The sequence below is a fragment of the Rhipicephalus microplus genome, chromosome 3 (assembly GCF_043290135.1).
Source record: "Rhipicephalus microplus isolate Deutch F79 chromosome 3, USDA_Rmic, whole genome shotgun sequence".
NCBI lineage: Eukaryota > Metazoa > Arthropoda > Arachnida > Ixodida > Ixodidae > Rhipicephalus > Rhipicephalus microplus.
The window spans coordinates 136,110,880-136,166,467 of record NC_134702.1 but is presented as its reverse complement, the minus strand read 5'-3'; the positions used below and the strand labels follow the sequence as shown (position 1 = coordinate 136,166,467).

The following is a 55,588-nucleotide window of genomic DNA, read 5'->3' as shown; positions in this document are numbered from 1 at the left end:
CCCAGTGGGCTGATCGTGTTGCGCTCGACTTTGGTTAGCTGGTACTTGAGGCAAGCACGTGTCCTGCAGCGGACGTCAATGTTCGTTCGCCGCATAAACCATTGAAAGGTTTGTGCGGCGTTTCGTAGACCGAAGGGCATATGCATGTATTCAACATGCCAAATGGTGTTATTATGGCAGACTTCGGTGCGTTGGAAGACTCGACAGGTATTTGGTGGTATGGCTTTAGTAAGCCAATTTCGCTAAATATGGTGGAACCACGCAGCCATGCCGTGAATTCCCGGATGTGCGGTATCGGATAGCAGTCCAGTACTGTCACTTTGTTGAGGGCGGGGTAGTCACCGCATGGTCTCCAGTCACATGAGGGCTGGGGAACCATGTGTAGCGGTGACGACCAGGCACCGGAAGAGGGGCGGACGTACCCGAGTTTAAGCATGTGCTCGAATTCCTGGCGTGTAGTCTTGTAGCGGTCTTGTAATCTTGTAACGTGCGAAAACCTGCGCTCCTACTGTCACTATGTGATGAGCGACATTGAGGCGTATCAGATCTTCAAGAGATCGAGCGCGAAGGAGGTCGCAAAATTCTTGCAGAAGCCTAGACCACGGCGGGAGACTTTGGCATGAGCTTGCCGAGACGTAAGGGCGGCAAATTTATGTCACGCCCTCAACTGTGAGGAGGGTCTCAGAATCCACGAGACGGGTATGTAGTAGGTCTACCACAAGCATAAAATGCCAAAAAAATGCGCACCGATGATGGGGACACGCACATCGGTGATTAGGAAGATCCACCGAAACGTGCGTCTTAGGCCAATCTCAAGGGTTACAGACCTCTGTCCATTGGTGCGTATGCTCGACCTATTGACAGCGGTGACAGGCGGCGAGGTCGGGAGTCGTCGGGTGTCCTTCAACGTAGGAGGAACAACACACACTTCGGCACCTGTACCAATGAGGTTGAGGACTTCGGTGACGCAGTCCGTGACGTAGAATAGGCAGTTGTATGTCGGGCCTGAAACACTTGCCGCCGTCAGTGCATGGCTGGTGCGTTTCTCGCAAAATGGCGTGGCTGTTTGCACTGACGAGCTCGAGCTCCGTAGCGGTGGTGGTATCAGCAGGCGCTTAAGGGCAGACTTGGCGATCTTTCGCGCTTTCGCCGCTTTGGCGCCTTGTCTCAACGCGTCGCGGCAGTGGTCTACCTTGAGCGCGCTCAGTTTAGTAGCCAACTGATCCACCTTGAGGTTGAGCTCCTCGTTAGCTTGAAGAAGGCGGTCCAAGCAGTCGTAGTGAACCGGTGCAGAGAGGGTAGATTCACAGGGTCTCTCGATCGCAGATATAGACGGCGCAACGATATCCATAATCTTGTCGGCCATCCGCGCTAGAGAGTCGAAGGTTTCTGTAGACGATACCCTCAAATTATTCCGCCCTTGCTGTGGCAGTCGTAAGAGGAGTTCGCATACGATGGATGCGTCCAATGCAGCATAGTGGTACCCAATCAGGTGTCGCATGCGACGCAGAAGTTTTGTAGGCATTCGGTCACCGAGAACTTTCCAGGTGAGTTACTGCTGCAGCCTACGCTGTTCCGACTCAGTTGTGCGGCATATGAGTTCTTCTTTACGGGTGTCGCAGGGATTGTCAGGAGGTGGATAACGCATAATGTCTCTTACGATGTCGATGAAAGCAGGTGGTAAAGCGCCGATGAGGTAATCGTACATCGCTGTTTGCGACGTTACCCTGTGTCGTCGAAAACTGGCTCGACGCTGAGAAACCGGAGTTCAGAGTCCGCCTGCCGAATCTCCGGGAGCCTGAGAGTAGTGGCGACAGGGTCAGGTACCTTGGGATTTGACATGGCGTGGGTGTGGTGTTCATGGTCAGCTGAAATGAACGGGGCTGAAGAAGCAGAGTTGGCCGTGACACTCAGTGCGTTGTAGGAAGACGTGCGGCGTTTGGTTTCCTTCATATTTTATTTATTCTTGCTTTGGCATGAACGTCAGCAGACGCTGCCGTTCTTGCTCACGTCTTCTTCTCCACTGCTAGCTCGAACACGCGGAGCAGCGGCGGCACAACTTCGTCTTCTTCGAGACTCTGATTGCTTGCCACACTTTCACTCATCGATTTCCTAAAAAGAGTAATTGCAGAAGAATTGATTATTTCCGACAGAACTGTTCGTGCATTTCTAGTTATGGCCGATTGCGCGAAAACTATAGAGGCAAACTGCTCTTTCACAGAACTCGTCATAATTCAGTCGAATGTTTTATGATGTTCATGAAGCTCGTTTTCGAATGTGATGCTCCAACCTTTCACTGCGACACGCTTGTGTACCAACTTATTAACAATGAATCTTGCGCTTCATTTTAGAGACATAAATTAAACATACCTAGCATCGTTAAAAAATGAGCGACATCGCCGACGTGGTCCCCGATTACCTGTGTTATCGGTGCCAAGCCAAGCTTGACATGCAACGTTAACAGCTGACCTCCCTAAATTAGTTGGTTACCTTGCATTTTGTAGATTTTAAGTGAATTGTTTTTAAAAGCCACAAAAATCTCTGCTGAACAATGCATATTTGTGTTGCACTGAAAGCAAAATAATTTTCGAACAGCTTTTTTGCTACAACCAAATTTTCAGCCCTCATCCAGGCTACAATATTTCGATGGTCTTATTCTCACGCCTCTAATTCTAAAGCAGACGGGGCAGCTCTCGCAATGTAGCACAAGCTCATCATTCATAACGGATTTTGTTCGCGAATAACGTGAGTGTTGAACAAGTGGTGATTGTTACAAAATAACAGCACAGAGGTAAAATCCCGCTGAGTGATGGCAGCCTTGTTTACACACACCTCTCGGGCAATATCCCAGTCGGCGCGTACCTAAACGATAGCGCAATCACGTAGAATTGAGTATCAATAACAATATATTACCGCCGGTCAACTCTCGCCACTTCTTGCGAGTCGTTTTTAGGTTTGGCCTCAGCTGGTCTGAGCACATAATCCATGTTCGTGCTAAGCTATCTAGATCTCTAGCAATGTTATACTGGCTAAAATATTTATTGCCGTTTCGTGCTAAAAAACAATGGTACTTCGCTTTTATTCATTCCAACTTAGCATATTGTCACCTAGTCTGGGGTACGTGCAACAAGACGGATGCTGAACGTGTTTCCTCTATACAAAAAAGGAGCCAGAAATGATTTCTTCCCATCCTCCCCCATCAACTGACTCTCTGTATAAAAGTCTGAACGTACCACCTTTTTCAGAGTTATATCAGCTTTCTTTGGCAGCAATGATTTTTCGCGAATTCGAACGTGATTGCACCATGTTCTTAAGCAAATATTTAAACAGACATGTGGCATATGACCTTCGCACTATTTCATTGACGGGATCAAGACCAAGAAATAAATATGGTACAAAAACTATAGATTATCAGGTTATTTCATTGCTAAATGCATACCCATCCCTAGTCGAATTGGCTAATGATAACTCAAGTATGTCTCGTTTTAAAAAACAAGTAAAGCTACTTTTCCTGCCTCCTTGAAATTACAAATATTTTGCTTTGAACACGAAAATACAGAATTTTGTATATTTATGTAACTTTATAAAACCGTTAAACCTGAACAATGTAAACTTTGTATAATTTTTGTCCTAATGTGTTTTTTACTGTTCGTTTTTTGTTTATATAAGTTGTGCTATGAGCATTGTACTTATTTTCTCTAATTTCGCTCCTGGCTGTCCGACGGGTAAGTCCGGGGTGAAGGCCTCGTCAGGAGACATACGAGTCTCCTTTTGCCTTGCCTCGTGGACATATGTCATGTCATGTATTTATGTCCGAAATAAATCGAAACATTCAAACATTTATTCGTTCCAGTAGCGGTTCGCGTTTACTGCAGCGCAAAGACGATTCAGTGCATCACAAGAAACAGCATTCGCAATCGCATAACAATGACACAACCGCAACACTGCTACACCAGCGAGGGTTAGCTTAACGACATCACGCCACGCATTGACACAGCTGGAGCATGAGCATTTTTTTTCGAAGAGGGGGGGGGGCTTACAAGCTTGCTTTTTTGTGCTATATAAACAATATTACTTTGCCCTTGACGCAGTCGGCGTAGTTGTCACCAATATTTACGCTAAATAAAACTGTTAACACCTGATTTATTTAGAGAACTATTTGCTCACGCACATGCTGACCCTTTCTCCGAGGCTGCCACTGCACCGGAAAATTCCATGGAAGTAAACGATGCTCCGTGTGGCCTAATCATTCCTCTCTTCTTTTGCACACGGCACCCTCGCCTTGCAGTTAATCCCTGCATGAACTGATGGTTGGCTGCAGGGATGAAATGCACCACTTACTCCCATTTTGATCCCGTTCCGTTCATTTGCGTCTTAGAGTGTTGGGGACCCGAACCCGAGCGACGGCGAGACGATTGTGAGGCCAAGCCATGAGTTACAGGAAATAAACGCTGCCTGCGTAGGCAGTTTTCTATAGCAGCGGTGGCTGGTTTCATATAGCAGCGGTGGCTCCTCATTTGTCTTGGTGCAGTCTTAGTCAACATACTAGTTACATTGCGACGCACGTTATCTGCAATACGAAGCGTTGTTTCTTGCGTTGCCGTATCATACGCAAACGTTATGTATTCAAAAATGTCGTACTAGGTTTTGTGCTGCAAGCCTGTGGCGTAGTATAGTTACTGGGTGATGTCTGTTAAGTGCGGCGGCACCGTGGTGTCAAGTACAACGTGCTCGAAGGCAACGGCAGCGGCGCTTCTCGATTGAGCCGCGGAGAGACGATGATGACGTCGGCGCGAAACGCCAGGCATGAAACTGCGGCCCGCCGAAGGGAAGAGAAACTTAGCACGAAAGGTTCCGCGGCCAAGGCACGAGGGAGAAGAGGACAAGGACACTCGAAGAGGAGTCCAGTGCAGAACGAGATTAAGCAGGCTGGAGGGAAGATCCTTGGTGTAGCGCGACTGCCCTGTCGGGTACCGGCCCCGAATGCATGAAGTCGGGAGGCCGGGACGCACCAGCAGCTTACGGTGTGCTCGGAGGTACGCAGCCTTTCAGAGTTCCGGCCGTGACTGCTCAAGGCCACTTCCCAGGTGTCCGGACTTCGACTCCATTCCCGAACCACCCGTGGAGGGTGGAACCTTCCGTGTGGTGATCACTTCCCGGAACGCGCCAGCGTTGGTAAGCAGCCGCAGTTCATGCGAGGGCAAGGGCTACCTCGTCTTCCGCCAAGTGTCGACGCGCTGGTCAGCGCGTGACTCCAGCTGCTGAGACATCGCAAGCAACCACCGCCTGAACCTACCAAGCCACCGCCACCATCAAAACCACCGGTGGTTGTTGATTTGCACAAGCATTATAGCTAGACAAATTATAGGACCTTTTTTTAGTTTTTCAGCTTAGACTCGGTGTGTACATAGCAACTTTTTTTGTCCTCTTTAATTGTGCTTAAAGGGTCTATTTTTCTTGTCTTACTTCAAATGACTTCGCCAATTTTTAGCTCTGATGCTTTCTCTCCGAGCAACACTTTACTCAACCGTAAACCTGTATCCCAAACAGGCGTCCGCTACGATAGGACAAAGTCATTAGGGGTATAGTGGTGGTAGCCGCAGGCGTATTAGGAATATGGCAAGCGCCCGACATCTAGTGGCTTTGGCCGAGTGCATGGGGCTCAAAGGCGAAAAGCGGAGAGTGTGGTTCGATGAGCAACAGGCGCGGGCACGAGGTGAGCGAGCTGCAACGCGAGGCAGGAAAGGAGCTGCGAGAAGTGGAAGAAGGAAGAAAAAGAAAGTTGCAGTTGCAGCTGAAAGTAGCCGAATCGCAAAGCAATCATAGCGAGACGAGAACGGCTGACCGTGAACATGAAAGGAACGCATTTTGCAACGTGAATCTTCACAGCCTAATTCTAGGATCTAACGAAAACTGGGCTGACTTGGATGCATATATAAAGAAGTTCGAGAAAGTTGCCACCTGGCAAGAGTGGCCGAAAGGAAAATTGGCCACAACCTTAAGTCAATGTTTGAGTGGGGAGGCCTTGAAAGTCTTTGGGCGGTTGTCCTCCAAAGATTCACACACTAGACTATGACAAGGTGCAGGTAGCTTGCTTCAACGTTTTAGGTATATGGTGGAGGGCTACAGGGAGAAGTTCCGCCAGAGCAAGCCCCAAGATGGCGTGACCGGAAAACAATACGCGGCTAGGCTTTCGAGTTTGTTTGGCTGGTGGGTGAAAATGTCAAAGACAAAGAGTATTTTGCACTCCGTAATCTAAAAGTGTCGTAGCAATTTTCGAACAAATGCCATCAACGGCTAGCGCTGTTTCTTCGTAAAAAAAGCACAGTAAGCCTAACGACATGGCAGAAGCCACCAATGATTTTTTAGAGGCTCAACGACCGCCTAATTTGCTCCTGTTTCATGATAGAGCGGAGACTAGTAGTATCACGGAGAGGAGCAGATGCTTATTCGTGAAAAGGACTATAGAATGTTTTGTGTGTGACAAAGCTGGTCACAGGGTCTGAGATTGCCGAACCAAGCTTAAACAACCTTACCGTTGATATTGGTATAGGCCCCTGCACAATACTAAGGTCTGCACGAAAAGAGATTACGCTATGAAGAGAACATCATGTTTGCTTTTTCTTGAAAGGAAACTTACTGAACGTACCAACCCTACATCCAACGAACCACAGGAAAACGTTGCTAGCGCGGTGAAAACTCACCGAAAAGCTGTGACTTGCCAGATTTTGTTTTTGTAGGGCCTAGTGTTTGGCGAGACAGTTTCAGTGCTGCGAGACACAGGAAGCAATACGCTAGTAGTCTGTCGATCTCTGGTGCCAGATGAAGCTCTAAGAGGTACTACTGATGCGTTGTTCCTCGCAGTTGGCAGTAGTATTAATGATCCGGAATAAATGTTGAAACTCAACACTATATTTTTCGGGTATTTCAGTGGTCAACTGCATGACAAGACCTTTGCACGATGTCGTTTTTGGTAATATTCCATGAGCAAGGGAAGTTCAAAATTCCGACAAAATGTGCAAAGAGAAACTTTTGGGAAGTAAGTCGAAACCAGAAAGTTCTTGTGGAAGATGAACGAAGAAAGAAGATTCGCCAGATTCTGTGGTGGTTGGTGTCAAGGGCCGAGAACGGTTGACATCATATAAGGCCGACATAAAGACATTCAGTTTGACCAGAGTGGATGTGAGCAAAGCTCAAAAAGAAGCCAGATCTTTAGATTCATGCAGGAGGAAAGTGGGTCAAGTGTTCGGAGGAAGACTGGCAACTAACCCTCTCATTCATGAAAGAAAAGAAAATTCTATACCTTTGCTACCGGGGACCCTTAGTCAAAGTGATTTAAGAATTGGTGCTACCCCCATAACTGCATGCTCAAGTGTTGTCTTTGGTACACGACACATTGATGTCGGGGCATCAGGGTATGAAAAAGACCACCGATCGAGTTTTGGGCACATTCTACTGGCCTGGAATTCAGGAGGCAGTGAAAAGATTTGCGTGCTCTTGCGACATATACCAGCAGAAATATCCTAAAAAGAAGGTTAGAAAGGCCTCACTCGGGCGCATGTCTTTTATTGACAATCATTTTGAGAAAGCGGTGGTGGACATCCTAGCGCCTTTAAAGCCCACACCGCATATGGGGAACCGCTACATACTGACTCTGGTAGACTTTGGTACTCAATTTAGCATGGCATACACACATAGACAATGTGTGCTTCAAAGTGCACCAAAGACTGTGTTTCTTCAGAATCTTCAAATAATAATGAAAAAACTACATCAAGCTACGCTAAATTTAGCTACAGTCTTCTTAGGCTAATGTAGCTCCACGAAAAAGGTACCTGTGTTCGTGTTTGGAATTCGTTATGTAAATATGTTACCGTCTGTGATGGACACGCGCAACACCTTGGGCTGTGCAATGGCCTTGGAGCAGCACAAGTGATAATTGGTTTTGGCCACTTCCTCGCCGTCTTGAAGGTCTTTGCAATTGACGTCTATGACGACAGTTGCTTGTGGCGCCAGCGTCATAAGGTCGTGAGCAACTAGCAACGCAGGTTTACGACAGTTTTAAGCCTCGATTTGTTGCACGTCGCGTCGAGAAGCTCACAAAGCGCTCGCACAGAGGATCGCACCATATTCTTTAAATAGCCAATGCCGAAAAGAACATGAGTAGAACAGTTACGAAACGCGAGGCAGGTGACCGTGAATGTTGGCGCACGAATTTTCACTCTTGCAGTACAGCAAACCAGTGTCGATGCAACGAGTCTACAGTTGTTCGGATGCGCGTTCTATTTCACGGTGTCACACCGGTCCCGTTTATTAGGGAGGCGATCGCCGGGCTAATTCCAAGGGCCAAAGTATGGGCCCCCCGAACCGCACCACGAAAGCGTGGACAATTTAGAAGTGGTCCTTTTTGGCGCGCCAGCGGACGCCGGCTGTGGCCCAAAGAACAAGTCAGAGCCGAGAGTTGATAAACAAAACAAATGTTATATTCTCAAAAATGGCAGATCGAAAACAATACACAAGAATGCACACTCCACAATAGTTACATACAATACGTCACCAATAAAACAGCGTACTACACAGTACAATCAGCCACACTCAAAACAACGGACACAGACAACGATACGCACTACAATGCAGTCGCATGCATTGAACAACCAAGACATTTAAAGACTAACGAGATAGAAAACCTATCCAGTCCAAAGTTCTTGGAACAAAAGTCTGGATGATACTCTTCCGAGAATCACTCACTCAAAGTCCAGCGTTGTTGTCGTTCCGCTGCCCTCGAAGTTTCTCTTCCAGGAAACCTCGCGTCTTCAATTGGCCACTCTCCAAGCTTCAAACTTCTTCGCCCGATCACGTCGGCTTCACACACGCAGCTGTCGCCACGCGTCTTCGCTCGATAGCGGTAAACACACGCTTTTGCCTGTAGCTCGAGCCTTCACCCCTCAGGTGGAAATCCTCTTCATCTCCTGCTTCGTCCCTACGGACAAAACCTTCGCCGACTACATGGCGGAATACCTACGCACTCTGGCGCAACTTCCGTCTTCTCCTGATCTCTCATCTCCGCTGCTCGATTAAATACCTTCCGCACGACATTCCAGAAGGTTCTCGTCATTTCGTCGGCGCGATAAGCAGCGAAGGCTGGGGAGAGCCGCGAGACTGTACAAGGGCCGTCCCCGACCGATGACTCAACTCGGTATGACCACGCCTATTTCCTTCTGGAACTTTCCAGTGCTTGCCCGGCCGCCGCTGTAAGGTGAGGAGGTTCGTCGGCGAAGCCACGCTTCCGCGGGGAGAGCGCGCGCCCGGGGAGCCTTGGATGTTTATTGTCTTTTTTTTTTGACCTCGCAGCGTTCCTCCCGCCCGTTATCGCAAGAATTTGGCGGCGCGCCTATTTTTAGCGCTCGTTCTGTGACACTGCCCCCCACTTTAAGAATATTATCTCATAATATTCAAAACCACACAAACGAGCGCGAACAGTCACCACACACTCTGAACGACTGTAACACAAACCGCCGCTCATGACACTTCCCATTCGCAATAGATCGCTCAATACAATCTTACGTTGTAGTTCAATTCCAAAACACATAAAATATAGCCACAGGTACACGACTACAACACTTCATCACTTATTCCAAACAATACAAACGTACAAAGTTCTCTCATTACAACAATTATACAACACTATACATCACATCACAGCACAGACACTTCGACACTTGTGACACAGGATAACACAACATTAACACAACCTATGGCACTCAGCCTTGCCAAACACAATCCGATTCTAGAACCTCAGCACCTATCCTGTTTATTTCGAGCAGCGCTTGCGCCCTTTCTTGCGGTGGTCGCTTGATCTCTTCTTGTTTTTCCCTGTTCTTTTTCGGCGAGCCTTTTCCAACGACGGTATCTGAGGCGGCGTCTCAGCCATCGTTGTCACTTCTGACACAGTTATCGGATCATAACGTTCAACGGGTCCTGTCGGTTTATTTACCAGCTTGTTCATGTCTCGACATTTGGCCCGGCTGGCCGACTCCGTCACCTTTACACTGTCGGTCGGTTGAGGTCGTGCCGACTTAAGTCCGGTTGCTCGGCCCGTGAACTCATTCAACACGATCATCTTCTCCTTCACTGTCTCTTGCGCCGCGGCTTCACCTTGGGCTCTAGTGAGATCCGTCACGGGCTGCTCCTCCACTGTATCTCGCGGTCGCTGGGTTGGCGAGGGCTCTATCTTAGGGTCTTCTCCCAAGCATTCCGGATCATTCGGTCCTCGCGCCCCATCGATGTTTCCGATGACAAGGTCGTAAAGGGGGGTCGTCATACATAGAGTGGTAACCTTCCCGCTGAAGTACGGGGTTTCCACCTCAATCTCTGCTTCGGGAAGCATCCGAACTGTACGGTCAATTAGGCAAACCGGTTTCGTTTTGCCTGTTAACTCACTATCCCGTACCAAATTTCTCCGCATGATAGCAGTGGAGCTGCCGGTATCTCTTAACACCGTAATCTTTTTGTCCGCAACTTTTCCAGTCAGCGTTGGCATTCCCTTCAATACACCGGTTGGCTGTTTTGCCATTACCGCACCCACAATAGGAATTTTCTCCCCACTTTTCAGCTCTACGAATCCATCTGTGACGGCCTTTTCATCGGATTTCGGTGCCGCTTGCACACAGGATACCTGGTGAGTTTGACTCACTCCGTTCCGACAAGCGTCTGCTTTGTGCCCAGTCTGACCACACTTGAAACATTTTACAACCGTAGGGCTCGTAAAGATCGTTCGACAGTTTTTCGCGCGATGACCCACTCGGTTGCACAGAAAACATCGCGGAATGCTCTCTGGTGCACGCTTCTTTTCTTCAGGAGCCAATTTCTTCGAATCATCGGGACAATCCTTCTTGACCTTGGCCAAATTAGTTCCCCCTTGCGCTTCCAAGAATTGATCAGCCAATTCAAGCATTCCTTCAAGTGAGTCAGCCTTCTTCTCTTTCAAGTACAACGACAGGCTTAGGTGGCAACTAGTGAGAAACTGTTCTCTAATTAGGAGCTCTCTAAGCTCATCGTACTCCTGCGCTGTCCCTGAAAGTTCAATCCATCTGTCGAAATAATGACTAAGTCGGGCGGCGTACTGCGTAGCCGTCTCACCATCAGCTGGCTTTCCTTTCCGAAATCTGTCCCGGAATCCTTCAACAGCAAATCTAAATCGCTTCAGCAAAGCAGTTTTCACCCTTGCATAGTTGGCTGCATCGGTCGACGTCAGCCTACCGAACACACTGAGCGCTTCACCACTCAAGCAAGTACTCAAGGCAGTTGCCCATTGATGTTCCGGCCAATTCTGGCTCTTCGCAATCGTCTCGAATCGGTGAAGGTACGCGTCAAGGTCGTCCTTCCTTTCATCAAACGCCACGAGCAGCTTGCTTGGGTTCAAGCAGAAGCCATGATCTTCCCGTTCGCTGCTTTCAACTCTAGATTGGACGGGAGTTTCACTTCGCTGTTGCAACCGGAGCCGCTCGAGTTCCATCTCGTGCTGCCGCTGCCGTTCCCTTTCCTCTCTTTCTTCTTTCAGCTGTCGCTCCTTTGCCTCTCTTTCTTCTCTCGCCCTCTCAGCGGCCAGCTTTTCTCTCTCCAGCTCCAACTTCAACTGCTGCTCTCTTTCTTCTTTCAGCTGTCACTCCTTTGCCTCTCTTTCTTCTTTCGCCCTTTTAGCTGCCAACCTCTCTCGTTCCAACTCAGCTGCTTTTTCTTCCTTGGCTCTCTCAGCTGCCAACCTCTCTCGTTCCAACTCAGCTTCTTTTTCCACTTTGGCTCTTTCGACCGCCAGCCTTTCTTTTTCCAGCTCAGCTGCCTTTTCTTCTTTGGCCCTTTCTTTTTCTTCTTTTTCCTTCTGGGTGACCCACTTCCGTAGTTCGGCGCCAGAAAGACCCATCTTCTCACCAAGAGCGACTAACTTTTCGAGATCCATGATGTCTCGCAACTCGCAAATAAAACCTTGCCGCGTGCAAAAAGTATCTGCCTAAATCAGTCTATCGGAACACTCCCCTGCACTCGTTAACGAGAACACTGAACAACACACAAAATCGTTCCGATAGCACTATCAACAACTCGAGGCTCTTTGTCACTACTTTGGACACACTGTGCACCAAAAGGTCCTGTTGCGGACGCCAGATTAATTGTCACACCGGTCCCGTTTATTAGGGAGGCGATCGCCGGGCTAATTCCAAGGGCCGAAGTATGGGCCCCCCGAACCGCACCACGAAAGCGTGGACAATTTAGAAGTGGTCCTTTTTGGCGCGCCAGCGGACGCCGGCTGTGGCCCGAAGAACTAGTCAGAGCCGAGAGTTGATAAACAAAACAAATATTATATTCTCAAAAATGGCAGATCGAAAGCAATACAAAAGAATGCACACTCCACAATAGTTACATACAATACGTCACCAATAAAACAGCGTACTACACAGTACAATCAGCCACACTCAAAACAACGGACACAGACAACGATACGCACTACAATGCAGTCGCATGCATTTAACAACCAAGACACTTAAAGACTAACGAGATAGAAAACCTATCCAGTCCAAAGTTCTTGGAACAAAAGTCTGGATGATACTCTTCCGAGAATCACTCACTCAAAGTCCAGCGTTGTTGTCGTTCCGCTGCCCTCGAAGTTTCTCTTCCAGGAAACCTCGCGTCTTCAATTGGCCACTCTCCAAGCTTCAAACGTCTTCGCCCGATCAAGTCGGCTTCACACACGCAGCTGTCGCCACGCGTATTCGCTCGATAGCGGTAAACACACGCTCTTGCCTGTAGCTCGAGCCTTCACCCCTCAGGTGGAAATCCTCTTCATCTCCTGCTTCTTCCCTACGGACAAAACCTTCGCCGACTACACGGCGGAATCCCTACGCACTCTGGCGCAACTTCCGTCTTCTCCTGATCTCTCATCTCCGCTGCTCGATTAAATACCTTCCGCACGACATTCCAGAAGGTTCTCGTCATTTCGTCGGCGCGATTAGCAGCGAAGGCTGGGGAGAGCCGCGAGACTGTACAAGGGCCGCCCCCGACCGATGACTCAACTCGGTATGACCACGCCTATTTCCTTCTGGAAATTTCCAGTGCTTGCCCGGCCGCCGCTGTGGGGTGAGGAGGTTCGTCGGCGAAGCCACGCTTCCGCGGGGAGAGCGCGCGCCCGGGGAGCCTTGGATGTTTGTTTTCTTTTTTTTTCTTTTGACCTCGCGGCGTTTCTCCCGCCCGTTATCACAAGAATTTGGCGGCGCGCCCATTTTTAGCGCTCGTTCTGTGACACACGGTGTCATCCCTTTCTTGAGATGTGTGGCTAGTTTCCCGCTAATAATCAAACAGTAGGCACCATTGTTCACTACGGCACTGACCTGACACCGTCAATGAGCACTGGCATGTAAATTGACACTCGCTCACTGTTTAAATCGTTTGAGCATGAAGAAAAATAAGCCAGCGAAGGGAAATAGGGACATCAGGTAGAGCCCTAAGGTTCCAACTTCTGTTTACTGCATGATCCTACAACGCTTCAGCGGCTTCTTTCTCTTAACGCTGAAACGGAGTGCTTTTATGATGTACCAACTCACCAAATATTCAGTACTTTTGGTCAATGGGTTCAGATGTAGGTATGAGCGTTTCTCCGGTACTGCACTCACACTCAATAAATGTCTTCAGCTTTGCACTCAAGCGTAGATGGGGAGTCTTTCACACTTTGAGTGCCATTGACTTCACCTCCAGAGGCTGCCTTTATTTTCACGACGAGGGCTGGGGGGGTGTCCTTGTGGCATCGCTTCGAAATGTCATCTGCTCGTCACCATTGAGATGGCGACTGCAATTGATCTCGTATAAGCGGTGCACGCTACTGGGCGAGACACTCCTTGATCTGCCTTGGTCGCTGACCAAGTTTGGGGTGAGCCGAATCAATGGAGAATCCGCGCACTGTTAGTTTTCAGCATGCGTATTCACAGTATATGTGCAGCGTCACCGCAATGGTAACGCAAAGGTGCTCTGTTCAACGTACATCAGATGTCAAGACTTTGGGGGGGGGGGGGGAAGGTGCTCGGCGCGCATCAAAGTACCAATCAGGGTGTGCTGACTCAATCACGACTAGTGGTATCATTGTCTTGATAGGGACGTGCGGCTTGTCTGGAGGATGAGTCCCGGGCTGGAAAAAGGCATGCTAGTTCACTAGGCTTCCGCGTATATACAGCGGCAACCATCAGCAGACACAGGAGCCGTTTACACATCATCTACAACAGCGATTAGAACTAATTGGTGGGCAGCACATACTGGACGTCGTCATGAATAACATCCGTGATAGAACCAACGCTGCTTTTTGTTGCCCCATGTACAACTTCTGTGTTTATTCGCAAACAACAGAGACGACAATTTCGCGAATCTATTCGCTGCTCTCGCTCGCTAAGGTGCCAAAGATTTTGGCAGTTGATGCGGCATTCACTTTACAATCAAACAATGTAAACTGCTTGTGCAGTACTTGCTCAATTTTCGCCACTTCAGAGAGAAATCGGCTACATGCGACGGAGAAGTGTGCACAAAACCAGCAAACAGTTGTTGCTTTACAGCACTCATAACGTGGCACCGGCTTTTTTTTCTTCTGCAATGTTAGGGTATGCTCACTGGAAAGGGCGTGTATTATCCTAAATTTCATCTGGATTCGTGATTGGAGGGCACGCTGCGCTATTTCGCGGTGGTCGGGGCTTCCATGAATCGCCAGAAGGTGATGCTGGAACTCGTGCGAAGGTGTCAAAACATCAACCCTGCCAAAATCAATGTGGTTAACATGTCCGGAGCCCTCCACTGCGGCGTCTCTCATAATCATATGGTGATTTCGGGACGATAAATCTTTCAAATACTCAATAGATCTGCTCATGAGTACCGTTCGGGTAACGCCCTCTAGGTGAGCGTATACGTTCGAGAGCTTTGCAGCGTAATGCTGGTATTTGATCGCTGCAGCGCGTCAAAACCCACTCAGCCAGTCATCAACAACTTTATACTGCTTTTTCTGAAAGGGTGTAGAGATCAGCGAGGTCTGAACGGTGCAGTTGATCGGCGTAAAAGTGATCGGAGCTTGAACGGAAGTATTTGACAAATTATAGTCACTGCGTTAGTAGGCTGTACCAAGTTGCCGATAGTTGTTACTGCCGTACGAGAGCTGGTGCATCCCTGCGGCCGTGTCACCAATGTCGTCACTCAGGGTCGGCGTATTTCTTGACATATGGATATCAGAGCATGTGTAAATAGACGTCACTTGCTTACAGACGAATTCAGGACAATCATTCAAACGGAACCATTATAAACATTTTCCCTAATGTAACTGCTTGAATAAAAAAGAAACTGGAAACGTGTTTCAATTTTAAGTTCATCATCATTGAGCAAGACGGCAGTGAAGCGCTCATCAGTAATTAGCCGAACTTTGTTATATAACCATACATAGCGTGGTGGTTCTCCAAGATGATTGCACAAATGTACCCTTCAACGTTTGCCTTCGTCAACATTTGTCTTCGTAAGAATATTCTGTCTATATTGCAGAATAAGTTATTGCGGTGCGGTTCAATTTTACTGCCCAGGGACGACTTTATGCCCTCCCATAGTAGAGTACCTAGTACTGAAAACGTTAACAACTTTTTCTAAGCACACATAAGGTGAGGACTTGGTGTTGCGTGAGTAACACCGACAGCACGGGAAGGGTATAAACCATCTCATAGTAGAGTACCTAGTATTCTGAATCGTTATTCACTTTTAGGGGTGAAGCTCCTTATAGTGGCACCCGTTCATCACTCGTAGCCCTTGTAGTATGTAACAAGTATAACATTTTGACCTCCTAGGTGGTGCCGGTGAGAGATTTCTTGTGTTGTTGTTGAACAATAAAAAATAGTGCTCAATGTACATGCCAATGGCTGCTAATGAGGAATGACAGGAGCATGCGGCTTTTAGTAAACGTGCACGCTGTGATCACCATTAGCAGGCATTGGCATTTACATTGAGCGCTATCTGACAAGAAAGAGTAGCTACGTTATACTCGCTGGCTGTAACCTCCTTAGTTTTAGAAAGGTTTAGGGAGCGTTGGGCCACGCAGTGCCATGAATACAGTGAACTAGTATATATTATGAAGTCGAGGTGGTTCAAGGTGGGAAGTACACCCGAAGCGCAAGCCGTAAGAAAGTGTGCGTGTGTCACTTCTCGTTTAGTCCTTGAAATGTCCGCTGGATCGCGGTGCTTCTATATGGGGAATATATGGTGAAAAGATGCGAGAAGGTGGTACTTGGAGTGTTGAATAGATGGAAGAACGGACACACAGACAGATGCATGCATGGACGCATGAACGGACGCAAGGGCAGATGCAAGGACAAACGCAGGGACGGATGAACGAACAGACGCACGCATGGATGGGTGGATGGACTCATGGACGGTTGCACAGACGGACGCATGGACGGACGGAAGCAAGAACGACTGGACGGACGAATGCTTCGCCCCACTCTCAATCATTCACTCCGTGGATATGCTGCCAATTTTTTTCTAAACACACAAGCGTTTCTGCATTTTAAAGACCTCCTCTGCTGGCGTTTATAAGGAACAATTATGCGTTATTTCGAAGCTGATCAAGTGACCATACCGGTGCACAGCGTGTTAGTCCAATGACCAATGGCGGAGATGGTGCTAATCTCCACAAATCTGAGACAGTGGCGAGTAATATGCTTGAAAAAAATTTGCCTAAATAAGGCTGCCAATTGATAAAAAAGTGCATCATATTTATAGACAGAATGATGATGATGAGTGGGGAGAAGCGCCCGTCCGTGCTTCTGCCCATCCATCCATGCTTCCGAGCATCCGTTCATTCTTGTTCCCCACTGTCCATGCTTAAGTCCATCTGTCCGTGCGTCTGTCTGTCTGTCCGTCTGTCTATCTATATATGTCTCTGTTTGTCGGTCCGTTTCTCTGTGTGTCTTTCTGTGCGTCTGTCTGTTTGCACTAACACTAGCGCCACCTGCTGAGTAATTGTACAACTAGGTGGTTACGAGCCGGTTACAGACATGCATGGCTTGAACTTCGGCGTCCCAAAAGTTACAGTATATCCACGCAGTGAATAAAGATGAGTGGGGCGAAGCGTCCATTTCTTTGTCCGTGTGTCCATTAGTCCGTGCGTTCGGACGGATGGAAGGAAGGTCAGTCGAACAGAGGCACGGACGAATGTATGTACGTACATCTGTCCCTCCAACCATCCGCCTGTGAGTCCATCCATCCGTACGCCCGTTCATCTATTTGTCCATTCGTGCTTCTGTCCATCCATGCGTCCGTCCGTGCTTCCGTCCATGCTTCCATCCCTTCGCCCGTCTGTCCATTCATCCCTGCTCCCTTCCATGCTTAGATCCGTCCATCCGTCAGTGTAATCGTCCGTCTGACGGTCCATGCTTCTGTTCGTCTCTCCGTGCTTCCGCGCGTCCGCGCATGCGTCCGTGCCTTTGTCCGACCGTCCATGCGTCCGGAATAACGAACGCTTCACCACACTCATTATCATTCCCTCCGTGGATATGTTGTAAAAACTACTAACGCCATCTTGTAATAATGCTTCCAAGGACATATACACACAACGCCATCTATTGAGCAAATCATTGTCCAGAGGTGGCTACATACTACATACAAAGGAGAGAACAACCCATGGCCTAAGGAGCTTCGCTCGTAAAAATATACGAATTCGGATATTAGTGGACGGTTTTAACATCTGTTTTATGCTAAGACAAATAAGCATCGGCGACTATTCTGATCATTGGTTCTATAGGTGTTTTAACTGTCTTTAGAAAATACCATTTAGGTACAATCTACGAAAAACGCGTTTGAACGTGTCTGAATCTACTGTGTCTTTGCTGGTTTTCAACGCACCACAATAGCTTATATTGCGTTAAACTTGTACCGAGCAATGTTTTTAAGGAAGTTTTTTTGAAGGTAAGTTTGTTTTTCTGGTGAAAAGAGAGGAGGCATCGATGGATTACTGTTGTAAAAAAGAGACAAACCATACATACTTCTCACCTTTCATACTTTTTCCGCACTGAGACACCACTATACTGGCACAGCTGCTTCATAAGCAATCTAGCGGTTTCTAAGTATATGATCATGCGCAGAAACTGGGTCGCTTCAGCCTTTTCACTCTTAAACGACCTACACAGCCGTCCTTTTTCACATGAAAACCCATCGTGCTCAAACAGCTGCTGTCAGGACTGACATTTCTGACACCTCACATTTGCTTGTGCGCCATTAGGTCGTCATGAATTAGGTTTATGTCATGGCCCTGAACGAAAAAGCCTATCATGCGTGCACGATATTTGTGTGGTTGTGTATGAGGTGAGGCGAAAAATGCGAAAAATGTACTAAGTGAAGAAGCTAGGATTGGCCACGCGAGAATTGAAACCTCGAATCTGGTGGTTATATTAGCTCCAATAAGTTGGCAAACTGAATTTCATGAGCAAAGAGACCCAACATCAGCGAAATTTAGACCCATCTAGGTTTTCACTTCGCAACAGCAATAGCAAAGTTCGAGCCTTCCATCAGCCAAGTTCAAAACTAACATCAGCCTAATAACCTTATTGTTTCGATCATGGAGCTTTGCTCTTTTCGTTCCTGCTTGGCCAGTGCGCAATAGCAGTTGCGAACATCAGTAGCGGCACCATGATTGCCCTTATTGTGATCACCAAATCTTGATTTCCATGTTATTAAGAAAGTACCCGGATTCGCAAACTAGTTGTGAAGCCAATACCGAAAACTTGTTTTCATTCTTGCCCAACTCGTGATATAAATTGTGTAAAAGAATGCTTTCAAGTGATTTCTCTCCTGTATATTGACATAGTTCATTGATTACAGAATCCCAGCTTTGTGGCAGAGATAGACGCTGGCCAAACGATTCATACAGCCTAGCCACTTCTAAAGTTCGCGACAAAATGTACAAAGTGTTTATACAGGGTGTTTTACGAAATGTGCCAAATTATCTTTAGAAATTATAGAAAAAGGTATCTGCGTGCTAGATGCTGCGTCGCTTTTCTGTAGAAGAAGGCATCTCAGATTGGTACAAACAATCATCACTGCAGTCATTATAGAAATTGACAAAATTACCTATTTAACCGGTGGTGATAATCGGAGCCTCTGGGTCCGGACAAGACGCCATTGGAACCGGAACTTGGCAACGTTTAAAGCTTTAACCTTATCTAGTGAGGCAACACTAGCTGTAGTATACGAGGACCTAGAGGGGTTTAAGTGGGTTGTAACAGGGTGCAGTGAGGTTAGGAAGACAGATGACGCATGTACAATGCTACAGAATGAACACGTTCTTTGCTATTAGGGCTTCGCTGACAGAAGAGAATGGGGCGCGGGATTCCTTATCCACCGAAATATACCCGGTAAGATAGAGTACTACTATAACAATATTGAAAGGGTGGTAGGTATCATAATTAAACTCAATAGGAGATACAAGTTGAATGTGGTATACGCTCACACACTCAAATCCCGCCGTGAAAATGTAGAACCAGGGCATTGAGTAAGGTAAAAACACATTATGCTATACTAATAAGCGACTTCAATGCCAAGGTAGGGAAGAACCAGGCTGAAGATCAGGCAGTGGGAGATCATGGCATCAGTACTAGAAATGCCGGAGGGGAGCAATTAGGAAAGTTTGCAGAACGCAATAATTTACTAATCATAAACACCTAGCGAAACCTAGAACCGTACGTGGACATACCGGAGCCTTAATAGTGAAAGTAAGAACGAAATAGACTTTTTACTGAGTGCACACTGAGGCATGGTGCAAGATTTGCAAGTGTTGGCAAGGTACCATGCAGTGACCATGTGTCAAATTCGCCTATGCTTGAAGAAGGAACAACATGAAGTGATACGCAAGAAGCCAATCAATGAGCTAGTAATAAAAGGAAAAGTACAGAAACTATGAACGGAAAATCTCGCTTCAGAACCTGTACTCGGCTCATATCAAGGAAACCAGCCATAGCATTGACGCAATGAATGATGATTGGACGGGTATAATTACGGAATGTGCAGTGGAACTTTCAGATACGGCAGATATACAGGATACTGACAAGCTGGACCAGGATACAAAGAACCTCATTAAGAAGCGTCCAATCTTGAAAGCCTTAAATGCAACAGAAAAAATGCAATTGGCAGAGCTTTCGAAGTTAATTCATAAGTGTAAGGTATTGAATGTAAGAAGGTATACCTTGGAGAGAATTGAACACGCTCTGAAAGATGGAGGAAGCACCAAAGCAGTGAAGAGGAAACCTACGATAGGCAAAAATCAGAATATGCGCTAAGGAACAAGACAGGCAAAGTAAGTGCCAATGTAGATAAGATAGTTGAAATAGCGGAGTTTTACAGACATCTGTACAGTAGCCCAGATAACCACGACCCCAATACAAGAACTTGCAGTAACGCAGATGCCATCCCATTAGTAAATATGGAAGAAGTCAGAAAAGCATTACACAGAAGGCAAAAAGGCAAAGCTGCTGGTGAGGATGGGGTGACATCATATTTTCTGAAAAACAGAGGAGTAAAACTAGCCAACCTGTTTACGAAGTATCTCCTAAGAAAAAGAGTACCAGAAACAGAGAAAAATGCTAATGTTATTTTAATACATTCGAAAGTAGGTGACAAAGACTTGAAGAAGTACAGGCCTATCAGCTTCCTCTCCGTTGTATAGAAGCTATTTACAAAGGTAATTGCTAACAGAATGAGTACATTAGAATTCAATAAGCAAATAAACAAGCAAGATTTCGAACAGGCTACTGAAAAATAAACCCCATTCATACTATCAATCAGGTGATAGAAGAATGCTCAGAATACAGTCAACCACTATGCATAGCTTTCATTGATTACGAGAAGGCGCTTGATTCAGTAGAAGTATCAGCAGTCATGGAGACACTACGAAATCACGATGTCAACGAAGCAACTACAAACAACCTGGAAGAAATCTAGAGGGGATCAACTTCCATCATAAAACTCCATAAATAACGCTACAGAGTACCAGTCAAGAAGGGTGTAAGGCAGGGGGATACAATCTCCCCATTGCTATTTGCTGCGTGCTTACAGGTGGTTTTGAGAGGCCTACAATGGAAATAGTTAGGAATAAGATTTATGGAGAGTACTTTAATAATCTTGGCTTCACCGATGACATTGCATTGCTGAGTAACTCATGGAAAGAATTGCAACTCTTCATTATGAAGTTAGACAAGGAGAGCAGAACGGTAAGTCCTAAAATTATTCTGCAGAAAACGAAAGTAATGTACAACAACTTCGGAAGAGAAGAGCGCTTTCAGAGAAACAATAGTGCACTAGGAGTTTGAAAAGACTATGTCTATTTAGGACAGGCAATACAAGCGGAGCCGAAGCATGAGATTGAAAAAAAACTAGAAGAATAAGGTTGGGGTGCAGAACATTTGGTTAGCACTCTCAAATCTCGATGGGTACATTGCCACTATCCCTCAAGAGAAAGGTGTATAATAGCTGCACCTTGCCGGTACCTAGCTACGGAGTGGAGACCTGAAGACTTACACAGAGGATTCAGCCTGAATAGAGGACGATGCAGCGAGTAATGTAAAAAAAAAGGTACGTATAATCTTAAGAAACAAGAAGAGAGCAGAGTGGGCCAGGGAACAAACCGAAGTTAGGGATATCATAGCTGAAATTAAGAAGAGGATATGGACATAAGCCAGGTATGTAGCGCGTAGACAGGATAATCACTGGTCATTAAGGGTAACTAACTGGATTCCCAGAGAATGCAAATGGGTTAGGGGGAGACGGAAAGTTAGGTGGTCAGATGAGATTAAGAAGTTTGTGGGTATAAAATCGCAGCTGCAAGCATACGACCGAGTTGACTGGCGCAACATGGGAAGCGCCTTCGCCCTGCAGTAGAAGTAGTCAGGCTGCTGCTGCTGCTTCTGCTGCTGATGATGATGATGATGATAATGAAGGAGAAGTCACGTTCTCTATCAGTGCACTCTTGAGTAACATGTGTATTTTCGCTGAAAAGCAATTATGCGTGATAACGTACTCGAATCGGGCTTCGCTTCGTCTACAATAAATAAGCCCGCCACACCGACTTGTTGTATGGTGTGTTTTTTTCATTCTTTTTTGACACGTGCTATTCAGAGATCTTGCGCGTGGATTCCCCTAAAAGGCCTAGCACAAAAAACTGTTTACCTATAACTCAAAAATATTGCAGATGAATTTGAAGCAACGACCAATAATTCTTTTGCGTCAATACGTGAAGCCAGAGCATTAATTTTGCAGCGCTTCGTATGTATCTTGGTAATTTTTTTTACGCCCGCTGTGGCAGCCTTCAGCCGGTAATTGCTTTTGAAGATATGTTTGCGTCTTTTGTATTCCAACTCAGAGTGTACCTGGTCCCTTTGAGTGGAAATACACCAATGACAATCTACCTCGACCGCGATGTTGTGTTTCCATTTGTCAGACAATAGAGACCAGGTGACGCAGAGACGTGACAAGCCGACAAGCCGGACGAAATAGGTCACGGTACAGCAAGTTGACCGGCGCCCACGGCGTTTTGCTCTCACTTCGCCTCGCATCTCCCGGGGCACAAGACATCAGAAATGAAGTACCCTCTAGTATTGGCCTTTATTGTTGCATCTCTACTGACTTTTGCCGTGTGCAGTTCAGGTATGAATTCTGAAAAGCTTTATTCGCTCCACAACTCTATCTTTCTGTACAGCTCCAATACTCTTATGTGAGACAAAAATACTGACCACATTACATCAACAGAAATGTGTGCTATTCAAGAAAGTTGTAGTAATCACGTGTGTTAAATGGAGACGCTGCATTGTGGTTGGCCGATATTCTCGTGTTTTCAATTACAGAATTGTGCCATCAATTAACGGCAAGGTTGCGCAGAAATTGATATGCCACGCCTTCATCTTGCATTTTTTCTAATGTAGGACTAAATTAGAATGTTTTCCTTTGCAAAGTTCTGACGAAGTTTTATGTTCAGTAAAGTGTTACTAAATATAGTTGAGTTTGAATTGGAAGATTCGAAGGCACGAATAGAAGGCGCGAATGGTTACACAACGTGAGAGTAGTGAAAAGTTGTGGCTGGTACAGTAAGATGCTTGCTTTTACATACTCCTTACCTTCTGTAAGAACGCAGGCAATTCTAACTTCCTTGCCTAGCTAGTGGAACCATCGAACCAATGCCGTACAGATAATCTTGACAACCACTGGAAATGCGCATACACTGCATTTCAGATTATAGCTACTGAAACTGTTATATGCAACTGAGAGCTCGGTAATCTGCATATTATTGATGTAAGTTTCAAATTACTGCCTGTGTAAGTATTTCATGGCCTATTAAAAGTCATTCTTAACGCCTTCTAAATGCGGTTATCTGGTGTTAACTACAACATGTTGTGGCCTGAACAAGAAAAGCTCTCGCGCGCCTATTTCTACCTTGACGGCGGTGCGAAAATTTGGTATGAAAACAGAGAAGCCAGTCTCTTAACTTGGGGCGACTTCCGACAACAGCTTGTCGATACGTTCACCAATGTCGATCGACGCGACCGTGCGCAGCAGCTGTTGGAGCTACGGGTTCAAAAACCCAATGAAAGCGTTACTATGTTTGCTGAAGATATGACTCGTCTTTTTCGTCGAGCTGACCTGAACATGAGCGAAGATAGGAGGTTGAGCTACCTCATGCGCGGCGTTAAGGCGCAACTTTTCGCCGGGCTACTGCGCCACCCTCCAAGTACCGTAGCTGACTTCATCAAGGAGGCTACGGCTATCGAGCGGGCGCTCCATCAACGATGCAGGCAGTATCATCGAATGTCTAGCAGCGCCCCAATCAATGCTGCCGCCATACCTGAGGATCAAAGCTCCCTGCGAGACCTCATTAGGGAGAAAGTTCGCGAAGAACTTCAAAAGTTCCAGAATCCAGTTGCTCAAACCCCCGTTGCGTCCGTCGCTGAACTGGTACGCGACGAAATCCGCCACGCCTTTTCTACCGCTGGTCCTGGTGACGAGCACCGTCCCATGAGCTATGCCGATGCTCTGCGACGTTCACCATCTGGTACATCGCCGCCATATCACCCAGTGCCGACGGCCCCTTGGTCACCGCGGCAAGAGCAGACCCTGAGCCGACCGCCAAGCCAACCGACGTACCACCAGGCGTCCACAGCAGCACCATGAACATCGTCGCAAGAAGGGAGGCTCAGACGTCCACCGCTCCGAAGAACAGACGCATGGCGCACAATCGATCGACGTCCACTATGCTTTAACTGCGGAGGCGCAGGTCATATTGCCCGTCATTGCTGGCACCGCAATGATTCGTTCCGCCAGCTTCGAACATGGTCTGACGATCGACGTGCGAACGAAGAATACATACCACGCCGGGAGGACGCCTCTTTCCATGGAGCCCGTTCTCACTTTTACGAATACCGTACTTCTGACGAGGAGGCAATACCTACCCGCCATCCAGGTCTGGGACGTCAATCCCGCTCTCCTTCTCCCGCTCATTCACCTTCGTCACACCGACGTACCTCCGCGGACCTTAACGCAAGAAGGTCACCCAGCCCGCGACGGAGAAACTGAGGGTGGCGACCTCCGGGGGTAAGGTTGCAGGCCACGAAGATGACGACGAAAAGCCCCCATTACACGACGCTTTAAATACGACAAGACGTGAGAGCGACGACATTGTGACCGCTGACCTGAGTGTTTTTCTTGACGGCCAGAAAGTAACCGCCTTAGTCGACACCGGTGCCGACTTTTCTATCATCAGTCAGGACCTCGCCATGCGCCTCAAAAAAGTGAAGACACCGTGGACAGGCCCTCAAATAAGGACGGCAGGTGGTCAGTTATTGAAGCCCTCTGGGAGATGCACAGCGAGAATTGACATAGGAGGTTCTTCTTTTGTTGCGTCGTTCGTCGTTATCGACGCATGCTGCAAGGATCTAATTATTGGTATGGACTTCTTACGAGAGTACGGCGCCGTCATCAATATCCCAGACAGTTTGATTACATTCCGCAACAGTTCGGGCACACCTGATTGTACACAAGCGCGATTAAACCAATTGCGTCTAACTGATGACGATGTGGTTCTCCCTCCACGGTCATGCACGCTTGTTTCTGTGGCAGCCGCTGTCCAGTTTGACGGCGAAGGAGTAGCAGACCGAATAACCTCGCTCCTCTTCACACACGGCATTTCCGTCGCAAGAGGTATCGTCAGTGTCGCCGCTGGACGCACGGACTTGCTTCTGACAAATTTTAGTGATGAGCGCCGGCACCTTCCAAAAGACATGGCCGTCGCTTACTTCGACGATATCACAGACGCAGAAGGCTGCTTGGCAGTAGTCGACGAGGCGCCAAAACTTGATTCGACACCAGTTCTTGACGTTAGCACTACTTTGCCTAAGAACGAGCGAAAGAGGCTTCTTGAGCTACTGGCCGAATTCAAAGACTGCTTTTCGACAACATCAAGAGTTGGCCGCACACCTCTAACCAAGCATCGGATAATTACCGAGGACATGGCGAGACCAATTCACCAAAACCCCTATCGCGTGGCTGCAAGGGAACGCGAAGTGATACAAGAGCAAGTCGACAAAATGCTAGAAGATGACGTAATTCAGCCCTCAAAAAGCCCCTGGGCGTCACCTGTAGTCCTCGTTAAAAAAAAAGATGGCAGCCTGCGCTTCTGTGTAGATTACCGAAAACTCAATCAGGTGACAAAGAGAGATGTGTATCCACTTCCTCGTATAGATGACTCTCTCGACAGACTTCGACATGCTCGTTACTTTTCATCGATGGACCTAAGGAGTGGGTATTGGCAAATCGAGGTAGACCCAAGAAACCGCGAGAAGACTGCTTTTGTGACACCAGATGGCTTGTATGAATTTAAAGTATTGCCCTTTGGTTTATGTTCAGCGCCTGCTACCTTTCAAAGACTTATGGATACCATACTTTCTGGGTTGAAGTGGAAAACCTGCTTGGTCTACCTTGATGATGTCGTAGTTTTTGCCGCAACATTTGACCAGCACCTTAAAAGACTTGAGGCAGTTTTACAAGCCATACGGTCAGCGGGCTTGACGTTGAAGCCTGAAAAATGCCACTTTTGCTATGAAGAGCTGCAATTTCTTGGCCACGTTGTCAGTCACGCAGGCGTTCGTCCTGATCCTGAAAAGATCGCAGCTGTTGCACAGTTCCCGGTGCCGACTGATAAGAAGGCTGTCCGACGATTCCTCGGACTATGTGCATATTATAGGCGATTCATCGCGGACTTCGCACGCATCGCATCACCGTTGACCCGCCTCACGAGAGAAGACGTTGCTTTCCAATGGAGCAACGAAGAGGAAGCTGCTTTTAAGAACCTCCGCCAGCGACTACAGACGCCTCCAGTGCTTGCCCACTTTGATGAGAAAGCCCCAACGATGCTACACACGGATGCCAGCAATATTGGTTTGGGAGCTGTGCTTGTGCAGCTGCAAGAAGACACAGAAAGAGTAATCGCCTATGCAAGCCGAACACTAACATGCGCCGAGACTAATTACTCCACAACTGAGAAGGAATGCCTCGCCGTGGTATGGGCGGTCACAAAATTTCGCCCTTATTTATACGGCCGCCCTTTCAAAGTCATCAGCTACCACCACTCACTGTGTTGGTTGACAAATCTTAAAGATCCTACCGGGAGATTGGCGCGTTGGAGTCTCAGGCTGCAGGAGTACGACATGAATGTCATACACAAGTCAGGAAAGCGCCACATGGACGCCGACTGTCTATCCCGCTCACCCATTCAATCGGCAACTCTATCCGATGAAGAGGAAACAGCATTTCTCGGTGTGCTTGACTCAACCGCTATTGCACAGCAACAACGTGGTGACCCTGAGTTACTTGCACTAATTAATTACCTGGAGGGAAGATCTCAGAAGGCACCAACTGTTTTCGTAAAAGCGCTGTCATCATTTTGCTTACGGAGCGGAGTGCTATACAAAAGAAACTTCTCTTCAACAGGATCTGCGTATTTGCTCGTCATCCCAGCAGCCCTTCGCTCCGAAGTACTCGAAGCATGCCACAACGAGGTGACTTCAGGCCACTTAGGTTACACAAGAACGTTGGCCAGAGTACGGCAGCGCTACTTCTGGCCAAGACTGACCGTAGCCGTAAAACACCATGTTCGTACTTGCCTCGACTGCCAGCGACGGAAGTCACCGCCGACTAAACCAGCTGGCCTCCTGCAGCCCGTGCAGGTCCCAAGAACACCATTCGACCAGATTGGCATGGATATTTTGGGCCCACTTCCTACTTCTACTGCTGGGAACCGCTGGGTTATTGTCGCGACTGATTACCTTACCCGTTATGCTGAAACAAAGGCTATCCAGAGAGGTACAGCAGCGGAGGTGGCACAATTTTTCATCGAGAACGTTGTCCTGCGGCATGGTGCACCAAGCATCGTAATCACAGACAGAGGAACCGCATTTACGGCAGCTCTTTTGGAACAAGTCCTCATGCTGAGTGGAACAACCCATCGCAAGACCACCGCCTACCACCCGCAAACGAACGGGCTTACAGAGCGTCTGAACAAAACAATTGAAGACATGCTTTCAATGTACGTAGACGTCGAACACAAAAATTGGGACGAAATCTTGCCATATATCACGTTTGCATACAACACTGCCAAGCAAGAAACAACCCAGATGACCCCGTTCAGCCTAATTCACGGAAGGGATGTACGAACCATGTTAGATGCGATGCTAGCGCACGAATGGGACGACATCGAACCGGACGCCGAGATGTTTACAGAACGAGCGGAAGAAGCAAGGCAACTAGCACGCCTGCGAATCCAGCAACAACAAGAGTACGACGCGAGCCGCTACAATTCTCGCCGCAGAACAGTCGTTTACCAGACCGGTGACAGAGTATGGGTTTGGACGCCCATACGGAAACGAGGACTCTCTGAAAAGCTCCTGAGGAGATACTTTGGGCCATATCTAGTACTGCGACGACTGAGTGATGTTACCTACGAGGTCGTCCCCGACACTTCATATAGTACGAGGCTTCGCCAGCACCGTCCTGAACTAGTTCATGTTGTGCGCATGAAGCCTTATGAAAGGTAGTGACTGCGCAAGACACTTCTTAAAGAACAGGCAAAAAAAAACTGCACTACTGGTTTAGCATCGGGGCGATGCTCATTAAGAGGGAAGCAAATGACGCGTGTGTACTGGTGGACCAAAATGACAATAAGGGGATTTGGCGGACACCAGGTAGTGGAGCTCTGGCTGATTGAAGCTAGTGGAACCATCGAACCAATGCCGTACAGATAATCTTGACAACCACTGGAAATGCGCATACACTGCATTTCAGATGAATGCTACTGAAACTGTTATATGCAACTGAGAGCTCGGTAATCTGCATATTATTGATGTAAGTTTCAAATTACTGCCTGTGTAAGTATTTCATGGCCTATTAAAAGTCATTCTTAACGCCTTCTAAATGCGGTTATCTGGTGTTAACTACAACATATTCTCCGCAATCCTGGCTTGAAAAGAGCTGGGTTATCAGTTTTCTATTTTGGAAGCTAACAACTGCCTTGTGCTATATATTTGTGCAAAAATATTGCAATTAGGTTACGGCATAAATATTCATACTCATATAAGCTAAAAATATTCACTTTATATTAACCCGAAACATCATGTCCAAACAGTGCTGTTTCATTTAGCGCATTTTTGCAGCCTATGCATTGTTTTCTGGTAGGCGGTTGACACAGCCAAAGCGAAATAATTCAATATGACTGAATGGGAAGTTTTCACACAATGTTAGCAGCGTTGTCTCATAACTCCTTAAAAAAACCAAGCCTATATTGATGTAGAATTTTGTTCGTGGCGCTTTCAATACGTTGGTAAATTACGAGAAGTTTCTTACGCACATGACTAAAAATCTCATAAGCCTACCAGCTACCTGTCGGACAGCCCATTATTTACCTGCAGTCACTGTTACCTATGGCATTTTAGAATAAACACTTATGTACTGGCACTTGCATTTCAGGCGTGCACGCGAACACGTCACATTCTCGTAGCCTGCATACGTTAGAATATATACGCAGTGATGCAGGACGGCCTTAGAAATCAGCGAAGCTGTCATGGAAGCCTGTAACAGGCACAAGTTCAGCTCCAGAGAGGAGGTTGAAGTAAATAACAATTCTTCGACACGACGTGTTCAACAATTCTCACCTATCACTTAAGGCAACGTTTCGACAAGTGGTCTTGCGTTTCACGTTTCAGCCTTTAGGATGACAACAGTGCTTGTCAAAATATGGCACCAGCGAAACACCGTGCTTATGTAGTTTTCGTTTTAAACTGCAGGCCTTTATTATGTCAAATTAAGTGTTAAACCCAGTTTTTCTGTAGGGCATGGACATACACTTTCACTTTCTTGAATACAAAGTATTGCTAATTGATTACGTTTCCTACCATAAAAATAAGATTTACTACGCCGTTTCTATGCTTCAAGCAGAGTGAGAGAACAGGAAACAAGCGGTTAGCAAGAGCACCTTCACCACGTCGGTCAACAAGCTTCTTAAGTTAAAATTACTCGCGTAACAAAGCGTAGCAAAGATGAAATTTACGGTAATAAAAATGCTCATCTTACTGATCTCTTCCTGTCGAGTTTCGCAAATACACACTTTATACTGCTCCGTTAGAACTTTGATTGTGCCTACTTAGCTTTCGAGCTTGCTTTCTTTGTGTAAAAGGTTATACGTGAGGTGCAAAATAGTCGATCTGCACATAACTGTAGTTAGAGGAGTCAAATGATTGGCGCATCGGCATTCCGTAGGCCCTATAATTGGACAAACGCAGAAGAGTTCTTGCTTTTGCCTTCAATTGTCCCAGGTATTAACATACTGTCAGTGTCTTTTTTATAGGGAAAGAGCAGATAATGCTGCAGCCAACATGAAGATGAAACATGCAGATGCCGCAAGTGAACTATTTATTAAGTAGTAACGAGGGAATCCGCCTGGTTGTGGCGCGAGGTCAGACATGCGTGAAGCTAGATAGTTTAATAGGAGTTTCAAGCAACTGGTAAACGGTGTGTTGAACGCTAAAAATTGTTCCGTTATCTTTGGTATGCACTATTATATTGGAAACAATATTTACGCACCGTAAACGTCTCGTGAAGTCACAGTAAGCAGACAGCCTCCCTTTAGAATGAGCTGCAAATTTTGAAGTTTGCACGAGCTATACCGTTGTTCTTTCAATAAGCTTTTGCGATGAACTTGAGCTACTTGACAGGTATAGGAAATATTTGGCACTGGAAGCATCAGATTTCGACGGAAATCTTTCTTGTTAGCGTCTATTGTTAGCGTTACGCTGTGTGATTGTTCCTAGCGACCTAGAAAAGAATGTGCAACAAGAAAAATAGGTAATTGCTCAAGGACAGCAAACATGCTCTTATTAAGCAGTAACGAGCACAGAATGAAAGTTATGGACGGTGCCAGTTACACAAAATTATGCGCCAAATGGTCTGCATCTAGCTCAATCTTTTTAAGTGCTGATGAAAACTGATGGTCTTTAATGAATACAACCACCCAGGGCACGTAAAAAAGGGTTCCTAATGACATTGCATAAATAATAGTAAATGGTGACGTGCGCTAATGTAGAATGATCTTTGATTCAATGATTGACGATTGACCAAGTTAGCTTGTATAGAAGGTTGTCATTACATGAAAGTTGGAATATCCTTCGAGCAGGGCACATAACGATTTTATTTACCTGTGACTGTCCTATACGCTCTCTGATAATACTGCTTCCCACAGACATCAGAAAACTGTTGGCTTTTGAGTTCAGATAATAAAATTTAAACATCGTTTCGGTGTTGACCACGCGTCTTTACTCAAGCTCTCGGCCTTCACACAAGTGATGTCAGGTGAAAGATCTGGAGGTGATGCCTGTTTATTTTATAAAGTGCGTTGCTTTTCTTGCCTAAATTACTTGAGACAAATAGTTCGTGCCAATATGAATAAATCGAACAACCCGTTCGGTCATGTACAAATAAATCTTGGCGCCAAAGCAATAAATAAATAATGAGTTGAGCAAGGAAAACAGCATTATTATTATGAAAGTCTGAGCCATTTTCACTGGACATCGATTGTCCAGCCTAATGCACCGAATTGTCGTTCATGGTGGAGACCGGAACGCCATAGGGAGCGACGACGTGAAAAAAACAGAGAAATAGCATAGAATGGCAATGTCATGAGCTCAAATTCAAAAATTGAAACATTGTCAAGGCCTAATGAGAAAAAAATCACTTTTGTAGCTTTTGAAAGTTGCTGCCCAAGCGTGCTCTGATTTGTAGTACCACGTGCTTTCAGATCAATGTGATTGTTTTGGTGTCACTAGCTGAACTTGTGCTGTTCAACAGCTGTTACGTGTCCGTGACTTACTTAGAGCTGCACTGTTCCCTACAGTAGCGTTGTAACATGCATCTAAAAACACTGCAGTGACTTTGACTAACGTTTTTGTCAAGCACGGTACACTCTAAGCTGACAAAAAAAATAGCGCAAACAAACGAGTATTCAAAAGCACAGTACACATACGGGCGCTGAATGTGTACCTATTTGGCAATGTGTTTGGGCTCTCGTGTGTTTATTGTGGTTCTGCGTCCTCGTCCCTTTTCTGCTGTTTTTTCAGCTAAGAACATTTTTTGGAATGCCGACTCGTAGACATCCGGCAATTTCGCTATTTTTTTATTATTCTGTCTTGAGTAGGCATGCGAATAATGTTTCTGTTCAGATATTGCACGTCCAATAATGTATAGTTTCTTTTGCTACCAAGTTGTCCCGATTTGCTCTCCTTCAGCCTGAATAGGCATACTGCTTTGCCTAACACAATGAGTCATCTCAGCATTAGTCTTACACTATATTGCCCTGAAGTTACCACTGAATGGTGACTCACTCATTAAAAGTGTTCTGTTAACAAAACTTGCACCGGCACTTTGCAGAGTGGTCTGGATGATAGCAAGATCGTATTAATTCGTTCATCACTACAATGATAACAGAATTTATTTACAAGAGGGTACAAAAACGCTAGTTGTTCATTTCTGTTCTACTAGTAGAGAAAAAACCACCTTGACATTTCCATCACCGGTGTAGGTGGCCTGAACACTTAGTTTTCTGTGAACCCTGCTTTGATTATGCAGTCTTTTTTGAATGATGGTTGCATTATCGTGCGCTACTGAGCGGGCTATGCTGATTTGCGAAACTTACTACAACTGCAAGCTTATGGGACATATGTGTGATTCTATTAAATGCCCGAATCATGTACACCATTTGATGATAAGCAGTTGTGGTAAAAAACTAACGTGGCTTACCAGTGTTCACCATGTAAAAAACACCTACATTCTACGTCACTAAATGTCGTGCTTTTCGCAGCAGGGTTACGAACAAGACCACTATATACTTGTGTATTTGCTGCATCATATCGCAGAGGCTTGCTAAGCCAACTGCGACGTCATCGAGACTTTTATTCTGTGCTGCTTTCAAAGCCCAGATTTCTCAGACAAGAAGCCTAACAGTAACAAACCTTGCTGCAATTCTGGTCCAGGAAGCATGATACCATACTTTAAAAGGCGCCATGCCAATGCATCGCCACTTCATTGGGAACATTCCACCTGCACCACCGTAATGTGCATGTGAATGCCATATCACATGTCTTCGCACTCGCAGATATGTGGTTTGAATAGGGGTTAGCAAAACAGCGCGTCGTCATCAACGGTATTTTTGGTGTGAAGACTAGTTTTTCATAACTCCGAGGTGTGCCCTCTTTAGGTCAATCTAATTGAAACTAGAACTATGAGGAGCACCTTTTTTGTACTTTTTAAAGAGTACTTGTGCTCTGCATCAATTTTGTATATTGACGGAAAATATTTCGAATTTTACTGAACGAAGCTCGGGTAGAATCATAGAGTCATGGTGGGTGAAACGCAGATAAGTGTGACGGGTGGGTATCTCGCGCAGCAGGTAATGTTCATATACGGATATCTATTCAAACACTTGATGATATTTTACAGATGAAGCTTCACGTATTTTTGGGTACAAACGACAGTTACCTCAGAATATCGCATACATAGCGCATGTGCGCGAAATGTTAGTCTACATTCACAAATCGCTAATTGGTTTCTGAGAACCGTTCAGGTGATTTGCCTTCAAGTGCACAAATTTAGTGCACCTCAACTTTGTCAATGGCACTGTCATTGACCATTTGAGACCAAATGTATGGAAAAACTTTACTGCAGAAAAGAATGGCCAAAGAAACAATACAGCCCCGCAATTACTGGTGCCGGCTGAAACGTAAAAAAAGAGGTTGCTTATAAAGCTACCAGTGACATAGAATGGCACTTCTAGGTTTTGAGAGCCTTTCAAGGATTATGTGCTGATTCCTTAGAATGGAACCTAAAACAAAAATTGTATATATAACGCGAAGAATTCGCTTAGCTTAAAGCACAAATATGAAGGCGCTGGACTACAAACTCTCTAAGGAAAAGTGCAGAAAGGCAAAACAAAAAGAACAGAAAGCTGAATTAGTAGAGTAATTTTATAAGAAAAAAATACCCTACTATCTTCAGTCACCATAATAAACAAGATATTATATATTTGCGACGAAAGGTAAGTAAACACTTCACCACCTGGAAACATCAATAAAGTTCAAGTCTAACAATTTATGAGTATTTTTCCTGACGCTAAGTGCATCGAACCCCTACATCACCCAGAAGACACTGACAAACACTGTCCGCTGTGAGACATCGTGTATATATCGGTTTTGTGTCACCTAAGTGTAGAAACAGCTATTCGCCACTTCCTTAAATTTTATTTGCCCAGTAGTCATGGCCCTTCTTGCTCAACTAAGCTACGTTGCCTTCTAGAATTTTATGCCGTGATTTGCAAGAAAAAAAATATTACGTCAATTGTTCAAAGCCCTTCGGAGAAGCGATGGTACATGCAATGATACATGTATGCTGGCGCGAATCGTGAAACTTCGGGCTCTCTTGTTAACTTCCTTGATAGGCGATTCATACCACAGTTTTAGGGCATAACATGAGCACATGCCGGACGGTAATATTAATTTCAGGTCATCACATGAAAATTTTTACACACGTGTGATGAATGAATTAAATTAAATTCCATGGTCATGGTGCCCTAGTGCCATTTCGTTATTTGATATATACTAAATGTGGTAAGGTGTGACAACACTGCATGGAGAACGTAAGTGACAGGACCTAATGTGCAAACCATGGCAACCTAGCTATGCCCAGCATTATTTTCGTAAAATGGTCGCGGGACACACACGGCCATTTAGGTAACTGTTTGATGCTACTGTACGGCAGGTGTGGTTTGATTTGATTTATTGGCATTGATATGTGGGTTTTACCGTTCCAAAACTGCCATATAGTTACGAGAGACGCCGTAGTTGTGGGCTCCAAAAGTTTTGACCAGCTGGGGTACTTTAACCTGCACCGACATCTGAGCACACGTACCTACAGCATTTTCCCTTCCATCGCAAATGCAGCCGCCGCATCCGCAATTCGATCCGGCGACCTGCGAATCAGCAGCCGGGTACCTTACCCACTAGACCACCACGGCTGTCTGGCAGGTGTGAGCATGAAAATAACCATATGCCTGTTGTGTATGGTATAACTTAGATGCCCTGGTCATGGTGAGCTCGAGGTTGTTCGCTTTATTGATATTTGTACGAAATTTGGTATGGCATGACGTGAGGGCACCAAGAACGTAAACGACATATGGTGAAGCCACTTGCATATCTTGTATGGAACGATTTACATGCCACGTTCATAGTAAACTCGCGGCCTGCTTGGCAACCTAATCTACAGAAAAATTGGCATTGCATGGCCAGACAGTATGACAAATATAACTTACAGATCATGATGTGCAAATGATAAACGGCATAATTTTTAGGCATTGTCTTGGTGCGCTCTTGGTTGTACTAACTGGATATAAGCCAAAATTAGTACGCCAAGGCATGGGTGCGTGACGAACACAAATGACAGGTAATCTATTGCATATACCATACCATACAATTTCTTGACATGATGCATACCAGATCGTGCATACATATATGCATGACAAGCATGTGAACCTGGGTAGTTGAATGGATATATTTTTATTTGAAAAAAATCAAATTGATTGTGGTTGGGTCCTTAGACGTCACCTAGAAGTCCGGGGGGCCTGTGGCCGACATCTTCAGGCCACGGAGCTAGAGATGGGGTGAACATGGTGTAATCACCTGAATAAGGTCATTCGCCTCCAACACAGATAAGGGGATGTGTGCCGCGCTTTGCGGACTGCTTCACAATACGTCGATTCGCACAGTGAGTCGCAGCTGCCGGATGTTCAAAATATGATATGAATTGCGAAAAACGTCTCTGATACAAATTTTATTCAGTTCTAGATCAATCCAACGGTCCAGAACAGCAACAACCTGAGCAGCAGCCTGAGCAGCAGTCTGAGCAGCCAGACAACTGTGAGAGGGTAGCCCCCTTACCTCCCGTAAGTAGCGACCACAAGTTCACATATTCAGCGCATTTAGGCAATCTCTGATTATGAAAGTTCTGTTTGATTGTAGGCGTTTCCTCCAAAGGAGACCGCCATGTCGCTGCTAAGTTGCTAATATCACGGTTCAATTCTCAATTTCTTCATTTTTATGTGTTTTTTCTTTCTGTTAGTCTTCTTTTCGACGAAATGACCTTTATATTGTAAAATTTGTAGTTATATCATGACTGCATTTCGGTGTTTTAGTGAATTGTAGTTCAGGTAATTATAGCGTGTTTACTGTTTTCATGTATTCTGCTGTCACCCCCCTTTTCCTGCCTTGATGTCGTTTGAAAATAGAAGTATTTCTGAATAAGTGAATAAATGAATAATTGAATAAATAAATAAAGCACATGTCGCTGTGTTATCGTTTGTGCTATCCGCCACCACTTTTTTCTCCTACTCACTCCTCACTAACATATCGCCAAGCTTGCCATGGTATACTACTCTATACTTGCCTATACTGTGCTTAACTCTCTCCCTTCCTCTAATTACTCCTCCTCACCTTCTTCCGCCCTCTTGCTACTCTTTACAATGCACGGTTATGCTATGTGAGTAGCTCATTAGGACAGATCCACTTCCACCAACGCATACCTGCCTACTTTTCACAAACGCCGTGCGCTTAAAATCAACTTCAGCACCTGTATTAGTTAAAAAAGAGAGAGACTAGAGAGACGCTCAACTCACAGTGGTAAAAAGAGCATTCTCTGATGGGGTTCTTTTGAAAACACTACGCCATGTATTTTAACCATACACTCAGTTGCAAAAGACCACTTCAACGATGTGCAGTATACACTTTGCTTCATAATGTTCTAGTTGCTATGGACCAGTTGCTTAAGTATAAATTGAAAGATATAAAAGAAGTGCAGCAGTTCCCACAGAAATGTGCATGGAGCTAACGAGTTCTTAGGAGTTGTATTTCATGCAACTAAAAGGTGCTTGAAGCGCACCTAATTAGTTTTCGAAATTCAAAGACTGATTGCATACACTCTCAAGGGGGTTTCCTGCCTTTTGGGAAGAATTAGTGGCATCGGGTGTCCATTAAGGTGACGTTATTGCTAGGTAAGATTCCAACTTGTTTGATTGATATGTGGGGTTTAACATCCCAAAACCACTATTTGAATATGAGAAGTGCCGTAGTGGAGGGCTACGGAAATTTCGACCACCTGGGGTTCTTTAACGTGGCTTCCTATTTGTTTGTGTAGGTTGTTATCAGCTGTGAACTTCCTGCTGCGCTGCTTTTCTACGCAGTCACTCTTAGGGCGTTTTTTTTGGTTCCTGCATGCAATCGAACTGAGAGACAAACTGTGACGTTGTGTTCTAGTACTCGGATAGTGCTCCAGTTTTTTGCAAGTGTCACAAGCGCTTCTTCTTCTCTTTCATTCTTTTACAATCGTTTCTGGTCTTCGCAAGCACAGGGCAGTGAACCAGAGCCTTCTTTCTGATTAACCTTGTTGTCTTTCTCTTGAACCTTCTGTCTCTCCATCGAGCATCCGGTTTGGTTTTCACTGGCCAGCTGATCTCATTTCATGTTGTGGGTTTTCAAAATGCAGGCGGGATCACAGCGTGCAGAAGAATATCGTGAAATCGCTATGAGTTCACTGCCTAGTGCTCACACTCTTCCCGTTCAACGACAAAACGAGTGGCATCAACAACGATAGCGTCAAGAGAGGGCAGTAGGGGTGTGAAAATAGCCACTGTACTTGTTAAGTCACTGAGACTTAGAGGCACTTTAATTAAAAGCTTCTCTTCTGTCAATCTACCATGAGTTGTGACTCTAACACTGGCTGAATCGAAAAGACGTTGTAAAAACAATGCCCACTCTTACCAAAGTGCTAGAAAGCCGTACAGATTCTTTTGTGCTTTTCATGGAAAAACGAGAGAGAGAGAGAAAAAGTCTTTATTGAACTTCAGAACGTTTAGTCTGCACATGTTTGTCTACTTGCTATATTATGGGGACAGAGAATCGAGGCAAAAAGTACCTTCGGAGAATATGTAAACCATAAACAAAAAATTTCGGTTCACTAACTATTTTAGATGACGAATGAAGAGAGCTAGTTTCCCACTTTAACGAGTACTAAATTGTTGCACTGCAAGAAAAAAATATAATAAGGAAAAATACACACTTTTACAAGTGGAGCTCCTTAAGCGTATCGTAGCGGCGGGTAGTGCAAACTCTAAATATTATTATCGCGAATCAATATGCACATGCTTCGTCCACTTCAATTACTCTTTTCTTCTATAAGATAGAGCGTATTCCTTCCCTTTGTTCTCCTTCTAACTTAGAGTGTGGAACTATGAGCTTGTCTCTTGTGCAGCGTAGCGCAAACAAAAAATCACAGCATATGCACGGGGTGAACGATAACGAGTGGGCGAAGCTCCGGAGAGAATCATCTGTAAACCATGAATCTACCGTATTTATTTCGTGCTCTCTACCAGGCTGCAGAAATTAGTTGCCTCCTTTTTCTTCTGACCACTACCATCACCACCATACGACAACTCCGAGCGCGCGCCAACAGCGAGCTAATTTTATTACAACGCTCCCCCTAGCGTACATCACCGAACTATTCCCTTCAATCAATGACACGTGCTATATGTCACCTCATTCATATTATAACCTATCGCATATCTCATCTACTACAAGTACCGCCATCTAGTTTTAAATTTGTCAACTACAAGGATTATCAACTACAAGTCGTCCGTTAACCCATCCGTGCTTCCGTCCATCCGCGCGACCCTACGAGCATCCTTGCATGCATCCATCCGTGATTCCGTTCATTCATCCGTATGTCTGTTCGTGCGTTCGTCTGTCCGTATGTCAACGCGTCTATTCATCCGTCCGTCTGTCTGCTAGTCTTTCTGTTCATCCGTCCGTGCGTCCTCTAGCGAACACTCAAAGTACCACCATCTCCCATTTGGCATCCCCTGTGGCACATACCAGCTCTAGAGCGGGTATGTGCCACCGGTGGTTACGTACTGCAACATACATACGAGGGATAAACATACTCACACCTTAAGGGGCGTCGCCCCTGAAATTAATATTATCGTAAATAGTTCGAGATCGCTTCACCCTTCTGAACTTCTGCTTCGCTGCCACAACATGTGCGCCAATTTCTCTAGCATTCAATATAAAAACTATGCTGCGGGAGTCAGTTATGTCACCAAAGATCACGTAATATCACCTAACAATTAGCGACGAAACTAAAAATGTGCAACACAACGCAACATCTTGCATCCAAACTAAAATTCACGTGGCCTGATACGTGGTAAGTTGTCAAGTGACCAAGAATCACTGGATATCTCGTAACGTGGTTAAATTCACGAAACACAGTGTAATATATAGTTGTGACTAAAATCTTGTGGCAAAATGCGAAATGTTACATGGCGTAAGAGCTAAACACATGACCTTTTGCCGCTATAAATTATGTTGCAGCTAGTCTTGTGACAAGTCTAACGTAGTTAAGCCAGGCTTATTACTCTTAGGAAGAGCTTAACGTCTCTGCCAAAGCTTTGCATTACTAGCAAAAAACTAGGTCGAAACCTCGCTCCGTGATACTCCCATTCTTGGACCAGTCATCCAAAACGTGCACTTCTAGGGTGCACCTTGGATGTTCCTGCGTTGAGCTACGTTACCGCTGGTTTTGCCATCGGTGGCGTAATCGACAAATGTGAAAACATTAGGTGAGGAAAAGTTGGCTGCTTATCAGCGTATTTCGCTAGAATTGTCATCAAAAGACAATATTCCTCTGCTTGCCACGTAATCACTTATCGTTTCCATTGCCTCAGACAACGCCTACTTTATTTGAAATGGCCTCATCTGGCTAGCGTTGATAAAACAGAGGAGGCACTGGGTGGAATATGGACGCCATCTGGTACTGCTGTGGGAAAACATTACCTTGTGCTGAACCCAGGGCCTCTACCTGGTGTCAGCAACATATTGTCGCCAGAGTGCTTTTTAGTCTATAGCGTCGAGCTTTCGGTGCACCGTACAAAACACCCGCTGTTTTCGTGCATAGCGTCACACTTTCAGCGCAGCGTAACCAAGACACGGGTATTGAGAGTTACTTATCGTTGCATTTGTAGTAAAGAAACACGTCACCTAACACATACGTGTTGCTGTTGCACCTCAGATATGCGTAATATTTGTTTTTTGTTCGACAATGGCCTTAAGCATGAACGCAGCCACAAGTTCGAATGGCTGGACGTTCAGCAAGTGCCTGAACTTCCGCCGGGTGGCTGAACGGGGTGGCAGACTAACGTAAAGACAGACAAAATTTCTAAGTTTAATCATCCCAAAAAGACTACATTCTTAAAAAGAACATTCAAGATCAAAAAGGACTTGAACTAGGGAGTTCTGCGTAGCAGTCGTCTTTTCTATCACATAGCGGAGGTAGTTCTGATAAATTCGCAAAGCTACTCTGTACAGGCATCATGTGAAGCAAGTAATCACGTGGATACATGTAATATAGCGTGCCAAAAGAGTAAAAACACAACTAGTCATCACGTTTGTAATTGTACAAAGAGTGCCAGTTTAATGCTTTCTACCAACATCAAAGTGCTGAGCCATAATTCTTCATCGCCATAACCCACATGTCACGTCAATGAAGTGCACATAGTGTCTTAAAATTGTGTAGCGGATACTTCGCTTCTCCGCAAACAGAGAAATTTCGGCGTAGTGCGTGCTCTTCAGCGTTACCATAGTATGATTAACGGCGTAGTAGGTACATTGCAGAAATTCAAACTTCAAACAATGCTGGCCTGCCCCACAACACAAAGCTGCCATCGGAATTATATATATATATATATATATATATATATATATATATATATATATATATATATATATATATATATATATATATATATATATATATATATATATATATATATATATATATATTTATATATTTATTTATTTATTTATTTATTTATTTATGATATGAGCAATACAAATCGGCGCTGCTGAACTGCCACGAGAGTGGCGAGCACAAAACCGATATGAGCGAAGTTAGAGACAGCCAGCCAGCCGCTATGCTTTTAGGCCATCATCATCAACGACCGGCATTGTCTCTTCGTCTCCATCATTACAGTGGCGAAGTCCACGAAGCCTTACGTCCCGGCTTCGTCGTTCAGAACACCCGTCAACATGCAGCCGTGGCTTTACGCTCACCTTGAGGACGGCACCCGGGACTCCTCGGTAGCTGTTAACCTGCCCCCACTGCCACCACCGTTTGGCGACGGCTCAAGGCCTCCTCGGCGGCTGCAGTCCACTTCACTGGTACCAGTGCACGACAACGAACGCCGTACACGCGTACTAAGCCATTGATTTCGCTGTGAGCACCAAAACCACCGCGCACTGCGCGAACCTTGCTCATAGCTCAACATGCACCTCAATCAACAGCGGGGCTGAGATCTTGCGTGTCATTATGCAACTGTCGCAACAATTTCAACGCTTAGCATTGGTGAGCGCCGGGTTGCGGGCAGCCACCCTACTATGCACCGCTCATTTCGAAGTCCATGAGTTCCGAGGCTTTCAGGATACTGCCAATATATGCGTGCCGACAATTAATGCACTCGGTTCTTGTCTTGCCTGGCCCGACAGCCATAAGGGGCAGATGGCCGTCGATCATCTTCAGGGTGGAGCCGATGCATAGCATAAGTACGAGGACATGAAGGCCAGCCCTGGCGGGAATGGAGCACCAGGCTCATTACTCTCTTCGGCCACATCCAAGGCACATGTGCGCTCCATCACACGAATACCGAGCACAGGGCTCAGGGGCACTTGCGCATGCCCTTAGCCACAGACGGCAGCTCATTCACGGGCAGTTGGGAATTCTGCCATCGCACGAGCACCGTACTCAATTCTTCTCACAGCCAGTGCGAAAAAAGGACCTCCCGCCAATTTTCAGTCACGAGACCGAATACGTACACTCTAAGACAAAAGGGTGTTGAAAGGGTGTGTGGTTCGTTCTTTTGTGGACTAATGGGGCTGCCACAACATATAATTCATTTAGGGACTAACGGCACCGGGTCTAACAGTTCGTCCCCACTGACGAGCTTAAGGGGCTAACATTTAGTCCTCACATTCACACCTTAGTGAGTCACCGTTATCCCACAATTCACTTCAAAGGACTAACATTTATTCCTCACATTTGCACCTCGTAGGGCAACTGTTATTACCTACATTTACACCTTACCGAGCAACTGTTAGTTCTCATAGTTCGACCTCGACAGACGAACGGTTGATTTACTCCAATACTCCAATCGGATGAACTTTTTATCCCCAGTTCAAACATTGTTTGTTTATTTTCAACCAGGCGTGATATTTTTCGCCTTTTTTTTGCGCAGTGAGCGACAAATAGCGCAGAAAATAACACACGAAAAAGTAGTTAGCCACCTATGTGTAACTACTTTCACAGTCACAACAAATAAAGACAAAAGTGAGACATCAATATCATTTATTTTTCTGCGTACACTTGAAGGTTCTCCAATATTTTAAATGCATTCATGGTGAAGTGTAAGAGTCCAGTCTCGTTGTCACATCTTGCTCACTCCTTGAGGAGCTTCTGCGACGGAAATGATAGTTGACAGGCATTACAGACGCCAGCGCTTGCAGGCTTCTGCTTGTTGTGTTCCCACGGCTGTACGTACAATAAGATAGTAAAAACAGTTAGACACACGTGACAGAAGATGAAGATGCACGCGTATGACAAGTACGTGCAAGGTAATATAAAAACATGCTTGTAAAATATGAGACACAAATAACTTTACCTTCACATCTCGCACAGCCCTTCTGAAGCTGCTCTGACAAAAAAGATGGATGACAGACATCGCAGACGCCAACGCACACAGCCTTCAGCACGGTGTGTGCCCTAGGCTGCACAATACGCATGTAAACTAGTGAGTCACACGTGACAGAGGATGAATACGAATGCAAATGCGAAATACGTGCAAGGTGAAATAAAAACTTACGTAAGATATAAGATGCTAATAATTTCACCGTTATGTCACACATCGTCACACTCATTTAGATCCCCGTAGCGCAACAGCTTAGGAGCGGCGGTCACAGCCACAACTCCTCGCACCGCCGTGCCAACAAGTCAGCGAGCCCTAAGCGAGCGACATCGTTCATGTCGAGCAAGCGAACGCGAGACCGAACACGGCGCTGCGTGTGGAGTGTCAGCCACCAGCGAACTTCGAACAGGAGAGCGAGCGTACTCTTGGCCGGCGCCACGAACAGCGCCGAGCTGGTTTGCAGCTAGCGCCGAAGAAATCGACGGTAATGCGGCCCTTTTCCACAAACTCGAGCCAGTGCAGCGCGCAAACGCGAGTTCGCTGCCGCGGCCAACAGACGGCACCGAGCTGTTGCAACCAACTTACGGGAAAGCTAACTGTAATGGCGACCAATTTTAACTGAGTTCCGACGCTAGGGAAAGCCCCGCCAGCCCTTGCTGGTGCCTTACAGCGCGCGACATACTAAAACCAAGCTCGTTTGTAGAACCCGCAACGTGTTTTCGACGACTCCCAGCACAGCGACGAGGTCTCAGCCCAATATCGTCAGCCCGGAGCTCATCGCGGTAGCGAAGACAGGCGAGCACTGGATGAGTGAGCGTACGGGAGGCCGACGGCAATGGCAGCCAATTTCCAGGCGGTGGCAAAGCACAGGCGAACTGCAGACGCTCAAGCTGATCTTCGCGGTGCATTTCGTGTGTGCGATATACAACACGACCAAGCCCGTTGCCGGCAAGCGCAATCCGTATCGCACATGCGACAAGTAGAGTAGAATAAAGAATGATAACCTACTTGCGAAAGAATCCAGCGATGATTTCTGCCCGGAGTCGGACTGAAGTATATAACCGATACGCCTGCTGTCATCTCGGCCGCCTTTTTGGCCTTCCCAGCTGTTGCTGTCGTGTGTTGCTTGTGACTATGTTGAAGCCAGAGATATACAGCCTGGCATGGTGACGTGTTGAGACTTGCTTCAGTCTTCATCGATGCGGCGAAACGTAAAAGCAAGCGCCCACGCTAACCTAAACGTACGCATAACCATCACGCCGTAATTATTAGATTGTCTAATGCAGGATTGTCTAATATTGGGCTCCATTACCCCTATTTCAGGTAATTTTGCCTTAGAGTGTAATACCAACACATGCACAATATCGTGCCAATGAAAACCAAACGTGGCCTCTTCCAACGGTGCAGGTCCGCGTCGACAGAATCAGTGAGCCATGGTTGCGGTGTAGATACGAGCCCCACAATCTGTTCTGCCTCGCCATATGCTTTAGTCGCCCTCCAGCCTTGGTCTTAGGCATCCTTGTGTGGCCTGGGCGGGAACGCTTGGACGGTCGAAGCACTTGGGTTGCATATACTGACCGAAGCTGGGAGCAAGGTCCTTGCGGCCGTTCCTGTGTTCTATGATTTGCACGCAGGCATATTTTTGAAGCTGACTACCTTTTGTCTGGTAACGTTCACCTCATCATTGACGGCGGCTGCGTAGTGCTCCACTCCAACTCCGAGCACTTTCTCGGCCTCAAACTACCCGATAGAAAGACAGCAACCATGAATGTACAAGAACAAGAGAAACCTCAGTGAGCAGCTGGAGACACATGCAGCAACTGCACGGCAGTCAATGGCCGAGTGTGCAAGTGTTTCGCTCAATATCTCCATTGCTGCCGAATGCATCGTAATGGAAGGCACTCCTGTTTTCACGGATTCTGCTCACCGCGCCTTCGGCGAAGCTTGCAATGCACCGCAAACACATCAAGCCAGCATTACTCCTTCAGGGATCATCCCGGCTTGCGGCTTTGCTGGTGGTGATGGGCAGGTCAAGACAACTCCCGTCCCGGCTTACCAGCTGGGCGCTATGACTCCTCGGCAGAAAATATCGTAGGCTTGCCTGCCGGTGAAACTCTCTCCAAATTCTGTGCACCACTGCTGACTTCTAAGTGTGCGTCGTTATGTGACACCACCGCCAAACCTCCAGTGACTGAGAGCGTTTTCCACCAACATGAGTCAGAGAGGCTGCTCTTACGCTGATCAACCCTTGGACACATGAAGGCACTGACTGCTTCGGTACAAGGCACTCCAACAGAACATAATGTAGACCAGTCAGACAAAGCCAGAAAGATGAGCGCTCCCATGTCGGAGCCACACCCCCGGATTACACGCGCATCCTAGTCATTGGACGAGTGCGTGCACGTCCGCCTCTTAAGCCTCCGAGAAGACCCCAAAGGAAACAAGAACTACACACGTTCAAACTCCTTGAACGATGGTTCGAAGGCGGACACACTAGTGCGGAGACGCACCGAATTGTTCAGCAGACGGCTTTGTATTTATCCTAGGCCATGTGTGTCGCCAATCACTCAGCAGGCAATTATCACCGATCGACAGGACAAGCGTAAGCTGGTATTGGTGGGACACTCTGGTGCAGCCAGTGTGTCTCCCCTGAATGTTCGGCAACTCGGCCAGACAAGTCACCACATACTCAAGTATGACCACCACGGCATAGTCAATTATGCCCCCCAGAGATATCCCTGCAAGAACATTCTGGCAAGCTGCAGCGTAGGGAAGACCGTCCAAGCCAACAGCTTATGCCGACCACCAAAAGCATCCTTGACAGATCATCAAGCCAAGCCTCTCTATGACGACCGTTACCGACTGACACGCAGCAGCCAATGCCGGCCTCCAGAGGCGATTTCGCCGCTAGCCTTGCAGTGTCGCAGCAAAGCCAAGGGTAAGGAAGCAGGGTCGTTGCTGCTGCACTAGAATGAACAAGGCGAGCGGTAAGGGGAGAAGAAAATAATGGGAGTTGTCTCTTTGTCTCAATCATAAATAAATAAATAAATAAATAAATAAATAAATATATATATATATATACATATATATATATATATATATATATATATATATATATATATATATATATATATATATATATATATATATATATATATATATATATATATGTTAAGGTATTCTTTAAAATAACTTTCTCGCCACTCGTGACCTTAAACCACTTTATTAGAGGCGCTTGAAGACAAACTTTTCTTAATTTGGCACTATGGTGAAGCGGCATTACATTCTTTCATTGCTGACATTACCACCATAGATCCATCCATCTCCAGTCGCCATAAACTTTCTCGACGTCAATATAGGTTTAAGCAATGGTAAATCAACGATGAACCTTTACAGGAAGCCCAATGACCGACAAAGATATCCTCATTTTAAAAGCAGCCATGTCAAACTCTGGAAAACAAGTATCCCCCATAGTAAAGCTATTCGTTTTAAAAGAATTTGTTCGGACAACAGGGAATTCACTCGCAACTGTGACCAGCTCCGTAAAGCATTAACCGAACAACAATATCCTTCACAAATAATCGATGACCCTCTCCAGCGGGTCAATTGTCTCAATCGTGAAAAGCTTATCAGTAAGGACAAGCGATTAGCGCCACCTTCCCGAACCAGCCTTGTTCTAACGCATTCTGCCTCTATTCCTGACGTGTCGCCTATACTCAGAAAGCATTACGACTTATTAACACAGAGAAATCGGCTTAAAGACATCTTCACTGAATCACGATGAGTTGTATATCGGAGATCAAGGAACTTGCGTGGCATGGTAACTTCTTCCTAGACTAGATTCATTGCGCCTGTTGGTTGTCACCCCTAGAAAAAACCGCGATGTAAAGTTTGTGCGCACATGACCACTGCGACTGTTGCTAAAAGCACGGCTCCTAGTTTTTCTTTTAAGAATGAAGGGGACTTGAACTGGGATGGCAGCAACATAATTTACTTACTTGAATGCTCAGTATGCCACATGCAATACCTCGGTCAAACCGAGACATCCGTTCGCATCAGTTTCAACAACCACAAATTACACGTGAACAGTTTGCCACATCTCCTAATGTCCAAGCATTTTCATCTACCAGTTCATTATTCTGACAAGATTATGGTGACGCTGTTAGAATCAGCCTTTAAAGCCCACTATGATCGGGAAATTCGAGAATCGTTCTTGATTCACAAATTCAATATTATGTTATCCAGCATTAACGAATGCGTAGGCGAAGGGTCATGCCTTTCTACGATGCCCTGACGTCCGCATTTTTGGGAAATATTGAAAGAAGCATCCCTAACGTATTCTCTTCTTTCTGAAGGTTCTCACATATATTTTTTGCTTTTCATACGTGATCATCGCCGTCAATGGTGAATATTACAAATGCCTTTTTACATGCCCATAATATTGTCTATTATATTAGATTTATAATGGTTTTTAGTGCAGTCACGGCTGTTTTGAAAATTTTGTGACAATCATATGCTGATCGCACGTGTTTCGTACTCATGTGGTTATGCCTGCCCATAAAAGCGGCCACGTACTCCTATTTCTGTTCATCCTGACTAAGGCCGCGCCACGGCCAAAACGTAGAATAAAAAAGTATCCAATTTTTACAGATAAAATTATTTACAGATAAAATTATCAATGAGAAAAATACAGATCTGTTTGCAAAACGTACGATTAGACAGTTTTGAACTTTATTAGGTATTTGTGTTTTTCTGCTAATTACAAATGCCTGCGAAATACAAAATTTACCACGTGGCAAACAAGCTCGTGTACCAGTAGGCACAATGATTGTAGTGCTTCCTAACGTTCCGCGTACGAACGACAATAGAATTTTCCCCACTGTGCTGCCTCGGCAGGGCCGCAATGATGGTGGTCGCTTTACGATGAAAAAGTTTTGCTACAGGCAAAAAAACAATAAGTGATGTGACTGCTGATCGCTGTCATGAACCGGTGTGACGGAAGCGTGTCGTTCATACGTGGAACGTTAGCGAGCACTAGAATAATCGTGCGTACTGACGCTCGAGCGGGTTTGTCCCGTGATCTGTTTTTGTATTTCGTGAGCATTTGTAATTAGCAGAAAAACACAAATACTTAACAGATATAGAGTTCAAAACTATCTATTTAAACGTTCTGCAAGCCGATCTATAACTTCCTCATTGAAATATTTTATCCATTTTTGTTCCTTTAAAAGCTAGTTAATTGAACAGATCTACTCAAACAATATTTGATGACACAGAAAATAGTCCAACTCCTGCCGGTAGTGAGCAATATGCATTTGCTCGCGTCTCAACTACACGTTTGAACATATTTTGAAACTCTGCCTAAAATTACGTGTGACACCCTGTTTTGATGTGTGTGTGTGTGTGTGTGCGCGTGTGTGCGTGTTTGTGTGCATGTGTGTGTGTGTGTGTGTGTGTGTGTGTGTGTGTGTGCACGGGCCTTTTAGGACTCATTTCTTTTGATACTGCAACAGGCCTCGATCAGGGCCGTTACAATTTGTTACTGCCTCTGTACTTTCATCGTCTATAACAGTGACTCCTCGCCAGAGAGATTTGAGGTACAAGTAGTAGTCTTTCATTGTTAAATTTTGCTATTCTGCTCTATATCAAATAAATAGTACATTAGAGATTTCTTTCCTGTTCCGTTTTGTTCAGTGGGCAAAGAGCTATCGCGGAAAATGTTGGTACATCTGCAAAGGCTGGCCTCTGCGCATCCAGTTCGAGCCTGAAGGTATCGCTTGTGGGGTAAGTTTTTTAGTAAGCTCCTATGCAAATGATTTAAAAATGTCAGTAAAGGCCTCTAGGAATACAAATTATCAACCATCAACATTTGAAGATGGAGCCTAATGAAATTTGAACTATAAGTAAAATTCATTGATTCATTCAGCAAACGCAAGTTGTATTCGCTTCGAAACAGTTTTTCCGAGTTGTGGAAAACTGTTTCTTCTGCATATTGTTCTTATCATGCTTCCCTAATGCTAATAAAACTGAAAAATGAGCTTGCTTTCTAACTGGCTATTGATGCTTATGTTGACGATAATTATGTAACAGGGTAGCCAGCCAACTACTCCATCATTTCGATTATTATTTCCCTCCTAATTTTCTAATGATGTCTTCAAGTCAAAAGATTACCTAAAAGCCAGCCTTTAGTTTAGGTCATGGGTGCATAGTTTAGGAATTGAACATGCAACCTACAGCAGCAAAAAGTTAACTCAAGAAGCGTTTTAACAACAACAAACCCGAATACGAGTGCACTCACAGCTACGCTGTTATTTTCTATTTATGGACGTCATACCTTAAGTCATAGTTCGGGAATTTAGAATTTGTCTGTGAGGTGACGATTACAGGCTTGCAAAAGCGCAATGCCGTATGCCTCTGTTTATCTGGATGTACTCTCTTAACACAGTGCATTTGAAGTGTCGTGTAGGGGAGGCCATCTGGGTTGAATGAATGACTGAGTGGTGTTGTCCCATTTAGGTGAAGAAGGCCAACAAGAAGAGACACTGATAAGAAGTGACGTCTCGGTAATTAAAAATGACTAGCTTTCTGTAGCAAATAAATCGAGTGAAACGTGTTTGCTGCCTGGATATTTGCGCTAAGAGAAATATCCGCTTTAAGCTCTTTGAAATATTCGTGCTGCGTCTAACACTGTGTTTTTCTTTTCAAATGGCAGCTCATAACCGTGAACAACACTAAAAGGATCTGCAGAAGTGGGACCTGTGTTAAATCCGAACCTTCTTCCGGAGAATCGGGGCAGCCAAAGAGACTAATTCCAACCCAAGAGTCCACTTCTAAAGGAGGAACGGGGGTTGGAAATCTGCTAGGAACGTCCAAGAAGCAAGATACTGAAGACACCACCACATCTGAAGGAGGAACTGGGGTCGGAAGTCTGCTAGGAACGTCGAAAAAACAGGATACTGATGATAGCACTTCGACAAAATCGAAGTCAACATTGAGTATTGGAAAGGGTCTTCTATCGAAGAAGCAATAGCTACGGATGCACTGACGAAGCATCATGGCTTTGTAATTGTGTGATAAATACTACGACGTGGCAGACCGCGCAGCTCAAACATATTAGCACAGAAAAAGAAACGCGCCGGCGGCTTTGTCGTTTTTTAACCAGTTGCTACGAGAATAAAAGTTATTTCGGAATTTTCGCATCCAGAAACCTCATTTAGTAAAGGTTACGGCTGCAAGTTTTGTTACTGTAGTAAAAAAAAGAGAAGCTATATGTATGGACACACAGGATAAAACAGGGAACACCTACGTACACTTTCTATACGCATCGCCGTTAAATATAGATTGCTAAAATTATTCTTTGAACGTGATCCTCTTATGACATGTGTCTGACAAAACATCGCGAAATGGTACAGAACGCTTCCTGTATTATTCAATGGCACTTATAAAGGCAAACAGGAAATCATGAAGCAATTATTGTTCTTTGCAAAGATGTCTTACTCCCCCAAATTATATTTGCTTTTGTGCATAATTAGCAACAAATAGTGATAAACTATTTGATCATAAGGGAATCATGGGAATTGTGAAGGCATTATAGGAACTACACCGAGGATGCCTAATTTCAGATCTTATTTTCTGATTTTAAAAAATAAAAGCTCATTTATTTCCGTTTTGTTCTAATTTCATTTTCTTGTATAAAAAACTAAAATGTTACAAATGCACAGAGTGCTCACAGTGTTCTGATTGTGAGGTTATATTATCTTATTTTACGGTTATTCAAGCTCGCCAGAATATGGCTTTCACGACCTTTTATTTTGGTATTAGATGTATATACATGTGTCTTCTTGGCGTCGTGTAATCCTAATTATATATATATATATATATATATATATATATATATATATATATATATATATATATATATATATATATACATATATATATGCGACGCTATGATGACTGGTAGACGTGGCCTGGCGCATACCCCATGTTTATTCCATCTCACTTCTTCCTTCTCTGCTTCTACAAACCATCACTTCATACGTCATATATATATATATATACATTTCACGTGGATTGATCAATCGCCTAAGCCAAGAAAATTGCCAAATTTGGACGATTATACCTTATAAGAAAACCAGGAGACATCCTATTGCAAGCAAGCAACATTCCATCAATGAAAACATTCATTTTTAACTTGCTCAGTGTACTTACCTGACGTCGGCTGACAGACTGACAGCTTTTTTATGCCAGCTCACGAACTGCACACAGTTGTTTGACTGACGTTCCTAATGTTTCGTGATGAATAGGCGCATCTTTATGTATATCTCTTCACAAAACAATGTCACCCCCCCCCTTTTCAAAAACCACAAAGTTCTCGCACTATTTCTACGTACAAAATAAACCAAAGTTGTCTTATTACCAAAATTAATAGCTGGTATTCTATTTTTTGTTGCATTGATTATCCTTGGCAGAAAGAATTTTCAGAAAAAGTTGCTGATTGCTCGTCTTTCAACTGAATAAAATAGTGATCGTTCAACAGTTGAGGTGGTAAATCCTCAGGTGCATTTCTAGGGATCCGTCGTGCGCATTCATACTTGAGAGCTAGGCTTGGTGATTGTGCAGCCTCAGTGCCATTAAGATACCAGTACACAGGATTTTAAAAATATGCCCGCACACGCGATCACGACACGACCAAATGCACATTGCTCAACGTTGCCTGGATTTGGTCAGGCTATTTTTCGTGTTCTCAATGATCGTTTAGTTAGATATGTTTATTTACTTGACTTTTCAAGAAACGAAGATACATAAAAATTTTCAATTAGAAAGTTGTAGATCGGTTTGCAAAAAATTCGATCAGACAGTTTTGAACTTTATATCTGTTAGATATTAGTTTTTATGCTAATTGAGATTTCTGCGAATCACAAAAAAATACCACGTTACAAACCCACTCGTGCAGCCGTGCGCTCAATGATTCTAGTGCTCCATAACGTTCCACGTGCGAACGACCATATCATTTGCCCTATTGTGCTGTCTCGGCAGGGCCGCAACGATGGCGGTGGCTTTACAATGAACACGCTTTGCTATCGGCCGCAAAAACGATAACCGCTGTGACAGCTTATCACTGTCATGAGCCAGTGCGATGGAAACATGTCATTAGTACGCCAAACGTTAGAGAGCACTAGAATCATCGTGTGCACTAACGCGCGAGCTTGTTTGTCACGTGGTATTTTGTTGTGATTCGCTGGCATTTCTAATAGCATAAAACACTAATACTTGACATATATAAAAATCAAAACTACACTGTAAGCCAAAACTATCCGAGTTCGGGGTTTTTGCGGCTCATGACCTCTGAAAACTCTCTCGCGTTTAAAATTACTACCTCGTTTAGGAGTAAAAAATGCTACATGACATAGTTTTACCATCACTTCTCAGGCAAGTAGTAAAAGGATGTCGAAATCCAGTTTTACTACGTAGGGAGTTTTCTATCACGTGATTTTTAACCTGCGTTCAGAGTTTATTACCACGTGACTGCAAGGTGCAGTTGCTTCGGCGGCTTTTGCCCTATACCCCCCTTGTCACACTCTCAGTGAATCCGGAAGGTGCGCGAGGACCACAGATGTTTTTTTTTTTTTTTTACATCGCCGTGCCTCAGGACTGACCTCGAGTCAACGCACTTTTACCAGAACTGGGGGCAGCATAAGCACAACAAGCGAGAACAGCATTCTGTGAACGAAAAAAGAAAGACGGGGGGGGGGGGGGGGTCTCAAAAAAGAAAAAAAAAACAAGAAAGAAAACCTGTTGTGGAAAGTTGTCCTGCATATTTTCGCAAATTGATGGCTTTTGCTCGGCGGTGGCCTTGGAGACAGACGGTGCAAGAAGCTCGGTATCTGTGTGTCTGGTTGGGCTGATGGATGCCATGGCTTCTACATCATCAAGCAACCGTGCGCTTCTGGGCACCTCCGAACGTGCACATCGCGGATATCTCGCTTCCGAGCCGAATCGCGATGATATGTCAGTGGTAACAAAATCAATCTGGTGTCATCGTTCGTGCTTGCCTACTGGAGAAGCAATAAGCAAAATGCTTCACTCTGTCGTCGGCACCGAGCCGCGGCCGCCAGTGACCAGTGGGAGTGTGTCGCAGGGGCCGGTGAAAGAAGCATCGCATATATTTTGTTCCACAGTAGGCGATGTCTGCATGAGTAAAGTGCTGCCCGAATCACCCGCTTAATGCACCAACTGTTCTCAAACATGTAGCACGAAGCCGATAAGAGGCAGATGGAACCAACAAGCGGCTGCGGGTGAGCACGAAAACCCGGACGGTAGTCTTACGTTGTAAGCATGTATACACCGCCCCGTCCCCTTAAGATAGCGGTCACGTGTTCATTTGTGTCTGAAATGACGACGAAATTCACACAGGATGTGTGTTCTGTGATCGCCAGCTGTGTTTCATCGGATAGCCGTGCTCCTCGAAAAGGCCTAGCACGCCGTCGGTAAGCAGCTTGTACGCAAGCGTGGACCGCTCTTCTACGCACGTTGTGAGGAATACGTGCTGCTACTGTGTTTGTGAACCGTCGCTCTATGAAAATCATTGAGCTACCGTGGTTTGTGCGTACTTGGGTATATTTTATGGACTTGTGCATCAGTAGTGCTAACACGCGTGGGGCCACGAGCCCGGTGTGCCAAGTAATTATTGGATAATCAAGAAGGTGAGATCGGGTAGATTTTTCATAAAAGGTCGGTGTAATATTTAGTGCCTTGCAGCCCACGTTACGTTTACGCTTGCACCTTCAACCGTTGTTGTTAATCAATGCAAGAAAGAGCTTCCCTACCGGTACCACAGGGCCGGTCAAAAAGTCAGACCTATATATACCTGATTATCGAAGTGTAGTCGAGCAACGCGTGCAGTCTGTTCAAGTGTTGTATTATTGTGCATTTGTTGTGTGTGCTTGTTTGTCTGTATGTGAATCTATGTGTCACCAATTGTGATGTTTAATAAATTCAATAAATTCTGCTATTTAATAAATTTGTCGACCCTGGGCGAATGCACCAGTCAATTTTTATTTTTTACCACCGGCAATAACTCCCACAAATCACGTCAAAAACCTTGTGAAGGCAGTAAAAATTTACTCTATACTTGCTCAAAACCTCACTGGAGTATAATTACTACTCTCCCTACGTTCAAAAACTCAGTTAGCACGAGAGTAAATTTTTACCTCAATATTAGGTGGTAAAAAAAACCAGGAAAGATAGTGCGCTAGAGGACAAATGGTTTACCCAGTTTTTAAGGTTATTTTAGGTCATTTTCGTTTAGTGTGTAGCTATTTGGAAGTTTTGCAAACCAATCTATAGCTTTCGCATTCAAACTTTTTAGTCATCCTCGTTTCTTCAAAGGTTATTTAATTAAACAGACCGAATCAAACATTATTTTAGAGTACAAAAAATTTTCTGAAAAACTCCAGACAACGGTGCGCAAGATTCATGTGGTCACGCCTTAATTACGTGTTCCGGCATATTTTTAAACTCTGGCTAACTTTACGTGGGACACCCTGTATAAATAGGCAAAGCTTTTCTTCATGTCAATCTGCACTACCATATTGACGTCCTTTATATTTAGAACTGCGGCCTGCCAGCGTAAATGATGATGATGATGATATATGGCGTTTTTTGGCGCAAGGGCCATTTGATGGCCAAAGAGCGCCAGTTCACAGGACAAGGAATGTGGACGATGATTGTGATTAGCGGCTGTATACGGGCCATAAAATTCCTCGCGGTAAGGCGGGTAAAAACGTACAAGTAGTAAAATCATGACCATGCCGTGAAAGATGTGTGGTGCGAATAGGTGATGAAAGTTGGTGATAATAAAAGACGATGATGGATATGTATGGCATTAGCACAAGTGCCTCACTCGTTCATACCCTTGCGTCCAAGGGCCGTGAGGCAAGTGCTTTCTTGTGTAGCCACCGCAGCGAAAACCTCCCAGGAGAGGTCGTGCTACGGAATGCCGGGGAATATGATATGAAAACTATGAATTTCTCTTAAAAACGCGAATAATGACTTATGACTAAAAAGCGGTTCCCTACCGACGAACATTGCAGGGTGTAAAGGTATATGTTGTCGGTAGGGTAATGGAAAGTGTTGTTTTCTTAGAGCGTCCAATTGTTTGCACTGAATTAAAATGTGAAGGACTGTTAATCCTTCACCACATCTGTCACACAATGGTGGATCCCCACCCGACAGAAGATGTGTGTGTGTCGTGTATGTGTGTCCTATCCTGAGTCTTGTAAGTATTACCTCTGTATGACGCGATTTCGATACGGGCAGCCAATGACCAAGGTGTGGCTTAACAATGTGTAGTTTGTTTTGTGTGTGTGTATCCCACTTGCTCTGCCAGTAGTCCCTGAGATTTTGTTTGAGAGACGGCTTTAGATCAAAGGCCGGGATCGATAAAGGTGTAATGGCGGTGCTTTCGTGGGCGGATGCAGCAAGCTGATCCGCCATCATGTTGCCTTGAATCTCACGGTGCCCTGGCACCCAGCACACAACAACATGTCGGTTGAGTGTGTAGAGTGTGCATAAAATGGAGTAAAGAGAAACGAGGACAGGGTTTTTTTTGTTTTTTAAGACTTTGCAGAGCCGTTACCACACTGAGGGAGTCTGTATAAATTACTGCTTTTTGTATTTGTGATTGTTTTATGTGTTTAGCTGCCACGAGTATCGCGTAAGCTTCCGCTGTGAAGATACTTGTGCCTGGATGTAGCGGGCCAGCATCCGAAAAGGAAGGGCCAACAGCAGCGTAGGACACAGAGGAGTTAGACTTAGAGGCATCTGTAAAAAACTCAGGACGTGTGTATTTGTGTTGAAGTTCCAAGAAGTATGTTCGAATATGGGCAATAGGCGCATGTTTAGTAACTTCTAGGAAAGACACATCGCAATCTATAGTCTGCCACTGCCACGGTGGCGGGTATGCTACAGGAGCCATTAAACTGTGTTCGAGTGACACTCCAGTGTCCTCAGCTAGACCCTTCAGGCGAACTGAGAAGGGCTGCCTCATTGAAGGCCTGTTTAGGAAAAGAATGGAGCTCGACAAGTCATTAATAGTAGAGTATGAGGGGTGCCTCTTGTCTGCCTTCACCTTAAGGAAATATACAAAGGACATGTAGGTTCTTTGCAGATGAAGCGACC

General features: G+C 45.3%; 1 protein-coding gene across 1 annotated transcript; it reads left to right on the top strand.

The window, feature by feature from the left end:
- The first annotated feature begins 22,532 nt into the window (after nt 1-22,532).
- On the top strand, nt 22,533-50,075 carry LOC119171372 (uncharacterized). The gene is made up of 4 exons (XM_037422221.2): nt 22,533-22,692; nt 35,466-35,569; nt 48,101-48,190; nt 49,119-50,075. Exons 1-4 carry the CDS (start codon nt 22,626-22,628, stop codon nt 49,434-49,436), a joined length of 579 nt encoding a protein of 192 aa, XP_037278118.2. The 5' UTR covers nt 22,533-22,625; the 3' UTR covers nt 49,437-50,075.
- The last annotated feature ends 5,513 nt before the right edge of the window (nt 50,076-55,588 follow it).

Coding starts and splice junctions, on each gene's coding strand:
- LOC119171372 (XM_037422221.2), top strand. CDS start 22,626: ATGAAGTACCCTCTAGTATTGGCCTTTATTGTTGCATCTCTACTGACT. Junction 22,693..35,465: donor TTTTGCCGTGTGCAGTTCAG/GTATGAATTCTG, acceptor AATTTTATTCAG/TTCTAGATCAATCCAACGGT. Junction 35,570..48,100: donor GGGTAGCCCCCTTACCTCCC/GTAAGTAGCGAC, acceptor CGTTTTGTTCAG/TGGGCAAAGAGCTATCGCGG.